Source organism: Arvicola amphibius, chromosome 11, assembly GCF_903992535.2.
Source record: "Arvicola amphibius chromosome 11, mArvAmp1.2, whole genome shotgun sequence".
NCBI lineage: Eukaryota > Metazoa > Chordata > Mammalia > Rodentia > Cricetidae > Arvicola > Arvicola amphibius.
The window spans coordinates 82,626,371-82,698,459 of record NC_052057.2 but is presented as its reverse complement, the minus strand read 5'-3'; the positions used below and the strand labels follow the sequence as shown (position 1 = coordinate 82,698,459).

Here is a 72,089-nt window from a genome sequence, read left to right as displayed (position 1 = left end):
TTTGGAGTCTGTTCTAGAACTTGCTCTGCAGAACAGGATAAACTCATACTCACAGATATCCTACTGTCTCTGCCTCCCAAGTGCTAGGATCAAAGGTGTGAGCAACCACCACCCTGCACAAACTACACTTTTATGAGATCCTTTTGCTTGTGAATCTTATATGAAAATGTTAAAATTGGGGTTTGGTAAGATGATTCAATGGTTAAAGAACTCTGGGCTCTTCCAGAGGATCCAGACTCAATTCCCAGTACCCACATGGAAACTCACAACTATCAGTAACTCTAATTAATCAAAACTGAATTACAATGATCAGTTTTGTAAGCTTAGAAAACATTGTAATAACATCTAATACAGTTAGGATATCATTGTCTTTAGCTTTGATAATTTCCCATGTGGATATAAGGAAGTTATTACAACTGGAATATGAGAATGAGATTGTTATTGTTATCTTTTTACTATTAATGTAAATAGTGTGCATTCATTCTTGTGCACATAACATCACACAAGTGGATATCAGAGGATAAGTTAAGAAAAATGGTTCCTGCCATCCACAAGATATGGGAACAAATTAAAGTCTTCAGGCTTCTCAAAAAAGACCTTTATGCTGACTCTTCTTGTTAATCCTACAATTATGCTTTATGTACATTATATTCAATCTTAAAAATTAATTTTGTATTTTGTTTCAAAGCCAGTCTAAATATTTAACTCATCTGCCAGTTTTAATGGCTATCAATATATATATTCATTTGCCTTTAATTCCTTTATTAGCAGGATTTATTAAAGTTTTTGAGTAATCTTTATGCAGTGTTCTTACCATAGTTTTAATTTCTAACTTCTATTTTATAAACATCTTTTACTTGACAATTCACTGTTTCACCTCATAATTTTATATTTTGTAATAAAGTGCTTATTTTCTTAAATTCCATTGAGATCATAAAGCAGATGTCGTGAGAGACGTGTTTTATATTTCTAATGGTAAACTTTTCCAAAAGTCTGTCCTTGTAAGTTAAATGCTGTTGCTTTTATTTAACATCTACTAATACACGCATTCATGATTTACTTAATTATCTAATGGTTGTATTTACACCCTTTGAAGGGAATGCATTAACCATCTTACTCTGTTAGGACCTTATCTCATTGTCTTTTGAACTTCAAGGATTATGATTGTGCAGTGGCTCAATAAAACTTTCTTATAAGCAGAAGGAGTTTATCATTTTATCTATCCGACCTTGTGATAAAGCTATTTATCTCGATCATTGGGAATATTCTTTGCCGTTTTTCTCATAGAACTAAGGGAAAACAAAAGCACTTTGATTGCAGAGTTCTGTAACCCTCACAACCACAGTTGTCTCTTAGTGTGGACCCCTCCCATACCTACGCAGAGCACCTAATAGTAATTTTACCACCTACGTGAGTTTTAAAGGGTATGAATGGAAGAAACTGGAGGAGGGACAGATTCTGGATGTACAAGAGAGTAGACCCCTTTTTCTAGAGAAGAGGAAGCCAAGTTTAATGTTGGGATTGGTACATGTGGCTCAGAGGAGGACTCTGGCTCTGGCAAAACACACACACACACAAATAATGACCTGCAGGTTTAATTCTTTTTTATCTTTCATGAGATAAAATGGAGTCATTATTACCCACTAATTATGGTTCCTTGTTTATTTCAAAGAAAGTTCTGCTTTGCAAATCTAACTTTGATCACCTTGATTTGGAGTTACATATATGTTACATATATTCAATTTTGAACATTAGCCTAGGTGTTGGGACTTGAGAAAGACTTGGCCAAGACATGTGTGATTGCTTTCTGCCACTGAGATATGTAGTACTTACTTATACCTTTCAAGTTTCTATATGTAAATTATTATATTATGTATTGTCTTCTTTCAGACTTTACATGCATGAATTTTTTTACCTTTTCATGTTATCCCACAGGTGATGCTTCCTATATACATCCATAAATAGGCCAACAGGTCCTAGGAAATCCTGGCTTAGTCACTTCTAGCCAGAACTCTGACACTAAACATTTTTGCCTACTGCTCTTGCTACAGCTTTGAACTAAGAAGCATCTTTTTTTTCTCCCCTCGTGAGTTCTGAGGACCAAACTACTGTTTGTCCCTCTGTGGACTGAAATCCCTCTCTTGGTTACCTGCTTAGCACCTTAGATCCTTTGTGGTTAGCCATCTCCTGTAACAAAGACCAAATCTCTATCACATCCTGAAATCAATGACTGTTTTCCTGATAAGCATCTTCAGACTCTGTTACCTATTCCCCAGTTTCCTAGCAGGATAGAAAACGTGTGACTCTAGGTAGGCAACCTATGGCCATGTTCTATTTCCTCACAGTTATTCATTTTATGTGCAAAAAGGCATATCTTCTAAATCCTGGATCAAGTTCTATTCCAACTTTATGGTTAACCCTAGCTCATGGTCAAGTTTCTTCTACTGTCAGTTAAACCCCTATTTTCCATCTCTTATCTGGTGTGGGAGGTTCTTTTGTCTATGTGTTGCTTTTGTTGGTTAAGTATAAAGAACTGGCTTGGCCTATAGAATGGGAGGAGGAAGGCAAAGTTCGAGAGAAGTCATGGAGCCCCGCCAGAGACAGATATGCTGGAACTCTGCTGGTAAGCCACAACCTCATGGTGATGCACAGATTGGTGGAGATGTGTTAAATTATGATGTAGGAGTTAGCCAATAAGAAAGCAGAGCTAATGTCCAAGCAGTGATTTAAATAATATGGTTTCTGTGTGATTATTTCTCTGGGCAGCTGGGACAAACAAGTGGCCTCCTTACTACACTTATCGAGTGTGTGAAAAGGAGGAACTACTGTGTATGTGTTGTCTTAGTCAGGGGTACTATTGATGTGATGAAACACCATGACCAAAAAGCGAACTGGGGAGGAAAACATTCAGTCAGCTCACTTACACATCACAGATCATCGCTGACAGGAACTCAAGCAGAGCAGGAACCTGCAGGCTAGAACTGATGCAGAGGTCATGGAGGAGAGCTGTTGACTGTATTGTTCCTTGTGAGTCACTCAGCCTGCTTTCCTATAGAAACCAGGACCACCATCCAGGTATGGTGGCACCACACACAATGATCAGTGCCCTAACACCTCAGTCACTAATCAGCCCAGTCTTACGTAGGCATTTTTTCAGTTGAGGCACCCTCCTCTCTGATGGCTCTAGCTTGGATCAAGTTGACATAAAATTAACAAGTGTAGTTATTTTATTTATGGAATGCCCCCATGAAATTTGTGATTTCTCATTATAGTCATTTCTACAATCTGTCAATAATTGAGCTGGATTTGCATTAAAAATACAACTAAACAGTATGATGGTTGCCCCAATTTAACAACTATTTAATACCACTGAGCTTCAAAATGGTTAGGGTAGTATGTTTTATACTATGTATATTTTGTCACAATTAAAAATTGTAAAAAAGAACCAATGAGTTGGTAAATGGGTAAAGGCATTTGCTGCCAAGATTGGCAACATAGCATCCATCTCTGAGAACCACATAGCTGTCGTATACTAGTAAAATTATGCCCACTAAACACCAGACTCCCTCTCCCCTGGTTCCACCATTCTATCTGCCTTTATGAGTCTTGCTGTTTTATTTCAAATAAGTGCAAGCATGTAGTATTTCTTTTTTCACTTAACACAATGTTATCAAGGTTTTGTAAATATTCCAAAATTTCCTACTTTTGTTCAGATTAATATCTTGCTATATATGAATTCCATATTTGTTTTTTAAATTTACTTGTGGATGAACGTTTGGGTTGTTTCCATGTGGACAATGATGCTATGAGCATAGAAGAATATGATAGTTCATGTTGTTGCCTTTTTTAGAATCTAGAATCACTTGGGAGACAAGCCATTAGGAAGATGTGTGGGGGACATTTGACCTCTGACGCTGATCAAGCCTGTGAGGCTTGTAACATTTGTGTTAACTTGGAGAAGTCTATCCATTTGTAATCTTGTGTTTATGTTGTTGAGTTTCAGGATTTAATATACTAACAGTAAATTATGTATTGTACATTATTAAATACATGGTTTACAAATTAAAAAAATATAATTTAAAGTTGTTTTTCTTCTGGTAAATTTCACTAGAAAATTCCAAAGCAAGTCATTATTTTTATCTCAAATAAAATAATGCCCATTTGTCCCCCATGTTGACTCTGGCTTTTCCATAAGACAGCCAAAATGCCTTTGTCACTCTTTTATGTGTCTTCCTCTTCCCCTCCACTCCCCTCCCCTCCTCTCCACTCCACTCCTCTGCTCTTCTTCCTCCTTTTCTATTTTTCAATGCTGGGAATGTAATTCAGAGCCTTGGACATGCTAAGTACATTTTTTATCAATGTACGTCTCTATCCTGGCCTCTTATTTAACCTTATTCTCAGACTCAGTCTTCCAACTTTAGCTTCATTCCCAGCTACTGACCTCTCATTGATATGCTGCATTCTGACTGACATGCTTTCAGGATTCTGAAGGTATTATGTACTTAATCGTTTCATCTGGGACCCTTTCAACTTCACTCTGAAGACACATGCAAAAACGTAGATAAATGCAGTCTTATGTGTTCTGTGAATATAAGAGAGCTTGCTAATTTTTTTTTTTTAGGTAGACAAGTGGCTAAGGTGGATTGCAATTCAGTGAATGAAAAAGAGTTCTTGTTCAGCAGGAGACTCATTTAGCAATGTCCAAGTTGTAAAGATAAACCAAAGCTATTGAAGACATTTCTCTTTTAGTAAAATTTGAAGGGACTGGAGATATGAATCCTGGGTTAAGTGTGCTTTCTGCTCTTGTAGAAAACCTGGGTTCAGTTCTGAGCACCCACAAGGGGTCTCCCAACTATCTGTAACTTCAGATCCAGAGAAGCAGTGTCCTCTTCTGGACTCCTTAGAGACCATGCATGCACATGATACACATACATACATGGTAGTAAAGGATTCATGTATGTAAAATAAAAGTAAATATTCAAAGAAAAAATTATAACTTATAGTAGGATTAAATTATGGTATATTAAAGGATATTATGGGATATAATGGATGACAGAAAATTTAATCAAACTGGTTACCACTTCTTTAATGTTTTTATTTTTTAGCTTTAGTTTTTCAAGGCAGGGATTCTCTGTGTAGTGTAACAATCCTAGCTGTTCTGGAACTAGCTCTTGTAGATCAGGGTGACCTCGAACTCACAGAGATCCGCCTGCCTCTGCCTCTGCCTCTGCCTCTGCCTCACACGTGCTAGGATAAAAGGTGTTCACAGCCACCATCTGGCCTAAATGTTTTTATTTATTCTTTAAGAACATTATACAGTATATTTTGATCATATTTTCCCCTCCCCCAACTCCACCCAAATCATCTCCGACCTCAACTTCAAGTTTTATTTCTTTTAAGATCTCTCCCTCCCCTTTCTCTTTCATTCACACTATGGACTCTGACTTGTGTTGATCAACTATGAGCCCTGACCTGAATTTGGTTGAAATAAGTGGTTTCACTTCACTGGAGAAATCCAAATTTTTCTCTCCCGGCAAATATTAATTGTAAATGAACTTCTATGAATTCATATGTGTGTATTTGTGTCCTGAAAGAGTTCTCTGGAAGTTATCCATCATCACTGGATATTAAAATCTTTCCACCTCTTCCTCAGCTTATATTGCTGAGCCTTGGGGGAAAGGATGTTATAAAGAATCCCATTTAGGAATAAGCACTCCGAAGTTTCTCTCCTTCTTTCCTCTGACTATCTGTAGTTCTCTGTTTTAACTAGCATCTACTACAAGAAGAAGCTTCTCTAACGAGTTTTGAGGTATGCACTAGTCTAAAAATACAGCAATATGTCAGTAGCAGTCATGGGTTATTATATTGATTTAGTACAAAAATAGTAGATCAAGCATGCAGATAAAGTATTCATTGTGGCACCTTTCCATGTGAGTGTCATATCTTCCTAGATTACCTTGAAGAACCCCTTTCTAATCATGGACGATGACAGAAACATGATGCTGTACATCAGACACTTGACTCAAGAGTCTCTAATCATCTACTTCAGCAAACCGAGCTGCAGGTGGCCCTGCACCTACTTTAAATGGCTCTTATTTTTCTCCATTTAGAATTTCTTTCAAGTAAAACAGCTTAAAGGGATACCAGGAAGCAATTTATTGGAGATTATGTATTTATTTTAATCAATGTAGAGAACTGACTCAATAATTGTAATCCATCATTTGGATTCAGCTATATTTTGTGTGTTCTTTTTTTAGATGAAAGACTAAGATTTTTTGCAGCTCATTAACTGTGGTACAATTTCCTCTCTTTTTAATTAAGTTTGAAATCAGATAAGTTATCTTCCACAGTTAGTGTTATTCTTCACTCTGACTCCAGACATGGTACCTAATATTTCTATCCTATGGTCACATGCAAGCTGACATAATTGTTTATATTTCTCAAGATCTTTATATATTTTGCTGCCTTTATGATTCTGGAAAACACATTTTTATTTTTGAAAAAAGAAAACTGTATTTTCTCATTTTACATACCAATCCCTTCTCCCACTCCCTCCTCTCCTCCTGTCCCCTCCACCTTCCCCCACCTCCCCCATTCCAACATAGGACCAATCTAAATGTGGGTGGCAGTTGTACAACTGGGGCAGACTATGTGGCCACTGGCAATGAGACCAGGATTTACCCCTACTGCCAGTACTGGCTTTTTGGAGCCCATTCTCTTTGGAGGGATACCTTGTTCGCTGAGATTTAGTGGGGAGGGACTTGGTCCTGCCTCAAAGCAATGTGATAGACTTTGTTGACTCCCATTGAAAACAAATTCTAACTTATTTTTCGAATCTATACTAGAATAGATTTGTGCTAAGGATTGAACCCATTGCTGTGTGAATTCTAGACTAGTATTCTACCACCAAGCTACACTGTTCATTGTTTAAATTTTTAACTGTTTTTCTTTAGAGATATATTTTCTGGTTTTTCCTTAACATTATGTGTTTTGGTGTTTGCCTGCATGGATGCTTTTACCCTATGTGCATGAGTTTTTGGGAAATCAAAAGAGGGCATCAGATTTCTTTTTTTATTTCTTTTCTTTTTTTTTTTTTTTTTGAGACTGTAGTTACAGTTGAATATAAGCTACCGTATGGGTTCTGGAAGCCAAACATAGGTTCTTTGGATGAGAAACAAGTACTCTTAGCAGCTGAGTCATCTTGAGAGCTCTTCTTCTTTATATTTCTTGGGGCAAAACTATGGATAAGCTGTTAAGAGCACTTGCTTCTTTTCTGTAGGACCTGTTTGGTTCCTATCACCTATATCAGGAAGTTCATAACCACATTTTTGAACATGCACATGTTGCATTGTCTTACACAGAACACATGTATACATACACTTAAATAAAATCAATAAATTTAAAACAGTGTCTTGGTAAGTTATGCAGGCTGGCCTTGAACTTGTGATCTCTCCTCCCTACCTTCCTATGTAGCTAGAATTGCCACTATTCTCAGTTTTTTGTTGTATCAGTATGCCTTTTCTTCCCAATTTTTTTTATTTTGGTTTATAGAGCTTGTACAAGTGTAATAGTATGACATTTTAGTACTTTTCATATTTGTAAAACTTTTAGAGCAAATTAAATTTATTTTGTGTAATTATATCTCACAATAATTTATTAGATATCTATGATTGCAATATGAGTAAAAGTTCATTGTTAACAACTATGAGAGAATATAAAAAAATTAAAACTTTCTTTAATCTCAAAGAAAAGTATGTCTGTGTTTTCCTTGGCAGTAAATTTTATACATATGTGAACAAAGTTTCCTGCAAGCACCTAAAATATTTCATCTACTTGCTGTTAGACTGCTATTAACTTAAATATCAATTGTAGATGTCTTCTCATATTACTATATATCTTTACATTTTATGTGACTGTGTTTACAGGCAGAAATAATGCAGTAATTCATGTTTAAGGTTAACATACAGCTTCTCAAAGCTTTATAAATTTACTCCTTCAATTCATAATCATTTTGTGAGTCATAATTGTACTTTTGCAACCAAGAACAATACTATCAATAATATCTTTAAGTTTACAAATGGGTTCAATAAATACCTATAAATCTATTCTTTAAAAGTTCTAAGTGAAAGGTATTGGTTTAAAATTTTGATGAATAATGCCAAAGTATATAAAACTAGTTGACCAAAGGTCATGATTTACTTTATCTACACTCTTTGTTCTATAACATCAACATTTTGGGTTTTTCAAGTAAGGTTTTAATTGTATTTCACAGACCATATCAAAGACTGGCAATGGTTACATCATTTGCAGGTTTGAGTGCAAGACAAAAATGACAGCACACGTGGTTCAGAAATCATTCTGATTTTGAACCTGTGACATCTGAACAACATTCCAACATGGGACCTTCACAGTTCAGAATCCTGAGTGATTCCATTAGATAATACTCATGAAGTCGATTACAAATTTACCATTTTAAATGCATGTGAGCCATTTGAGCTTAATTTAATATCTTTAAGGATTTTGACACATTTAAAAATTCAAATACATTGTTTATTGATTTGGTAAAAGTTTAAAAACAATTTAATTATTTGTCTATTGCACAGAGGGTCCAAGCAGGGCCTTGTGAGTGCTGAAGAAGTGCTCTGTCCCTGAGCAACACCCCACACTGAGAATAGTTTCGTCCAGCCTCACACTGATTACAGAGACACTTGCTGCATTTTAATTCTATATTTATGAGCAGTTTTCTCTTTATCTTTTGGTTTGCACTGAGAGTATATAATTTAATCATCTTCTTAAAGTATGTTTTAAACTTAAATTAGATGTTAACTACAACTTCTTTTCCCAAACTCAGTATGCAATTGCACTACTATGGTTTAGCTTGTAATCTATATTTTCTCCAGGGAACTGAAATGCCGCATTATTCACATGGCCATGGGAGCTTGGAAATCAATTTCTGTGTTCCCTATTCTGTGACATTAATCTACCTGACTGCTCAGCCCTCCAACACCAAACACTTAATTAATTAAATGATTTATTTATTTGAGACATAGTATCTCTAAGTTACTCCGGATGGTCCTAGAATTCACTATGTATACCAGCCTGACCTGGAAATTGCAGAGCATGCGTCACCATACCCACCCTCAAAACAAACTATTTTGATGTTGGTAACTCCATGAAAACATGCTTCTTTAAAAATTACCATCATTTTCTTTTTTATGACATTATGATTTGCTGTATGTTGTGTGTGTGTGTGTGTGTGTGTGTGTGTGTGTGCATCATAGTGAACATGTGAAGATCAGAGGATAGCACTGGAAGTTAGTTCTTTCCTTCTATTATATTGTTTCTTTTTTAAATTTTATAGTTGATTTTATTGAACTATACATTTTTCTCTTCTCCTCTCCCTTCTTCTTCCCTCCCCTTTTACCCTCTCCTGTGGTCCCCATACTCCCAGTTTACTCAGGAGATGTTGTCTTTTTCTATATGGCTCAGGTTGTCAGGCTTGATGACAAGCCGCTTTACTGTGTGAAGTAGTCATATCCACCCTCTTATTATTCTCTTACAAATTAATGTTATGTATTATTTCTAATTGTTTTGCCAGGATATAAAACAGAATCATAGAGATTTCAACTATAAACATAACATGTATGTTAGTCAAACAGAAGGAATTGGTATCTATAAACAATGTACTTTTTCAAGATTAATCTTGAATGATGCTAAGTCACATAGTATTATCTTCTAGCAGTTTTCATAAATGATGGCAATGCTTTCTCTTTGTATACTAAGATAATTAATTGAATATAAGAAGTAAAATTGAAGCAAAGCTGGTCCTGGGGAAAAAACAAAAAGGTCTAAGCTGCCATTTAAGCAAGTCAAAGAATATGCCTTTCCACATAAATCTTGCACATTGCTTATTCTTCTCAAACGTTTGATATTTTCAAAGAAGAAATAGTTAATTTTACATCTTTACTTTGTTATTAGTCATTGTAGTTATTATTAACTGAGAACTGATTTTTCATTCCTTCACAACCCTCTTCTGTGCTATAGAACAGTTCTCTACACTATGTATCAGCCAGGTCTGTTCCTGATTGAGTTCAAGATAAGATGAACACAAGAGTGGTAGGCAGAAAAGTGAGGTCCTAATGTTCAGGTTGTGTGATGAAGATATATATCTTTGGTGTTCTGTCAGCTCAAAAAGGGCATTACCAGCAATCTGTAGAGAAATGAGGACAATAACAGAGCACAAAATACAGAGCAGGTTAGAGGCAGGGGTGGAAAGGGGAGGCTAGATCTGAAGATGTGGTTAGCTTCCTAAGATGTGAGGAAAAACTGGCTTCAACATCTGTTTTCCTTTGGTTGCTAGGTTGATTCTGATGGCCTGGCTGGTTAGGTGGTACCCTGCCCCATCATTCCCCATGAGTTTCTGTTGATAATGCCCTCTCTGATGAAGAGCACAAGGTCCCTCAACAGAGGACTTGGCTTTTGCCAGGGGATATCCAAGCAGCTGTATTGTCCCCAACCATATGCAAAAAGAAAAGAAAAAAAAGAAAAGAAAAGCTCTCAGTTCGCTTGTCCATCAGAATATAAAGATCTGGAAAGAGTCATTTTTGTTACCTGTTGAATTGGTGGGGTCTGAAGAGAGGAAAGTGAAACCTATTATCTCATATCATGAAAGCACAGGCATTTTATTACAAAAATAAGATAAAACGCTGACCGGGGATGGGCAAAGCCAATCATTTTTCCATTTTCATTCCATATTGATCTTATATACCACTATTATTCTTGTTTAGGGAAAATCATACCATAATTATAACCCAAGATAATTCCAAACATTGCATATTTGAGTAAATTTACCTCATTTTTTCATACTTAAGCAAACAGTTTTTCTTAGACCTTGTAACACTGCATAACAAAAAGCATATTAAAAATTTTCCATTGTGGCTGACTCCATGGATTCCTGGCATCTCTTTCTAAACTCTTCATACTTGCAGAAATATTACGCATTTTTGTGTCATCCAAAATGTCTAAGTACATGTTTAGTTTGTGCATAACATTAAGCTATTGTACCCAAGATTTCCTCAATCTTCTGGATGTTTCTCTTTCTAAAGCTATGAAAATATTGGTTTTTTCTGCATATTTAGTATTTAAGACGTTTGGGAGGATTTAAAAAGGTTTTAAAAATTCTTTGATAAATCACCCAAATATAAAATAACTTATTGCTTATATTCTTATTATATTTTTAAAGTTCCTTTATTAGTGAATACATTTTCAATAATCTTTAAGTTAGCATGCAGAGAGTCTGAGAAAGGAGTTTAGTTGGTTAAGGTGCTTCCTGTGAAAGTGTGAGCAGTAGAGTTCGAGGTTGAGAGCATAAAAAAGACCCGATGGGATGATGAGCATTTGCAATGCTACTACCATGAAGAAAGAGACACGAGTCTCCCTTAGGCTAATGGGTCAGGCAGCCTAACCTACTCATACAGTTCAAAGCCAGTGGGAGACTCTGCTTCAATAACAAAGGTAGACAGCACTTGAGAAATGACCTCCAAAGTTGACCTCTGGCTCCTGCACACAAGTAATACATAGTACATGTACCTAAACCCCCAACCCACACAACACATACAAATACACACACAAATGTAAGCATACAGCACAATGAACTTCATTGTTGTGTTTTTTTTACATAGATATTATATTTTGTTCCATTTGTTGTCTTCACCAGGAGCCCTTTCTTGGTCTAGCATACATAATTTTAAAACTAGGTTCACCACGTGAGGTAATAAGGTTGTACTACTACATATCTGCTGCTGTTCAGTCGCTACATTTCCAATATCCTGGGGTCTCCATTGAATCAAAGGCTCCGTCTTTACCATTGTCCTTTTCTAACCTATTCACAAAGACTCAGATCTTGCTATAGGCCACTAAGCTTCAGCTACCATCTATGATCCCTTCATGTCATCAAAACCAATACCTCCTGACAGCTCATATGTACTGTTTGCCAAATTTGGCTAAGATTTTAATACAACCTGCCCTCTCTCTCTATTATTAACTCTATTCAGTGATTTTGAGAAAATATTTACTACTGTCCCAGTGAAGCATAGATTTCATTCAATGATGTTTTCATGAGAGAAGTTCAAGGAAGCTATTAAATCCTTTTTTGGTCCAATCACCATAATGTTGTCAATATAGTGGACATTATAATACCTTGTGGGAAAAAACAAGCAAGTTCAATCCCTTTATATATGACATAGTGGTTTCGGTTCTCTATTCTCCGTGGCAAAGACAACTCAAATGACTTCCATTTGTCTGTTTTAGAAATAATAGCCCTTGCAGGACTGGTTACAGAACCCATATGGGAACTTGTCAACTTTTAAGCATATCTATTCCAATTATATGCTCTAGGACTGGAGAAAAGACCATACGATGAGTTCGGGGATCCAATGGCCTCATTGTAAGTGAGACATTACCCAAAACATTATCAATCAGCTGAAATCCATAATCTTCTACTTCAGTTGGAGTACCATATATTTTGTGGTCCCTCAGAATTAGTGGCAGTTTAGAATCACTGTCCAGTATTCTTTTTAATCACAATCTTAGCCTCAGCTGATAAGCACAGATTATTAACCTTAAATAACACAATATGGCCACTATCCCAAATATCCAAAGTGTCTTCGCTTTCCTTCTAAAACACCACAGTTCAAGGTTTTATTGAATCTACTTACCTCAGAATTCTTATCATCTAAGTTCCTACAGAATGACCATTTAGCTCTGAGTAATAATGGATTTCCCAGCTCAAAGTTCTCAAACATTCCACAATCATCCAACAAAAGTATAAAGGTGAGAAAAAACACCTAGTCAGGTAATCATAATACCCTACTTCTGGAACCAGTTTCTGTTTAAGCTTCATCTTTATTGCTATGATAACAGACTCTGGCCTGGTAAATAATTTAGCGCAGGAAAGGATTTATTTGGTTGACATTTCTAGGGTCCAGGTCATCATGGAAGGTTGAGGCAGGAACTCATGACTTAAAGCAGGAAACAAGAGCACTGATGGCTGATCCCTCTACATATCCATGTTTCATTAGCTGTCTTATACACTCCAGGACCAACTGCCCAGGGAATTGTGTAACCCCTGGTGATCTAGGCCCTTCTTACAATTAACAGTCAAGACAAATATCCACATGTACTCCTACAGATAATTTTGAACTGGGGAATATCTCAGTTGAGTCCCTTCTCTGGTGACGCTAGGCTCTGCCAGCCTGACAGTTAAAACTAATTAGGGGAAAAACCACACATTCATACTTTGTAATTTGGTCCTTACTTAGAGAATAAGGAACAAATTTCTGACTACTAAAAGTGTTCGATTAAACAAAAATTTCTAAAGACTTACTATGTGCAAAAAATTATTCTACATGCCATAAAATATACATATAAAAGAAAAAATCTTTCTTCCAGTATAATAAGCTTTTTATGTATACATATGCAAATATAATTAAATGACCAAAACATTGTCATGCGGATAATCAATAGTAACACAGTTAATATGTATAATTTTGGGAGAATGACAAGCTCCTAGGATACATAAATTTATTCTAATCTAATAAATTTCAGTAGTAGGTGCCTCCAACTTAAAAAAAACATGCATAATTAAAAGAAACCAATTATCATGAAGTTTTCCACCTTCTGGTAGCATAGAAAGATAGAGAATTTTGGTGGTATGGACTGAAAAGCATGCTGAGAGGAAAATGACTCTTCTCTCAACATATATCCTGCTTTTTCTCCTGAGAAAGGCAAAAGCTTTAATAGCACTAATAAATCCCAAAGTGCCCATGAAGACAATATATGTTTTTCCGAAAGAAATCTTTGCTTACTCAGGGACAAAATGATGTATATACTTGAATTTCTAGCACTTTTTTTCTTACTCCCAAATATAAACAATACCTTCCATAAATCCACCATACAACCTCATGTATAGAAGGGCGTTCTTCCATATGACCTGGTCGCAACTGCCATTCTTTGTGCCATGTTAAATAGGAGAGGGGCTCTTTACATCCATTGGAGATATAACTTGAAAGCCACAAAACTCTTTGTATACTATTTGTAAAGACACTTACTTGAGTATCCATATTCTCGGGTGGGTATGTATTATTCTTTCCTTGGGCTGTACTCTCTCTATTAGACTCTTTGACTAAAGTTCCTATTAAAAATGTCTTTACAATTGCAACTTTTCCTCATACTGGTTCTTCCTGAAATTATTTTCAGTGGGGAAGCTTTGAATCTTAGTTTTGCTTGAATGGAGATCCTAAGAGAAAAGAGAACTCTCCAGACTCCTTTAGGGGATGGAATTGAGCTGTGCCTCTGTTGCTGTGGGTAACAGTATCCACAAACGAAAAACAAATGAAACAGCCAGAATAAATATCAATGAAATCCCAAGTTAAATAAATGTACTCACTATTGACACATTGAGATATATTTTTCTCAGCCAAAGCAGTTTTAAAGGATCTTGGAAATTTTCTTTTTTTTTATTGCCAACACTTGCAGCTCTTACAGAAGACCCAGGTTCAGTTCCCAGCACCCACATAGTTGCTAGTCCATAATTCCAATTTCAGGGGAATCTGATGTTCTCCTCTGACCTCTGAGGACATGTGGTGTACATACTTACATGCAGGCAAAACACTCATGCACATAAAATAAAATGAATGAATAAATTCTTAAAGCACCTTTTAAATTTTTTAATAGAAAGAACATACAGTATAATGATAGTCCTTCTTCTCGCATATGTTTAGGTGAGCATCAGCATCTTACAGTGAATAGAATATTTAGTGAGTCATTACTGCCTGTTTTTCGAGTAATTCAAGATATATTTAATTAAACTGTCTGTTCTCTTGTATTTGATACAGCAGATTAATAAGAATTCAATATCATTAATTTTGCTTATTCTCTTGCAGTCCTGGAAGTCAGAAACCTGGTCTGTTTTACTGGGATAAGCTGGAGTTATTCTAGTATCACTCTGTTCAAAAGCTGAGGTCCTACTCAATTCCCTCTTCTCTAGCTTCTAGAATTCAGAATTCATATTTTAAAAGAGTAAAAGATTGACTCATAAAATTCCTAAATTCCTTGGCAGTCTCATACTTTACATTTTCATGGTGCTCTTCAGCCCTGTAGTCAACGCATACTTTCTCCTCATTCCACTGCTACTTTTGTGTCCCCAGTTAAAATACGTTAATATTTATCTGAGATGTTCATACATATTTGATCATATCACTTCCCTTTCATGACTCTTCTCAGGTTCATCCCTGGTCCCTACTCACTCTGCTTTAAGCTTATTTGAAAACCAATGCTGTCAAATGTGTGCTGACAAAGTACTTTTATTTATTTATTTTTCTTTTTGGATTTTCGAGACAGGGTTTTTCTTAGTCTTGTAGCCAGGCTGGCCTCGAACTCACAAAGATCTGCCTGCCTCTGCCTCTCTAGTGCTGAGATGAAAGGCGTGCGCCACCACTGCCAGGCTGACAAAGTCCTTTTACGTGTACCCATTTACTAGAGTTCATCCCACTTCTGCTTATCAGGAGGACGTGTTCTTAATGAAAGTTCCCTCTCCCTATCCTGGCAACTATTAATTACTAATAGCTCCTCAGCTAAGGGTGATGCTTCATGACTACTTCCTTCTTCTATGCTGCAATATCTTCTGGTTTGAGCTTGCATGGGTCTTGTGCATGCTGTTACAAACACTGTGTTCCTTTGTGCAACTTCCCCTCTTGTGTCTGGAAAATGCTACTCCCTTGTAAACTGCCCATGCTGGCTCTTAAAATCTATTTGTTCTTTAGCCATGATCCTTCAAGTCTTTCTGTGGGGAGGTGTATTACAGATTTTCCATTTAGTGGTGAGCACTCTGCATTCACTATTCTCTTGAGCAGTTGTGGGGCTCTGTGTTTGCTACATGTCGTTTATTCAGAAAAGAAGCTTCTCTTAAGAGGTTTGAAAGATGCACTGATCTCTGGTATCATAATAAATCACCAGGAATAAGAGTTGGTTTACTACTAAGTCTCCTTAACACAGTAGAAGGTTATCTCCTAGGGTATATGACCTATCTAGCCACAAGTTCCTGGTCTGTCCATGGGGCTAGGTATAGGCTCTGTTTTGTGGAGCAGAACTGAGATTTTACCAGGTAGTGTTTGGCTACTTTCACAAATTTGTGCCACAACTGTACCAGTGTACTTGTAGTCATTATTGTAGTTCATAGAGTTCAGGAGGAAAACTCAGGCAAGGTAAATGTGATGGGTAGCTTTATCCTCCATGGTGTGGATAGTTCTATCACTATGAAAGCCAGTAGAGATAAAGCTTCCGGGTTAGGACTAGCTTGGTCCCCCTCAGCCCTACAGAGTGGCTTATCACTGAAGTGTGTGGTATCTCCAGAAATAGGATCTTACTTGTCAAGTTCCGAGGAGTAACCAAAAGCAAAGGCTTTAAAAAGCTTATAATGCTTGTGACTCTGTGGAACCTCACTGGTCAAAAGTTGAACAAGAGGCAACCACGCTATAGCTTTATTTTTTACGTAGTAGCGCCATTACTGCTTCATTATATGGCAACTCCACTAAAATGATTTTGCATGTTTGTATGTATATATATATTTAGAAGTCTCTTCAGTAGTAGTTTTTCAGATGACATTTTGCAAAAGTCTTTAGTAATCTTTCCAAACCCCCATTCCATTGAAGCCTCCTGTTCCAACATTTTATTCCCTTTTTATATGACGGTGTTCTTCCTTCCTTCTTTGTAAACTCTCAATTGCTTCACTGGCCCATTGTAAATTTCCTGACCTATATTGTTATTTTAAAGGAACACACACAGAGACACACAACATACACACACACACACAATTACATTCACACATATAGTCAAAGTTAACATCCACAAATGATAGAAAACATGAATTTTTCTTTGTAGGTCTGAGTTTCCTCACTCAGGATGATTGTTTTTAGTTTTTTCCATTTACCTGAAACTTTGCAATTCATTTTTTTCTGCAGAGCTGAAAAATTACATTATGTAAACATACCACATTTCTATTATTCATTTATCAGCTTATGGACTTTGAGATTGTTTCAGTCTTCCAGATCTTGTGAAATAAGCCACAATGAACATGAATGAGGAAGTTTTTTTGCTGAGTTCTGAAGAATTATAGCTGGATCCTATGGTAGATCTATTTCTAGCTTTTTAAGGAACTGCCACACTGATTTCCATAGTGGCTGTACTCATTTCACTTCTACCAACTGTGAAGAAATGTTCCACTTTCCCCCCAGCCACATCAGCATTTGCTATGCCTTGCATGACTTCAGGAACAGACCTTATCAGGGCAGAAAGGCAATGTAGTAGACAGACAAATGGGCCTGCACAGACAGAAAAGCTGGGATTGAGTGAACTGGGCTTTCAGATGGAGAAATAGTGGCACCTCTGTCCATTAGAAGGCAGTCACTTCTGCATTGCAATCACCGTGTTACGGAACAGCACAGGCACCAGAATGGGCCACATATCTGCCTGATATCACCACCTCCATGTTCTCAGGCCTGGACTCTGGAGGTTCCACATACAATCTTCTGAAGAGGGACAGCTTGAGGACCTGGCCTGGAGCCCACAGAGCCACCCAAACCATAGCTCCACCATCAGGCATCTGCCATCCGTTTACTGCTTGTTTGTTGCCAAAGTGAACATGAAAGTAGTTAAACTGAAAGCAATCGAGGCATTTCTAAATTGTTCTCTTATTACTTATTTGGTTTTCAAGTAGCCAAATTCATACCATCTTCTCTGAAAATCTAGAGCATGCCACCTGAACAGAGCCCAGAACTCTATAAAGCTGCAGTGCCTCCAGTCTTCTGAGGTCTCCCCAAATTTCCCCCAAAGCACCGACACATATCTCTAGATTCTACTTGTACCACATTTTACACCTAGTGCTTCAAACTGTGCTCCCTCTATCCTTTTATTTGTTCCCTTTTCCTTCTTACTTTTCTGCCTTTCTTTATTTCTTTTCCTATATTTCTCCCTTTATCTGTATTCCTTCCTTTGCCTAAATAAGCATGCTTCTCCCAAGAGCATTCCCTCATCCGACCAACAAGAGTTCCAAATAGCTATTGTCCACAATCTTTCTCCTTCCTTGGGCACCATTTAACAACTATTTACATAATTCCCAGGAACTTATCCTGACTAGGAATGTGAGGAAATGAATAAAAGACAAACAGATGGACACATGGGCAGAAAGTTGGGGTTGAGCGGAGTGGGCTCTCTAATGGAGAAGCCTCAGCATCCAGGGAAGCTTGCTGTATAGCCTCTGCTGCTTAATGTCCCTCTTACAGCAGATAGAGGAAGATTTTCACATTCCTTGTCCTGTTCCCAGTCCAGAAAGCAAGGGTCATGATGTTTTACTATGGCAATGACCTTGTTTACTCTTTAAATTTTCTTTCTTGTTGTAACCAGAGAGGCCTGACTCTGTGATTGCTCCAGGACACACATGACTGCTAACAACCATCTGTAATTCCAGTTCTAATGCTTTCTCTGGCATGTATGGCTGTCACTAGGCATGACAGTCATACATGTAGGCAAAATCCTGATTCGCATCAAAATGTCCCTCTATTATGACCTCCTGACAGAGAATCTAAAGGTTAACAATCATGTGAAAAATGTCTCCTTGGAAAAACAAACATTTATAGATGCAAGAGATTATGAACTGGTTATATTTTGGAGTCACTGATCACCTTACAATAAGGACTTGCTATGACATGGTTGTTGGAGTATGTTTCTATACACGGACTTATGGAACTTGACATTATAGATTTTTAAAGGTATACAGTGCATGTGTATTTGGACAACATTCTTAAAGAAATATCAGCAAATAAATCTATATTTGTCTTTTTCTATTTTAATATAAGAAATTATAAACTAGCTCTTAGAATCAGCAGACCAGAAAAATTATGTTGAAGCATCTTTGTGTTGAGATGAACTGCCTATGGTCTTTTCTATAGAAACAGAGCACAAGGGAATTCATCTATTTTGAGACATGATCAGGCTTGTTTTGATTTTTCTAACTTTATATATGCATTTTATTTCATAATAGAAGACAGGGTAAGGCCATTGACTCCATAATCCGTGATCTTTTGGGGAGGAAGAAGCACCAATCATATGGCCATAAGCAGGCAAAAATTTACATTTTAAATGGCAATATCTACAACTTGGTTGAATGTGTCAGGGCACTGATGCAGGAAAATGGTACATGAAATTTCATTCCTTCAAATGCTGAGAGGTTCTGTGTCCATGTTTGCAGTAACTTACCCTCTCAGGGCATGTTGAATCTCCCTGCTGGGTCAGCTTCCTTCTGTAGCTATGCACCTGTCCAGTAGTCACCATCCCTGAGTGGAACATCCTCCCTCGGAAGAAATCGCCTAGCCATTAGCACAGTCACATCTATCAGCACCTGTTTTCCAGGCATTCATCAATGTGGAAAAAAATGGCACTGGAACCTGCATTCCTTGGAAATACCCATGCCTAGAAATATGCAATTATTTAATATTTACTAGAGAGGCTTGGCCTTTATAGTTCTGAGTTACCTATAATAAATTTAATAATCAGGTTTGCGTCTATTCTTAGAAAAGCCCAATTATTTTATAGTGCCTAATTGTGGGCACTATAAAATCTGTAAATAATACCTCACTTACAGCTTTTAGTCACGACTTTCAAAGGTCAGCATCTTCTCTGATCCCTTCAGCATTGGTGAGTAAATATTCCTGGAGTTAAATTGAATTCCTTGTGGCCAGAAAGTTGGTCATCCTCCAGATTGCCTTTTACAGACAACAAAGGATTAAAATAGCAGAAAGAGTCCCACTGCCATCCAGTAGAAAGTGTGGAACTTTACTCAGGGACTTCTTAGAGAAATATAAGCTAAATTCTATCATAGGCCTCTATAATCAAACATTTATGAAGTAAAATATGACACAAAGAACATGGTAAATAGAAAATGATTGTCCTCTTGTGGCAATAATGCTAATAATCTGCTGGAATTTTATTTTGCAGTGCTTGAAATTTATCTCGGGGTCTCATGCATTTTACCATTACCACAGCATCAAACACAATAGGTAATGTAAAGAAAATTATGCCCAATTTTGCAATAATTATAAGAAATCTTTGTAATAAAAACCTGCAAAAACGTTAATAGCATGAATTAAAAAGCATTACAGAACATAATAGACCCATACGTAAATCTCTAAACCATAAAAAAATCTATAAATTCAATTCTCAAATTTCATTAAAGGACAATAAATATCCAAACAGAATTTTTAAAATGGATCTTGGCTGGTTTATTCCAATACTTATAAAAATGAATAAAGACCCAGTCTTAGCTAACATAATTCAAATAACATCAATAAGGAAAATGAGGTTGCAAAAATTTATAGGTACATAAAGCTTAGTGTTGATTAGGTATTGTCTATATTCTTCATGTTCAGTTATTTGTGTCTAATATATCTCATAACTAAACTTAAACATAACTAAAGTTCTAGAAGCAAAAGAAAATAATTCATGATCATTTTGAAAATGATACACTAAGATGGCCTTCAGTAGCCTGTTGACCGGACTTACTAACAACACTTTTATCTTGACTTAACATTAATACACCACTATTAAAGTTTGGCCATAAATTTTTGTGTCTGATGTAAATGAAAGATTAAGAGATTACAATATTCTTATATGCAACAAGCAGTATACTAAGCTTTATGGATTTTGATTATCAAGATATCACAAAAGTGCATACAGTGAAGTGAAGGTATTTGTAACTCATAAAGTAAATTTAGTTATTCACATATAAATTAATTTTTAAAGCCAACAATCACAAATAAAATGAATCTAAGCTGAAAACAGTCATCTTTCCAGAAGGTCTAATTGCCATAGGGATCTAAACACATACATTTCCTTGATGGAGGGAAAAATACACAAATTAAAGGAACTTTAGTTAGCTATTTCGGGCAAAAATTAACTTTTTAAATTATTGATTTACTTTTATTCTGTGTACATTGGTGTTTTGCCTGGATGTGTGTTTGTGCGAGGGTGTCAGATCCTCTGGAACTGGAGGTACAGACAGTCATGAGCGCTGGAAATTGGACCTGGGTCTTCTGGAAGAGTAGTCAGTGCTCTTAACTGCTGAACCATCTCGTCAGCCCCTAAAAGAGAGTTTATTCAAGGAAGATGTAAACTAGTTGATCCAATATGATTTGTATATGTAGCAATTTCAAGACATAAACACGTAGCAAAACATGTTAGCATAAGAACTCAGAGTAATTTCTTTTACATAACATGCAAAACAAGGGAGACAGGATTTTTAGAAAACCTATTTTCAGAAGAACAAGAAAATGAAAAGCAAAATACTGCCTAATGGAGATAGGAAAACAAGAATTTTGGGTTTTAAGCTTTTGGAGTAAGCACTAAGGCATATTATTAATTATTATTCTTTAAATTATTTCATATATCTTTTAAAAGGAGACTTAATACTGTTAACATACTCACACCTGCAAGTTTCAGTCTTTGAGTCAAGGTTTCCTGGTTACCATGATGTAACCAAAACAAAACACAGAATCCTCTTGGTGTCTGAGGCTGATGTAAGATTCAAATCCCAACTGTAGCCTCTGCTACAAAAGTTCTTTTCTTTTCTTGCACCTGACTTATTCTCTATTTCTATTGTCATTGTACACATATGATTCCCAGTAGACCTGTAATTTCCACCTGTCTTTGTCCACTTCGGGCTTGCAAATAAAGACCCTTTTATAAACTAAAAGACATTTTTAGCTTTCAAATCTTGGAAACATCTATTGACATATAAATACAAGCAACATGACGACTTGACCAGTGTCACTGCTTAGTCTTAAAGGCTAAAGTGTGAGAGATCTTGATGGGAACCTAGCCTTACATAGCTCCTCCTGCTGCTTCTGCCCTGACCCCTGCTTGACTCCAGGATAGGCTTGGAGGCTCGAAGCCCCGCCCCGCAGAGCCCCGCCTCGCAGAGCCCCGCCCCGCAGAGCCCCGCCCCGCAGAGCCCCGCCCCGCAGAGCCCCGCCCCGCAGAGCCCCGCCCCGCAGAGCCCCGCCCCCGATCCGCGCCCCGCTCGTCCTCTGGGAGGCGGGACAAGGCAGAGGCGGAGGCGGTGGCCGTGGCTGCTGCTGTCTTCCCTGGCTGAACTCAGGACTCTGTCCCTCGGTCGGTGAGTCCCCGCTGGTGGCAGGCCCCAGCCCCAGGTGAGTAGCTGCGGGACACCTAAACCTTGGCCCACGCGGACTCCACAGCTGGCGTGTGCGCGTTTGCCCGCCAGCCAATCGCAGGCCTCCTTCCCGCTGCGCCCTTTGACCCTGCGTCCTGGGCGCCGCGGAATCTACTCCCGCTCGGCCCAGACGCCGGCTTCCCGCTAGGCTAATGTCTGCAAGGCGTGCGAGCCCGGCCTGGGCCTGCTGCCCGGCGCCCCTCAAGCTGTAAGTTTGCCCTGCGGCGGTTCCCCACCGCTCCGCCTAGAGCCCCGAACTTCGGAGTGCGTCTGGAGGGCTCGGGCGGCCGCGGCGCCGGTCTCCCAGCCTAGCTGGAGCCCCGAAGGCGGCGGCCTGGACAAGTCCGCCCTCCGAGGTCTTTGTTCCCCTTTAACACGCTTGGTTCGGTACTGTAGACTTCCCCTCGCTGGACCACGGTGCCCGGTTTCTTTTCCGTTTGCGGAGGAACAAGTTGAGGGTACATGCGGCTAAAACTTTCGTTTTCTTGTGTCAAGGACTTATGGATAATAAAGGGGAAGATGGAGAAGTCCTAAAAACTAACATGAGCACTTGTGTGGATCTGTTTGTGTGAGTTTAGAAAGACAAATAAGAAATAACGGTACTCTGTAGGCGGCACTTTGAAAGAAAAATGCAAATTTAATGTAAGTTTTGGTAAAACTAATTCAGATTTCTAAATCGCTTTTATGCAGTACTTTCTTGCACTCTAAGAGCGGTTTGTAAGCCACGAAAACCTCAATTTTATGGCTTCTAGTCTGTAATACTGAAAGCTGAGACTCTTACACCTTAGTAAGTAACTAGTATGTGATCATGAGCTGCCTTCTCATTAAGTGTGGACCGCAGTTCAGGAAGGAAACCGTTGATTATTTCGTCTGTGCCAGCTTCCAAGGCACAAAAATCATTGTAGTAAAGTCTTCTATACTTGAGGCCACATAGGCCGGAGGCAGGAGCCCACGTTCCAGCCCTATATTTTGCCCTTGCTAGGTGCTTAGTCGCAGGTTACTTGGCTGTTTGCCAGTTGGCTCAAAAGCTTGGAAAACCTCATTTGCTTAGTTCCAGCGCCGGTAACATGAAGTTCTGCTTCATAGATGGTTGTGAGGATCAAAAGGGTAGCCTGACTGGACTTCTGAATGAAGTTTGCAGTAAATCTGACCGGGGAAAGACTCCAAAAGTTTCAGATGCGTTGTGTGTTCTGAGCAATAGTTTGGTCTGTCTCTAGGTACTTCTAGCATAAAATTAGAAGAACGTAGTCAGAACACAGAAGAATAAGCAGGAGGAATCTTTATAATTTGATTATTTTAAAGGGGAAACTGGTGTTTTTGAGTTACTAATATGAACAGATACTTTAAAAATAATCGTTTAGATCTCTTAGCTGTTTAAATATATAATACTTTCTATTAGAAATCACTACACTTCCACATTAAGTATAATTTAAAAAGATTAAAAGCACCAAACATAAAAATAACATGGTTTCAGGAGAGCCAGTTGTGGAACTCTGGGACATGCAAACTTCCCTTTGATGAGGACACTTTTCAGTGGCCAGGACCCTGAGCTTCCTGCTTTTGAGAACCTCTACACCTGCAATTGACTTGTAGAGGCTTTTTTTGTTTTTCTCTCAAGGAACTTCTGAAACCTTTCTTTAGTTAAAACCAGGTGAGTAGTTCCTTTGCCTGTCTCCTGCGAGAGCAGTGTTTGGGAGTGTTAAAGCATGGTTAGTGTTTTAGTGTTTGTTTTAGAATCCAGAGGCATTTTGTTGGCACAGATATTAAGACAGTAATTTGTTTAGATGGACTTTTAAAACTATTGAATTTTCATGAATTTTCTTTTATAGTATTGATTATTACAGACTACTGTACATATGCAGATCTGGTCTGCATATGTACAATAGATTATATTATAGACATACTGCCCAAACACAGGACAGTATCAGAAACAGAGGGGCCAAAAAAGTAAGCTTACTAGTGATCAGTGATCATTAATATTTGTTGGGATCTACTAGAGTACAAATAACCTCCATTTCTATGTAATAGAACACTTGTACACATATAGTTTACTACAGTGTAGAGTGTTAGAAATGCTAGCATTGAAGGAAAACGCTGCTGCCTCAGTAGAGCTTTCTACTCAGGAGTCGTTAGGAGAATCAGGAAGAGGAGGCAGATTTCTGCTTTGTCTTGCACCTTGAATATAATTTTAGAGATAATAAAGAATATGTTTTATTTTTTGTATTCTGCAGGGTTAAGGGTCAAACCTAGAACCCAAGGAATTGTTCATCCTAGGCATATGTTCTAACGCCTGAATGACATGCTCAGTTCCATATGCTGGGTTTTTTCTATTATTATTATTATTATTATTATTATTATTATTATCATTTATGTTGAAACAGAGCCTATTTATTTATTTTGAGACAGAGCCTCACTAGGTAGCTCTGGCTGGCATGGAAGTTCCAGGTGGCCTGGAAACCCATAGAGTTCTGCCAGCCTCTGTGTCACAGGTTCTGGGATTAAAGGTGTGTGTCACCACATCCAGCTACCACGTGCTATTTCTGGGGTGTTGTCATGCCACCCATCTTTTCATCCTTATCATCATAAGGAAATTGCTCATGGTTCATAATTGCTTACCGATACATTATCAGATGGGAAATAAGTCTTCACGCTGACAAAAATCCTGTGACTGAGAGAACTGCAGTGGATAAAAGTATAGAAACATCGGGCTAGGGAAGCAAAGATAGGAATTTACACTTATTGTTACTACAGAGCTAAAATTTTTTAAATAATTTTTACCTATGTTTTGAAAATTTTATGTGTGTTTACAATATCTTAACCTTACCTAACTCTACTGCACATACCAAATTTCCAGAATGCCAGAGTCCCATCTCCCAACTTTATGACCTCATAACTAATTAATTATTTTACTTAGTGATGCACAAGAGCACATGTGTGTGGGGTCATCCCCTGCGGTATGAGCAATGTGGAGGTGGCCACACCCCAAAGAAAATGTGACTATCTTCCTCCAAGCATCGTCAACTCCCAGTAGTCCTCAGCTAGATGGGGCCTCGGGTGAACTGCTCCATGCTGGAATTTGTAATTCTCTAGTTCTTATGCTGTTAAACACGGCTGCTATTGAATTCTTAGCTGTAGCATCCAGGCCATGTCCAGAGGACAGCGCTGAATGGGAGGAGCGCAGGAGAGCGACATTAATTTATTCCTGATGTGATGTATATGTACAGCTGAATTTTGTTAAATCTTTTAGAAAAATTAAATAAGGAAATTTGCAGGAAAATTGAGGTATCTAGAAATGATATCAAATGATATAACTCAAGTGAAAATTCACATGTTCTCTGTCCTATGCAGCTCTATAGGGTATATTTGCATGTGTGTGTATAAAGAGGTACGAAAGCGTGGTATATGTTATGGAACTTCAAAGGAAAGTTCAAGGGCGGAAAAGGTGTTGAAGAAGGAGACGAGGGTAGTAGCACACAGGTAGCATGGCATGAAGAGGAAGCTAGCTACACACGGCAAAGATGCAAGGAGTTTGAACAGGGGCTGGGAGACAGAAAAGGGGATGGCCATTAAAAACACATCTGCTTGTAAGTGCCATCAGGAAACCTAACACAGTAATCTAAAATTTAATAGTTTTAATGAAAGTTGGAAAATAACATTATTCATGATCTATGAAGCTATCAGTTGTCACTGAGTCTGCCTCTCAGCAGCGTTGTATTAGGAGCTAAGTTTCTGACTCGTGAGTTTGGGGTGGGGCACGTCATTCAGTGAATGGTTGTTGCGAGAGTAACTTTTATTTTTTTATACTGTCATTAGAAAGTTTTATTTGTTTCTATTCCATTCCCAAATAAAACTTAAAATGTGTAATTATTCCCTACTTGTAATATTTTATTATTTTTTCAGGGTCAGGACCCTTTTTAAAACTTTATCACTGTTTTTATGTTTTTATTGAAAAGACTCATAAATATGGATAATTATTTCCTCTCATTAACTACCATTTAAAAATTTAGTCCTTATATATGAAGTATTGACTTTGTATATTGTGTATACACAAAATTTATTCAAATGATAAAAATATATTTTATTTTATTAAACAAATTCCTGAGTTTCACCTGACTAAATGTTACTGGCATGTATATAGGGCTATTTTCAAATCAGTATCTCTTGTGTATGTGTGAGCGTTTGTGGGCATGCGTGTGTGCATGCATGTTTTTTTAATAGTATTTGGTGGTATATTTTATGTTTTAATGTAGTCAATGGATTTTAGTTTTCATTTTAAATACTATAGAAAACATTAATATTATTTACTAATCATCTTTTTAAAAATGAATTGCAGCAAACCATTCACAATTTTGGAATTTAAAGAATGTCATCATGGCAAAGTTTCGAAGAAAGACTTGCATCATTTTGTCACTTTTTATTCTATTTATTTTCTCTCTGATGATGGGCTTAAAGATGCTGAGGCCAAATACAGCATCCTTTGGAACTCCATTTGGGCTTGACCTTCTTCCAGAACTTCATCTACCAAACGCCCCCTTGGGAAACAAAGCTGACTTCCAAAAGAGTGATAGAATCAACATGGAAAGAATTACGAAGAATTCAAAAGCTACTGACATGCCAGTGAGGCCACCCAAAGCCACTGAGGTGACCCAGGAAGAACTGCCTCCTCTGAATTATTTTTTACACGTATTTTATTACAGTTGGTATGGAAATCCACAATTTGATGGCAAATACATACACTGGAATCATCCTGTCTTGGAGCACTGGGACCCTAGAATAGCCAAGAACTATCCACAAGGGAGACATACTCCACCAGATGACATTGGCTCCAACTTTTATCCTGAGTTAGGAAGTTACAGCTCTCGGGACCCTTCTGTCATAGAAACACACATGAGACAAATGAGCTCAGCCTCGATTGGTTGGTAATTAGTTTATTTTATTTACACATATAAATAATGTGGGTGGGCAATTAAATTACTTATCAGTTTTTATACTTTTATTAATTACAGTCTTAATTCATATCCCTGAATTAAGCTGTACTTTGTTTTTTTTGGTTTTTTTTTTGTTTTGTTTTTTGTTTTTTCAGTACTGATAATTTTGACTTGTGCTAGGCAGCTCCACTCCACTCAAGCAATGCACGGTGGGGCATGGCCGCACTTGTAGCACTGGCAAAGCTGAAGGAAAAGGGTCATGAGTTGAGTGCAGTGGGACCTTTCTCCGTGCCTAGCTAAAACTGGGATCACTGTTGCCCTCTTTACTGCTGATCCTGACCGCACTCCAGCAACTGTATCTGTCACTGTGAAGTTGTGATTGTTTCCTTCCTAATGAAAGCAAAATGTATTTAGCTACCCTGTTTGCTTGTTATGATTTGCATTGCACAGTATTTTGTGATTGACCTGTTGTTAAAAATATTAGTTTAGTCATTGTTACTAATGATTATATCTCATTATATGATCGAGGGTGTTTGCTTCTGTGGTTATGTGTTGGGCATTTCAACTGTTCTTCCTTTCTGTAGCATACAACTTGGCTTTATTTCTTTAACTACTCCTTTTCAATTTCTGTGTCAGTTTCATTTTTATTTAATGTAATGAGGTTTTAAATGTTCCATTTTGCATTTCCACTTGTCCTGTTAATGGTCCTTTCTTCATCTTTTATATGCCTTATCTGACACTAATGTGAGATTTTCAATCTTGCAGTCTCTTTGGCCTAGTATCTGTCATTCTTACTTATTTTCAATTTCGCTATAGCACTGCAGTGTAAACATTTAACTGGTGGAAAGTGATCAGTTATTCTTATGTCACTCGTACCCCTCACCCATACCACTCACCCATACCTCTCTCTTCTTTGTATGATTTCAGAGTACATATCTTTAGTCATAAACTCTTACCAAAGACAGTATATTATCTGGTGTTTGAGAAATGTAGAGTCTCTAGAGCCAGCATCTGATGGTTCTACATAGCCAGCTCTGTTGTCTTTGAGTTCCATTAGTAAAGCCTGATGCATTATTTCCTTAGATTTCTTTATTGTGTTTGCTTGTATTTTATTCATTATTCTCTGACACATGCTTTTGAGCTCAAGAAGAAGATAGGCTCCTGAGTGACTTTGATTTGTCTTTGCTCTTGAGAACGCTGATGCTGACTCACCTAAGTATCTGCAGAAAGTGCAACAGAGACACATGAGCACTGAAAGGCAGGCTGCAGGCTGCTGCTTCCTAGAGCTGCTTCGCTCCTAGCACACTGGAGGAGACTGACTTCCGGGATCACTGTCATTACTAGCTTAGTCACTCAGCTACTACCTTCTTATTATTGAGTAGGTCTTTGTTGTCATGGCGTTTCTTCTCGCCCATGCGTGATGGTTCTCTGTTATTAGATCAATAGCTGTTAGAAATCATTAGAAATAGAGTCATGGCTTGCATATGGAAGACTTCATTTTTTGTAATTTTTGTGTGCGTTGTGGCTTTTTGATATGAGTTGCTTCCCTTATGTGTGTTTATTTTCATTGCTTTTTCTGAGAAGGAAATTTGTTTCCTGGGCTGTATGTTGATCAGTTTTCTTCCAACTTTTGTTCTCACCAACATCATTATCTAGGTACAACTCCCTTATTCAATAGCCATAACATCCCTGGATCCCTATCCACTATTAGTTCTTTGTTCTGTTCTATGTTTTGCTTTTTTGCTATCCATGGATAGCAGACAAAGATAGCCTTTTCCCCCATTAGCTTTAATGAAGGGGTCACTTTGTTCCTCCAGCTAGAATTCTTCTCTAACGTATTAGATCTATGAGAAAATTAAGTGTTAAAATCTAGGTCTCCTGAAGCTTCTTATTCTTTACTGTTTAAGAATTTCATCCATGAATTTAATATGTATTAATCAAATCTAGTCCCCATTCTCTCCCCTCCAGTTCTTCTCTAGCCCCCAGCCACCATCACTTTTTATTTTCAAACTTATGTGCTCTTTTTATAAACCTACTGAGTCCAATTAGCGCAGCTTATATGTGCATGATAAGGCCATCATCTGAAACATGGGTCACCTCTTAGAGACCATATCCCTGTAGAAAACTGATTTTTGCTCCACTAACAACCTTCAGATTGTCAATAGTTCCTCAGCTAATGGTGACGCTGGATTAGCCCTGCCCCTCTCCATGGTAGAATTTTGGCTGCTTTGATTTCTTAATTCTACAAGCTTTCCTTTATATAAGATTATTTCTTTTCTTTTGTAATATTATATATGTTGAATAGTTGAGATACCCATGCTGTCTATCTCTACTGCCCTGCATTTCTCTATTTATATTTGGAGGTTTGAAGTGTTTGTCTTAAATATGTTCACTGTAGTTAATGATTTCTCTGTTGTCTGGTGTTTCTAATACCTAAAGTATAATTTCTTAGTACAGAAATAAGTGAGTACTATGGGAAACAACTCCAATCAGTTTGCTTGTATTAAATCTTCAGTTAAATTATATTTATGTATTTAAAAATAAAACCCTAGCATATGGATGCTTATTGAAGTTTTATTCATAGTTGCCAAAATTTAAAAACAACTAGCATGTCCGTTAATAGGAACATGAATAAACATCCCCACAATGGATATGCAGCAGTAGAAAACTATGACTGAGTCACAAAACATCATGAAAGACCTATAATATAAGTCGTCAAGCAAATGGGTCCAGTTGTAGAGCGCTACATACTTTATGATTTCAGCTCTATGACATTCTGGCAAAGGCAGAATTATAGAGGGTGAAAAATCAGTTACTGCTGGGTATATACAGGGAGGAGGGCTCCATAGGTGGGGACCTAATGTTTATAGTAATTCAGTCTGTCTGGTACCATAATGGTTAGCTTATGAACTTACGGTTTTGTTAGAATCCACAGGACTGCTTGACATTAGTAAAAACTGTGGTCGTTAGTTAATAATATGATGGTACTGTCCATCAAACATAGTAAATACTGCAAATAATATGTGAATGTGAATAACTGGAGGAGAGGGTTGTGTCTGTAGGAGACAGTTTAGAAGGACTACGTGCTTTCTTGCTGAGAGACTTAATTATTCTAAAATGCGTAGTATGTTAATTTGAAAAGATACCGGTTGCTTAAAATAGTTCATAAATATTGGATAAAGTAACCAAATTGCTGTAATACCCTTTGAATGTACTTGGAACTCATATGGCGATCACTCTTCATTGCTTTTCATTCTGCATTATGTTTTACTATTAGGAGTACTGGCCCTTTCTTGGTACCCACCTGATTCAAGTGATGAGAATGGAGAAGCTACTGATCACTTGGTACCAACGATTATGGATAAAGCTCATAAATATAATCTGAAGGTATTTAATTTGTTTTCAAACTATTTTTATCATTGTTAATCCTTACCTCTCGATAGTAATACTGTGTTAATTATTCATTTTAATTAAAATTTTATACATGTGGAAATGTTTTAAAATATTACTTTATAGAAGTTTGTTTTATGCAACAGAGGTATTCTAAAAAGCTTGTTTTCATAATTGAAATTCTAATGCTTATCCAATTATAAGATACTCCTTGCTGTTTTTTTTCTATCCATGTGTTATATTCATCCATTACATTTTGTATCTTCTTTTAAACAGGGACTCAATATGTAGCTCTGAGTGGCTTGGAGTTTGTTATATAGACCAGATTGATGTTGAACTCACAGTAATTCTTTTGTCTCTGCCTCTCAGGTGCTATGATTAAAAACATGGACCCATTTATTCTGTGTTTATTAGGAAGAGAAAGGTTTTATAGATTCCTTTGTAAACAGACTATTAGAAATTAGTGAAGTTTATGTCTGAATATGTTCTAAATGTCAAAAGTGACTATGTTTAACTATATAACTTTACATCTTTAAAAAGTGGTTCGAAAATAAATTCCTTTCCAAATATTTTTTTATTTTTGAAATTTTAAATTAAGTCTTTGAGAAATTTGTACAGGTGCTTTTGCTTCATAGTCACAATATCTCCTGTCAGATCCACCCTCTCTTACCTGCCCTCCCTCCCTCTCTCTCTCTCTCCCCACTCTCTCCCCCTCTGTGTGTGTGTGTGTGTGTGTGTGTGTTTCTGTGTCTCTCTCTCACTCTCCCATCAAGCCCAGTTTGTGCTGTCCATATATTCTTGGATGTTTAGCCTTCCACTGGAGTTTGGTTCACTATGTACTACAGAAACAAATATCTCTGTGGGCTGAGCGATGAACTAATCTATGGGCATAACAATCACTAGGAGTTTAGCTCAATACTATGTCCATTTAGCAGAATAATAGTAGTAAGTTCTCCTCTAGGACCTATAACCTAGTTAGCCATAGGTTCTTGGCTACATAAATGTTCTAGATATAGGGTTAATCTTAAATTAAATGTGGGCCTTAAATCAAAAGGTAGTTGTTTCTCTCATGACACTTATGCTACTGTTTCACCAGTGGCTATGTGTTTTCAGGCTGGTTATTATAACTCACAGGGTTTATAGCGGGGTGAATTTCTTGTGTCAACCAGTAGTGTGCATATCAACTCTCACCACTATTAAAGCTCTCTCGTATGGACAAAGATTCCAGATTAGTACCAACTTGATTTCTCTATATTCTACAACTGAGGTTTGTGGTGTCTTCATCAGTAAAATAGTATAGTCAAGTTTTGCGGTGGAGAATAGGAAGAGTGGAAGAATAGTGTCAATAGTTCAACATTTTTAAAAATTAATTCTCATTTGTTTATGTCTCTCTGTCTTGCTTTGTTTTGTTTGTCAATATAGACTTTCTTTGTGTAACCTTGGCTGTCCTAAACCTTACTCACTCCATAGACAGGACTGGCCTTGAACTCAAAAAGATCTCCCTGCCTCTGCCTCCTGAGTGCTGGGATTAAAGGCTTGTTACTCCACTGCCCAGCTCTAGTTTCTCTTCAAATAGTATAAGTCTTTTGTATCTCTTATATCTGTCTTTCATCTTATTTCTATAACTAAGAGTTAAAGTTCTCTATTGACTTCAGCATGGAAGAAAAGGGTTGACACCCTTTTATGGTGATGCTTTGAATCTTTTCCATTTAATGTGTTGTTGAGTATAAATATTCCATATTATATCGAAATAGGTACCTTTTCCTAGGGTTTGAGGGATTCTTTTTCTTATTTGCTTGTGTCATGAAAAAATATTGGGCTTTTTTTATATCTATTTATTTCTATCCTTGAACCTATTTATGTAATTTCTTACCTTTGTTGATTTGCATGATTTGAACCATACTTGCCTTCTTGGAATGAAGTCAACTTCATCATGAGAGTGATCTTTTGAGTATGTTGTAGAATTTGGTTTGTTCATATTTTATTGAGAATATTTGCATTCATATTCAACAGAAAATTGACTTTTATATTTTTTCTCTTGTGTCTTTATTTGGCTTGAATATTCATGTAATACTGGATTCATAAAATGGGCTTTGTAGCATTTTTTCCCTTTCTATCTTATAAAATAATTTGAGAAAGATTAGGGCTAGATCTGTAAAGTCTGATAGCTTTCAGCCATGAATACGTCTGGGGTTGGGCTTTTCAAGAAAGATTAATTGGAAGATTTTTGGGTATCTTATTGTGTGTGTAGATCTGTTAATGATGTTCTTGTTTTAATTTTAGGAGGACATATGTTCCTAGAAATATATCCATTACTTCAAAATTACACAAAGTATTGGAACATATGTTTGGAAGTATGCCCTAAAGTCTTGTGTATGTCATTTCCATACTCCTTCTTTGATCTATATATATTGGTTAATATTAAGTGACATATTTTTTCCTATTCTTATCTGTTTGAATTGTGAAATGTCTGCAACTCTTCCTATATTTAGGAAATTTGACATTTTTGTTTTATTGAGCATAACTTTTAGTATTTTTCACTTTTGTCTATGTCCTTGATTTGTAAATTGATCTTTTAATTATATCCTATGTATCTCAATTATATCCTATGTGTCTCACTTAATTATATCCTATGTATCTGAATTATATCCTATGTATCTCAATTATATCTTATGTATCTCACTTGCTTTACTTATACTTTCTTCTTGTTTTATCTTTATTGATGCCCACATAAAACAGTGTGAGATGAAGAGTCTATAAAAGCTTTGAGTTTGTTTTGTATTAGCCATCTACTGCAGGGCATGAGGACAACCTGAAGCATGGTCAGTATACCCAGTGAGATATACGTTTTCCCTTCACAAGTGGCTGTCAGTGCAGATAACTTCTTGGATAGGTGTAGGAACTCACATAATTCACATCCACTTACACCACTCAGCACTGGGACCCAGTCTACTTAAACCTGTACAGGGACAGTGAGTGGTTTCCCTATTTTCTGTGAATTCATATGTACACCCTATTATGTCTAGAAATGTTTCCTTGGAGTCATTCATCCGTTCTAGTTCTTACAGTCTTTCATCTCCTTTATGAGCTCTGAGAGGAGGTGTTTGATAAATATCCCATTTAGTACTGAGTGTTCTAAAATATTTTATCCTTTGTACATTATCAAGTTATGGGTTTCTGTATATTTCCATATACTACCAAAGGAAACTTCTTTGATGATGATTGAGACACTGATCTGTGGATGTGGCAAAATCTTGTTAGAAATCATTTTGTTTCTGTGCTCCACATAGCATAGCAGTAGTCCGTGGTTTTTCTCTAGACCTATGGCCTATCCAGTCTCAGGCTCTGGGCTACCCAGCAGTGCCAGGCATGGCTACCAACTCTTGGAGTGGACCCCAAATGAGAGTAGTTGGTTACTCCTACAATGCTTCTGTCACTATTACATTAGTGTATCTTGTAGGTAGTCACAATTGTAGATTACAGGTTTGTATCTGGGTTGGTTTTTAGCTTTCTTCTCTGGTAGTGTGTAGAGTACCTTCTAGTCCCATGACCACTCAGTGTGAAGGAGCCACAAGGTCAACGTTTCCAGGTTCAGTGAATTATTCAAGTGTTATCTTCAACAACAGATTAACACTGAATTTTTCAGTTAGCTTTTCCAAGATTTTCATTTGATTTTTTAAAGTATTTATTTATCCGTATTAAATTTGTTTCATATCATGCATTGATTGCCTTTTTTATCTAGGTGCTAATTCATATTCTTTTTTATTTATTTATTTTTGATTTTACATACTAGCCTCAGTTCCCCCTCTCCCTTTTCCTCCCACCCCCCTGCTTTTCTCCATCTATCGCCATCCACAACTTAGAGGAGGTAAAGCCTTCCTTAAGGTGTCAACAAATTCCTGTATATCAAGTTGAGTCAGGACCAAGCCCCTGCCACCTTGTATTAAAGCTGAGCAAGGTATTCTCCCATAGGGAGTTCATGTCCTTTTAGAATTTGCTCAGTCTTCTTTTGTATCATCCTCTTGAATTCTTTGTCTGGTATTTCATTCTGGATACCTTTTTTGGAAAACTTATTATTGTTGAATTGGTAATTTCGGGAGGAGTCCTGTTTCCTTTACTTTCGTGATCATTATTTCTTTGTTAATATTTGCATATCTAAGATTAGGTCATTGTGGGTTTTTATTATATGTCCTTTATTTGTTGTGTTGAAATTAGAAATTCTTTTGGCAGTTTTCTCTTGGGACTAGTTTGTGTAGCACGAATAATATAAACCCAGAGACAGATATTGGGGTTCAACCTAAAGATCAGAAAACCAAAGCAGCCAGCCACTGGCTCTTACATCTACCTCAGACCAAAAATGAGTGATCCTGCATCCATGAATCCTCAGATTGAGACTGAGACTGAAACCTGTCTCCTCCTGTCTTATATCCCTCTCTAGGGCTGGAATTAAAAGTGTGCACCACCACCACCCTGCCTCAATGACTGACTAACTAGTATGGGATTAAAGGTGTGTGCAATCACTGCCTGGCCTTGTATGGCTGAGTAGTGTAGCTGCTTTGCACTGATCTTCAGACAAGCTTTGTTTATTAAAGCACAAATAATATACCACTATTCACTTGTAGCAGGGTTAATATGTCTTCGCCTTCTATCTCATGTATTAGACTTATAGCTCACTTCCTCAGGGGGGCATCAAGTATAATATCCAACTCAGCTCCAGTAGAGTATTTGTGGAGAACGCCACTGATGGGAAGACCTACTAAGGAAACTCAGTAATAGTTAAAAACAGCTATCTCCTCTAAGTCTAATGATCACTAAGAAATAAAGGAAAAAGATATTATTTGCTGGTATATCACCTACTAACTGTAGGTATGGAAAGACAGTAAATTGAGTGTCACCAGGAACTCATATAAAATAATAAATAGAAGAAAAGAATTGGGAAAATATTAGGGAAATCAGACCCTAAAGATTGTTGACATTAGAAAATTGCATTTATGAGTCTGTAGAGGAGGGGCTGGAAGAGAGAACAAGATGACATGAAGTAGAAATGAGAAAGAAAGTATATGGGCTGAAAATTAGAGAAATACTTGAGAGGACACAATGGAAATAGTGTTAAATGTAATAGCACAATATAAGAAATAAAAACAAATACTTATGCGAGAATGAAGATTTAAAAATAATTAAAATTAAATAAAAACACCAGTTTAAATTTCTTCCATGATTAGAACATCAGGAAAAGCTCCCTTCTGACTGAGAAGTCTTATTAAATTAATGTTGCTGCTGAGAGAGGTGTTTACCTTTCTGTGCAGTTCAGATCTGACTATGCAGAGTCTCATTAGCGACCTATAAGTTAGTTTGCCTGTGGGGTTGAATTTCTGCCTTGTTTCAGAAGCAAAGTTCACCCATCCTTAGATGATTTCTGACCTTTGACATGGGTGGGGTGTTGTTGCCTAGGTCAGTTCCGTTTTTCCAAGTGTAATTGGTGATCTCACTAACCTTGCCTAGATTTCAGTGTTGCCTATAACACCCTATTCCTGTGTCACTTTGCAGCTAACAATTTTCATCCTGCTGAGGCTCAGCCTGCCTGTGCCAGTGGTCTTAATATGACTTTGTTTATTCCACAGAGTTTTAGATCAGATGAACTCCCATGAGGGGTTCTGAGGTTCTCTGGGTCTCCTCTCTTGGGGTTGGAGTTTGGAGACATGGGTATGTACTGTTTTCTATGCTTCCTAGCAATATATTTAATTGCTTGTACTTTCTCCCTCTTGCTCCAACATACTATGTGACATCTTAGGGTAGAGGCAGAGATTTCCCACCGCCTGTTTTATGCAGTCTGTTAGTCTGACCTTTAAAAGAAATTTTTTTCTGTCTTTGCTTCTAGAAATTTATCTTTTCTCTTTTCTTTTATGGATCTAAATTAGGGGGAGGAAGGATTATCTTTTGTAGTTTGTATTACAGTCTGGCTTTTTAAAAAAATATATAAAGCTAACTTAAATATTTCCATAGCCCTAAAGAAAGTCTTGATAGTATCTCTCAAACGAATTGACAGGAGCTACCGCATGACATGCGCCACAGCGCCATCCAGTGAATTCTCTTTGGCATTTGCAATCTGCAGTAGTCACATCTTCAGGTCTGGAACTGCAACTGAAGTTGATTAAGTCATTGGTTTATTTTTTCTCAAAAGAAATCCAAGGCCTCTGATCTGTCCAGTCTGTGCCCCAGTTTTGTTGTGGATGGTAATGAAACTGGACATTTCTGTTTACTGAGGTTTTTAAAGATAAAGTAGTTAAAATATCATTGTACATGAAAATAGACCGCTTTTAATTCTATTGAAAGCTCTTATATGGAAGAGGAAATTAATGAAGACCTTGGCCGATCATTGTCTATCTAAACATGAGCAACATACTTGTTCTCTCCATTCTTTAGATTTAATATTTAATGACCAGAAGATATAAAATTTGATACTGTTCTCCATTTTTTCTTGCAAATATTCATGTTTCCCCAAAGCTGAATACAGATTGTTTACCCTCAGTAGCTCTTCAAATTACCAGATTTATTTTGAAAATTGTTTAATAATTATACTACATTAATGTGACATTAACTTCTACAAATACATTTCTGTTTATTTATTTTTGGTTGGGTTGATTTTACAGTTCTCTCTTTGGAATTTAAAAAGTGTTTAGTTTCACTTTTGTTATTACTTGTTTAGAAATAGAGATTCTAGGTAATGGCTTTGCCTTACAGTTAAGCTTTTGTTAATAGTCTATTAGTTTACATAATAGCTTTGGTCACTAAATACTTTGTTATCTGCAGTTTTGATTATTTTAAACTAAAAGTCATGTTTTTGATTATAATTGAAGAAATACAGTTAATGAAACATGTTTGAGGAATTAGTTACTTCTTTTGTATAAGTTTGCATATGTTGACAGTTTTCCCAAATATAAATCAGTAAAATCTAAATGGTGACTAGTTTTTTCAAAGGTAATTTTTTTTGTGTATGCTTGTATTATTTTTTGGAGCAGACCCTTGAAGCCTTGTAACTGTAATTCCAGAGGGCACTGAAGCCAAAGTTATAAGGATCACAACTGGATGCTTTCAGCTTACTATGTCTTGTCTATGTAACATCCTGAGAAAACAGCCATTGAAACAGCCTTTATAGATGTGGAGGAGCTGATTGGTAGACACTGCCACTGTTGAGCACAAGCCCGTTCCCTTGTCCTTCGTAGAAAGTGGGAATATTTCCTGTCCAGTAGATGATAGGTTTTCTGCCTGGCCTGCTTGGGCTAATGAATTGTCAGAAAATTTGATGTATGCCACATACTTCATGGTTGTACTTCTGTTCGTTTGTTTTAGTATAAGAAGAAACTCCATCTTCCCTAGAATCCAAATGACTAAAACTGTGGAACTGATTTAAACTTGATCTACATCCTAGAACAAATCCATCACAGTAATAGAGTTTATGTGCACCAAAGAAAATTGAAAGTTAAAAATTGTGTTTGTTATACAACATCATCGCATCAGATCCCAAGGAAATCAAAGACTGAACAACATAAAATCAATTGGGGTTATCAGTTCTTTTCCTGAGGAGTTTAAGGAAAAAAAAAATACCCCAGTTGTTGAATACTTTGTATTTCAATAAATTAAACATTTTATTTTAAAGTAACAAGTTCTTTAACCTTTGCATAAATAACATTTGTCTAATAATAATGGCTTTTAATCAGTTGTTTCTTAGATGAGGAGTATACATTCACAGTGAGAACTTGGCAAATCTTACCTAAATGGTGTGTAAGTAGACCACCTAGAGTTTGATTGTTTAGTATACATTGAAATCATTAATTTATGCTTGCAGATACTCATGCAGTGTCTACCCTGCAGCAGATTCTGTTCTACGGATGAGCAGTATTAAGAAAGAGAGCTGGATATGTTTGTACACACCTGTAACGTTAGGTGGAAGGTAGAGGCAAGAGGATGGGGGCTAAAAAGCCAACCATATCAAAACTGAAAAGAAAGAAACAGATTTTGTCTCCTATAGAGCAAATTTGCAGTCTACTAAAGGACAAAACCAAATACAAGTTAAATTATGGAAAGAAAAAATTACTACATATTTGACATTACCAGCTCTATAGCAGGAATGCCTCACTGGTGTATGACATAAAGGGTGGTACCCAGTGAAGTCAAGGGATGGGGGAATTAAGGAAGAAGTGATTTGGCTACGGGGTTCAGAGAGTTTTGGTAAAGACAATATTAGAAGTGTGAAATGGAATTCTTACATGATTCACATTCTCTAAAAGTCATGCACACAAATTTAATTTTATGTATCTAATTCTGTTATTTAAAATTTATTTTACTGTAAGTGTAATATTTGTCTAAAAAGAAGAGAAATAGTGAAACATTCTGTTATTAATTTAAAAAGTATAAAATTAATTAGTTGAGATTTCTAAATATATAACTTTGAATTTGCAATATGTAGATCTACAGTAGAAGGAGCTGATAATTTATGGCTTGCATCTTTCAAAGCAGATTCTAAGGATGTCTTGACCTGAGTTTGTTATTGCCAAAACATTACATCATTGTGCTCTTATAAGTAGAGAATGATTGATTTGCTAAATAATGTGACTTTAAAAATAATTCTATGAAAATTAACTAATGAAAATACATTATGCTTTAATTGGGTAATTAACAAAAGAATTAAGCTTGCAGTACTATAAAAATCTTGTCAAATAGGCAGTCCTACTTAAGATTCAAACAATAATTTTATTAGATTACCAATAAAATAGACTTGATATGGATAACTCAGTGAATTTAAGAATCCTTTTTATGATTATCTTTTTAAAGTTACATTATTCCTTATGCTGTTTATCTTACTAGTTAGAGACAGTGTACAAAAAACCTGTTTATTAGGCATAATTTGTTCAACTTGATTATGTACAATGATATGTGTAGGTAGCTACCACACATTGTATCCAACAAACTGGGGCCTATTGGCAACTTACTAGACCCATGCCAACTTCTTTATTTCAAAACTCGAGTCAGCAGTCACCTTATACAGTAACAGAGGCTGGCATATGAGATGCTTCACTTAGGTTAGTCGTGAAAACTCTCAGTCAGTATTATCTACCAAGATTTATTTAATAACCACTGAACTCACTAAATATTCACTTTAATGTTGTTGAATTGGCAGCTTATTAACAATGCAAAATATACTTTCATAGATAATGCTTTCTTTAATTGATTTTTTCCTTGTTTTTTAGGTCACCTTTCATATAGAGCCATATAGCAATCGAGATGATCAAAACATGCATAAAAATGTCAAGTATATTATAGACAAGTGAGTTTCTTCAATGTTCATAGTTACGCTCTATGATCTGTAGTCTGTAATGGGAGTTGGCTTATGATCTGTCATTTCTGGTAATTTTACCACAAGTAAACTGAAGAACATCCTCAGGTTCTTACAGTTCACTTTTTGCATGAATAAAAGTTGCTACTTTCGCTATTTTTATATACCTCAAAAGCTATGTATGATTTCCTTTTGTGCTCATTTTACATTTCTGTTTTTAAAATCTTATGAATATACATTTTGTCTTTTAAAGGAAGGTTCAGATGAAATGTGAACTAATTTCATAGCAGTGTTTGCATATCTGTCTTCATTTGTATCTAGAATAACTAAAAAAGAATTTTATGATTATTTTCACTCTTATAAAGTATTTTACTGTTAAGATTCTCTGAGGTATTTCATTTTACAAAGAATACTCTCAGCAACAAATGGACATCTCTCATTGATAAGATAAATAGGTTTTTCCATTTGTGTAGTTCATAATAGACTTTTATAGCTTTAATCACCATTTGTTAACTTTGGCATGAGATAATTAACCTGCTGTTTGAAGTATACCAGTGTCCCATAATGTATGAAATTAAAAGTATGATTGCATTAGCATTATTACGCTTCCATAACTGACTCACTGAAGATTGGGAACAATGTGCTCAAGCTTCTCAAATCATTGTCAGTTCGGTGCATAATTTTATTGTGACATATTCTCACTTTGTAATGTTTCTTTTGTAGATACGGAAACCATCCAGCCTTTTACAGGTACAAGACAAGTACGGGGCAATCTCTGCCTATGTTTTATGTCTATGATTCCTATATAACAAAACCTAAAATGTGGGCCAATCTGTTAACACCTTCAGGATCTCAGAGTGTCCGCAGTACTCCTTATGATGGATTGTTTATTGCACTTCTCGTAGAAGAAAAGCATAAATATGATATTCTTCAAAGTGGTTTTGATGGAATTTACACATATTTTGCCACCAATGGCTTCACGTATGGCTCATCACATCAAAACTGGGCTAACCTGAAGTCATTTTGCGATGAGAACAACTTGATGTTTATCCCAAGTGTAGGCCCAGGATACATCGATACAAACATCCGTCCGTGGAACTCTCAGAACACTAGGAACCGCATCAATGGGAAGTATTATGAAGTCGGTCTAAGCACTGCACTCCAGACCCACCCCAGTTTAATCTCCATCACCTCTTTCAATGAGTGGCATGAAGGAACTCAGATTGAAAATGCTGTCCCCAAGAGAACCACTAACACAGTATACCTGGATTACAGACCTCATAAACCAAGTTATTATCTAGAACTAACCCGAAAATGGTCAGAAAAATACAGTAAGGAAAGAATGACATACGCATTAGATCAACAGCTGCCTGCTTCGTAATGTATATTATTATTTATCAAATTGCCTAACTTCAGTAAACATCCTATGTTTTGATTATGAAAACTGTCAAACTCAATGTGCATTTGGCTACTGTTCCCTTTACCAGTTACTTCATTTTTATTTTTAAAAGAAGATATTACTTGTTCTACAATGGACAGTACCATACAAAGAAAACATCTCATGACAGATGTCATGCGGTAGCATTCTTTATTGCATATTTTTCTGAAGTTTGAATGGGATGTCCCTTTAGGTTTCTGTTTCACAGTAGAGAAAATGCTTGCATTTATAAACTAGCTAACATGCAGGTAAGCTGTACTTGTATTCTGAGTCCAAAGACAGGTGCATGTATGTGTTAGGTACATCTAACCACAGGAATACCGAACAAAAGGACAGTAGATGGATATGCATCATTTCTGAACTCTTTGCTGGCGCTCAGTTTTGTTCATATTCAATTTCTGACTGGCTTCCCTAGTGATCAAATGTACTTGTCAAGTTTCTTGTGAGCAAAAACTTGTTTAAATTACAGGCTATTTTATTTTATTATATTTTCTATTCTGACTTCTAGCCATGTTCTTTTTTAAATTGTTTTTATTGAGCTATATATTTTTCCACTTTCTTCCTCCCCTCTCCTACTCTCTCTCATGATCCCAATTTACTCAGGAGATCTTTTCTTTTTCTACTTCCCTTGTAGATTAGATCCATGTATGTCTCTCTTAGGGTCCTTTGTTTAGGTTCTCTGGAGCTGTGAATTGTAGGCTGATTTTTCTTTGCTTTATGTCTAAAGCCACTTATGAGTGAATACCTGTTATATTTGTATTTCTGGGTCTGGGTTACCTCACTCAATGTTATGATTTCTAGATCCACCCATTTGCCTGCAAATTTCAAGATGTCCTTATTACTTTTCTGCTGTGTAGTACTCCAGTGTGTAAATGCAGACATTTTCTTATCCATTCTTCAGTCGCGGGGCAAGATGGGCTTTGTGCAGAGCATTCATGGTGTCATCACTTGAAGACTCAGGGGCCTGCAGTGCAGAGTGCTTTCGCATGTTTAATGCCCCTGTTTGCTCTGCTGAGCAAAAGACTAGAAACGTTAGGATGTAGCTTAATAAATGTTAGCAACTACTTCTATGTTATAAAAAAACAAAATTGTTTCTCAGTCATCATAAGGTTTCTGGAATTCAGAAACTCTAGTTTTTGACTACTCCTAATTAAATACATAATTGCATTATATTTGTACTTTAGAAATATTAAATTATATCCTATCTTATCATGAGCATTGAAATTCAAATTCACATTTTATCTTTAAACATATACCACTTGAAAATACACAAAATGCTAATGGGTTACAGAGTTTTGTCATGCCTTGAGGACAATTGAAAAGTAGGATTGTCCCAGCTCAATGTATAGTAAAATTCATGCTGACTGTGTTGGTTAGTTTTTTCCATTTCATACAAATTGGTCATCTTCCAACAGTGAACATCGTCTGAGAAACTGCCTCCATCTGATTGACATTTAGAATATCTACAAGTACATTTTCTTGATTAGTGATAAATATGGGTGGTCCCAGCCCAGTGTGGTGGTACCACTCTTGAACAGGTAGTCCTGAATTGTAAGAGAAAGTAAACTGAACAAATCATAGAGAACAAACCAATAAGCAGCATTCCTCCTTGGATTAATTCTGAGTTAAGAAAAATCAGGTTTGATCAAGGGAGACCACCTGAGAAATATCCAATAGAAGCGGATGGCCCAGATGTCTGAGTTCCACATCCAGAACAGATTCAGGACTGTTGCATGAGATGATCAAGCCTCACAGGCTACTCCAGTAATGACTTGATGAAAATTTTAAATTTTCTTTAGGTCCCAATAAGATTGTCAGCACCCCCAACCAGCAGGAAGTAGCCTGGAAAACTACACTGACATTCCCCAAAAATGGACTATGGATATTTTCCTTTGTTTATAATGTTGATTACAAGTTGTTATGGATAATGGTGAGGAGAAAAACTAAGCAAAAGATATAAGATTCAGAGTTCTTGTTCCTTAAAAAAAGGGGGGGTGCTGTGGGACAATGGTTTGTACCCTGTCAACTATATTTTAATAAAACGCTGATTGGCCAGTAGCCAGAAAGGTAGTATAGGCAGGACAACCATGTAGGAAGTAGAGGCCGGGCTATGAGAACAGGAGAATTTGGGGAAGAGGAATGCTAGGTCTGCAGTTGTGAGCCAGCCACAGAAGAAGCAAGATGTGACTGCCTCACCGAATAAGGTACCAGGCCACGTGATTAACATAAACAAGAATAATGGGCTAATGTAAGTTATAAGAATTAGTAAATAAGAAGTCTGAGCTAATGGGAAAAGCAGTTTATGACTAATGCAGACCTCTGTGTGATTCCTTTGGGACTTAACGGCTGCAGGACCAGGCAGGATAGAAAAACTCGGTGAATATGTCAAGAGCAGCTGAGGCTTGGTAGGGTTGTAGTACATGTAGGGTTGGAGGTTGGAGTACACACAGAGAACCAGGAGCCATTTGGTGAAGATGTAGTTTCAGGTGTGTGTGCTAAAGGGAGATGTGGCTGAACATGCAGAGAGAAAGGGATCTTAGTAGTCAGTCTCAGGAGGAAGAAGTGGCAAAATAAGGGAGCACACCTTAGTGGCCAGCTTTAGGAACGTAATCTATCAGCTTTCAGCAAGGCAGAGGGGACATGGGAAAAGTAAGTAAGGCTTGTCAGATCCATGTTTGCTATGCTTAGGTTACCTGGCTAGAGCCCCTTTAGGGATGAGCTCATAGATGAAAACAGAAAAGACACAAACAAATGAACAAAACCCCAAAAACAAAACCCCCAAAGATTAGTCAGAACCAAGGCAATAACAATTTTCTAAATTTACACATACCAACAAGGAAGATAAAGTAGAACACATTAGTCATATACAAATGAAGATTGATGTTATGTGACTTTTTGGGGGGAGGCATGAACAAATAACTATTTACCTCAGATAGGTAACCATTGACAGATTAAAGTAGCAGTTGTACCAAAGTCCAATCTGAAGAAACAATGAGCTTAGGGTGAGTTACAGGTTCATGAACAAGGGCTTGTTAAACACAGATAGCTCACAGGCTTCACTAAAATGTTCACCTTAGCATGGGTGATGATGATTCGGAGACGCTGCAAGCCCAGAGCTCTCCATATCCGATGCACTCATCTCTACAGTCAGAGGGTATTCTCCAGGAAGCTGGGCTGTTTGGCTAGGAATCTGGTAATTTCCTTTAAATGACTGTGAGCTGTTTATTTCCTGAGAGTAAATGAGCCAGGCCACCCTCGCAGATGCTAATATTTCACCTTGAAGGTCATTGCTTCACAGCAACTAGAAACCTTCAATATGCTTGTCTTGGGAATTTTCTTTGTTTCTCATAATCTTAACACCTTTTTACTTGTGGGATGGAAATAATAACGTGATTTAATTTTTTTCCCTCTAACCATACACAATTTTGAATCAGGACCAAAGCCTCACTACATTGTTTACTACTCAGTTCTGAGTGAAAGTATCTCACAAAACAAAAGTAGCAGATTGCTTATGTCAGACGCTTGTTGAACATCCATCATGAATTATACAGAGTCCTAGTTGTGTGTGTCAGACCACTGGTTGAGCATCCACTGTTAATTATGCAAAGTATTAGTCACATCTACTATGACCCATTCTTATGCTCTTGCTTGATAATAGCTGCTTATACAAAATGTAAATAACTTGGATAAATTTGAAGAATAATGACTAATTTTCAGGTGATGTTTAGGATCCATGTGCAAATTCCATTTTGGAGATCTTTCCTGATCCCTGCCGTTGTCATCTTTTTGCAGCCTAAGGCTGTAGGTGGAAGTATTTCAAACCTTTAGCATACATCCTTTAGAAAACATACAATGATATGTTTCTGAATTGGGTTATAATTTAGGGGAAGGTTGGCAAGAAGAGCTAATTTGCTGAGAAAAATCAGGATCTTGTTGAATTTTCAAGACCCATTTGGCATCAATAGAAAGCAAATTGGCAGGAAAATATCTATCTGTCCATGAAATAAAATGGTTATGTTTGTGTCTGCAGCAGGCCATTCCAAGGACCAGAGGTGCTATTTTCTGTACAGCACAGTCTGAGCTCTGATGGAAAGAAAGCTCTCTCCAGCCATTCTCTCCTATTGCAAGAGTGCAGGCCAGTGAGGTGATCAGGCCCTGGGCTGCAAGCCCAGCACCTTGCCAGACGGTTTGTCATTCTCTACAACAGACTCTAGTCAATGGCTTTGTATATGCTGGTGTCTGCATGTTTACTTCATTTAAGTTCATGAGCTTATCCCTGACAATAATCCTTCCCTGAAGGCATCATTAGTCTCTGTTTTGCTGATAAAATCCTGAACTCTGCCTAAGGTATTACTAGGAAGTGGCAAATCTGGGATTTGAACTCAGCGGGTCTTGCTATGGGGATTTTGCTCTTGTGCTCCATTCTGTTCTACATAAGTTCTAGCCAGGGAAAATACCTGCTGGAGAAAAACAAAGTAGCAGCCATAGTGGGTCTTGGAGGAGAAACAGTTTTAATTAAGTATCAGGCTCTGCACAATAGTTTTCAGAAGGTTTTTGTCTGCTTTCTGACCTGATGCTTAAATTCAGTCCAACACACATTAATCAAGTGTCTCTTGTGGTCTGGGATTGAAGAGAGCTCCAGGGACAGGAATGACAGGTAAGATAAAGATAATAGTTTGCACTAAATGTTAGAGATTCTCTCTATTTTATAAATGCCTTTGGATGACAATTCTTTCCTGATGTCCTTGAAGTAGCAGTGAAAATGCAAAGTTCTGAATGCATGCATGTTCTCACCTGAGGCCAGCATCTTTTTCTATTCAGCTCACGAGTCCTTCAGGAAGTACAAGAGAAGATGACACTATCAGATGAATCTGATTCATAGTGTCTGTTGAGCAGCAGTAGAGCATCGTTGTACGAAGCTGCTTATTATCTTCCTGCCTCACTCATTAGCATCTCAGAGCATGAGTATGCAATAATGTTAATGCAAGACCTGGAGTCTGCATTATTCTATCCCAGTAATTTGGATACTCTTTGCCTCCTGGGTTATTTTCTAAAGCAGCAAATACTATGTAGAGTAATACCTGGTAGTCATTTCAAAAGTATTATGGCAGAACTGCCTTCATAGAAATAGAGGTATAATTTAAATAATATCATGCCCATGAATCACGTACAACAGGTTCAAACTTACCAGTTCTTTAGCAACCACAACTCACAACTCTGTGATTATTTTCTACAAGTAATTTGGAACATTTAATATAGCCATGACTAAATCTGACAGAAATAATCTGAAAAAGGAAAGATTGAGAATCTCGGTTTCTGAGGTCTCAGCCCATGTTTTCTGTGCACCAGGCAAAGGGTAAAATTCCACTGGTAATGGGAGAATGTGATGGGTAATGTTTCCTTTGTGGCTGACCAGGAGTCAGAGAGAGAGATAAGAAAGGGCCAAGAATAGGATATACCTAATAGTTTGTCTCTCTCTTGATTCTCCCCCAGCTAAGTCACAACTCCTAAAGTTCCAGAGCCTCTCTAAGGAGTGCTACTTGGGTAGGGACCAAGCATTCCAAGAAAGCCAATAAGGGGCATGCGGCATGTCATACTTAAATCATAGCAGTTGGGAATCCAGAATTCAGACAATAAAAATTACAAAGGACATTGGACCTTTACTCAACGTTACTCAAAGACCTTCTCAAGGAGGACTTACAATTTAGTTATCATGTCTAAGTCCTAAATAATACACTAAGTGCCAGTGCTATTGGTCGAGATTATTTGGGACCATATTACTGGTGACCGTTCAGTCGTTTTGTTATGGTTGACCAACAATAGCTGAATCAGACTGTGTGCTTCTCCCTATTTAGTGCTCTCAAACATTTTCTTGACAGATAAGGCAAACTGAGGATATAAATGTTGGCTGTATAGTGTGACAGAGCCACTGTGACAGATTAGAGATACTAACTTGGGAGCTTTGAATAACAAATTAATCTTTCTGTATTTGTCTTCCTCGCACCCAGTCATTTTGTGTGTCCTGACTGAACATGTTTAGTGCCCAGCCATCTAGCATGTGGCATCTGTAAGTACTTCCTGATTCAAGAAATTATGTGAGTTCATTATGAGGAATGGATTCATTTACCAATTAAATTTTCTCACTACTCTAATTATTATACCTGGTCATAGTCATCACTTTGCATGCATCTCTGTCATTTCCTGTGATATTGTCTACTGGTGTTTTAAATTACTTCAAAATGTTATATTTAAGTCGACATGGTCTCAGTGGGTCAGGAATTCAAACAGGACATTGCAAGAATGTCTTGGTTTGATTCTGTGAGGCTTGAACCCTCCTTCATCTGGGCTGGAACTGTCAGGAGGCTACTTTACTCAAAGGCCTGCCAGTTGTTGCTGGTTGTCAGTTGAATATCTAACAGGGCTGTTAGTTCAAATGTCTCTTTGTAGTCTTGTCGTCACTACTGGGCCTTCTCATAATGTTAAGGCTGTTTCTAAGAAAAATATCTGAGGAGAGAAAGAAAAAAAGAGGATAGAGAAGGCGAGAAGGAAAGAAGAGGAAAAAGAAGAGGCAATGTGGAATTTGAGTCTTTTACATGGGAAGACACGAGAGGAGGTTCTATCAAGTTATAATTTATATACCACACAATTAGTTCATGGTAAATACAGCATATAGTTTGATGCTTTCAGTAACTGTAAATTTGTGCACATTTTGAACATTTGGGTTTTAAAACAATCCCATCCTTTCATAAAGGTTCTATGTTTCATTCTATAGTTCATTTTTATGGTTCATTTCTAGTTAATTTCTGTTTCTACTTCCAGCCTTCGCCACTGTTGCTTACTCTGAGATTTCATTCACAGATACGCATTGTATGTAGTCTTCTGGTTGCAGGCCCATTCACTTAGCACAATGCTTACTAGTTTATTACATTTGGTTGTGTATGCCTACCACACTTAGCTCGTCTATTTTCCAAGTTCTTGGCTATTTTACTCCAGTTTCTGGCTAGTATGAACAATGTCACCACCCCATGATCATGCATTAAACTTTGAATGGCTGTTTAGCCATTTAATTTTATTTATTGTGGATACCCAGATGGAGAATGTTAATGACATGTACCCAATATTATTTCGAAAAAAATCATTGAGTTCATTGGATGTACCGGTGTATGTATATTTGGTAGTACACTTCAATTTGTAGTATATTTTAACTTGTTGGACTGTTTCATTAATCTACACTTGAGTTTCATTGGTGTGGTACTAAACATGTATTTCTTTTGTTTGTTTTTTTGTGTGTTTGAATATATATTTGTGTTCATGTGTATGGACACAGGTACATACCATGACACATGTGGAAATCAGGACAAACATAGATGCCCATCCTCATCTTACACTTTATTTGAAACATAGCCTTTCCTATTGTTTACTACTGTATATTACAGAATATCTAGTCACAATCTAGTTATTATATTGTCTCCATCTCCCATGTCCTTGTAGGCTCTCTGGGATTACAGTCTCCAAGCAACTGAATCCAGCTTTCATATGGGTTCTGAGAATATGAGCTTGAGTTGCCAAGCTTACATAGAAAACGCCTTTGCATACTTATTCATCTTCCTAGACCCTATCCTTACAATTCTAACAATTAGTAGTCTGTGCATGTATGTCCTTTATTGTTGGTACTTGCTAATTTATCTGTAAGTTTTTTTGGCATAGATGTCACAGTATTTCATCTTTCATTGTGGAATATTGATATAACCTTAGCCTTATCTCGACATAGAGCTTCTGTACTTTATCTTAGCCTATGTTCACTGTTATTCATGGTCGTATCTTAGTCTCTGGCTTTCAAGTCCTTTCTGTTCATATACCTACTGCATAGGGCTCTGAATTGTTCTTTACATTCATTTTTGAGTTAGCATTCTTCATTCAAGTTTTGCTATTCCAAATCCTGACCTATGTTTGTTCTTCTTGCTATTGACCTTTATTATTACACCTTAAGAGCATAAATTTTGCCATTGAAGATTATAGAAAGTAGAGTATCATGTATAATTAAAAGCTTGAATGTTGTTCAAAGAGTTTATACCATTGGCATTTATATGAATAGATACATAGTAAAATAATATGTGTACTCATGTTTGGACTATGATAAAGTGAACAAAATTAGGTGTTCTGAAATATTTCATTAGTCATTCTGATATCTCTGTCTATGGTGCCTTGTCTAAAGACTGGATTCTTCCTTGGAGGAAAAAATTGTTATGTTCCTAGGCACCACTCCTACATGCATACACCCTGTCCATCTAACAGCGATTGTCCTTACAAATGTACCTAAACCAAAAGCAGGCAAAGTAACAGCACAAGCAAAGAGTTTCAACTATCAGTGCTGTGGACTGGCTGCTGTAAATTCATTCTTTCCAAGCAAAACTGACTTTATTCAGATTTGTACTGTATAGGAAAGGAAGATGGAGTTGCACACCTGACTCTTAACTCCAGGAAGTTAAGGGTTTGTAACAAAGTAAAAGTCTGAAACCCTTCCTTCATCCATTGAAGGCAAGAAGCTGTAGGTACTTGGGCCCTTCTGTGGCGAGAGATAGCAATCTGAGCAACAGGGAAGGCATCATAGAGCCCTGGCATTTTTTTTTTTTTGGTTTTTCGAGACAGAGTTTCTCTGTGGCTTTGGAGCCTGTCCTGGAGCTAGCTCTTGTAGACCAGGCTGATTAAGAAGCTAAATTAATGGATTTTCAAACTTGTGCTTCAAGGAGTCTTGATATGCAACACACTAAGTTGCTCTTCCTGTTCATGCCACTTGAATCCACATTCTCTTGTTACCTGAAGCACAAGTCCTCATAAACGTCAAAGTTCTAAGGAGAACAAATTCTGTTCATCTCTGTTGACAACCAAATGGAAGGATACAAGCCCTTGCTCTCTTTTTCAGTCTCACTGTAAAGTGAGCAGTTCCTAAGATCATTATCATTTTCCTTTCTGGAAGCCAGTGCTAGTGACAGTGTTTGGACCCTGCAGCCAATGTAGACCACAGTGGCTGCCTGTTAAGGAAATAATTTAAGATTATATCTAAGAATGGATTACCTAGACTTTGAAATTTATGCTTTCAAATGTCAGAGGCTATAGGAAGAGACTTACTGTGACTATCTGAGTGGATGATATAGGAAAGAGGGAGTTGGAGATTGGAAACTATAAAACATGTTACTGGCAGGACACAGTCCGGCAGACTGGGGACCCTGTGAGTCAAACTCCCACAGGATTGCACGGAAATCAGTCAGAGACATGTATGAAAATTTATAGCAAGAATTGTTTCAAAACTGTAACCCACGGAAGCTCAAAAATTCAAACTCTTTCCTGGCAAACGTATATGAGGGTAGCAGGCTTTGGGGAGGTCAGGAGCTCCATAGAGGAGTGTTCTGGGTCTATAGTGTTTCTGGATAAATGAATAGGATTGGCAGTATCTATTCATGGTCATTTTTAAAACTTAGAATCATTTGCAGTTTTTTTAAAAAGCCACTCAACACTTCTCCAACTACTATATTTCCAGATGGTTGAAAATTTTAATAATTTAAGTATAAAATATTGAATACTAAAGCTCAGTCTTTGAATTGTATAAGTTAATACTTTTTGTTCTTTCTTAAAGTCTTAGAAAAATCTTTTTTTTAAGTCTAAACTAAAGCTATGCATCAGAGGCAGAGATGTTCCCATCTTTCTGAAGAAGGAGGCAGTGTGGAACAGGAACTGTTAGTTTAATCTAAAAGGGATGAAGAAGGGAGGGTGGGATACCCTCAGCTCTTTCAAACCGTTTTCCAAAGTATCTCATCAATAGGTTTCAGGCAATAATTAAAAACCTTCCTCTGTGGCCTGATAAGATTCTGTAATCGGAGCAAAAGTTGTGATTCATTATAAAAATGCTTTAATCAGTCAAATGAAGAGCCACTAAACAGAATCTTGCTTTGCTGAACGTGTTGATAAGAATCAGCTCCTTTCCACTGTTAATTGTAGACGGAATTCTTAAAACCTTCATTCTTCATCTTTAGTTACAAAATTGTTCATAAGCTTTTCTGAAGTAGCTCTCTAATGTACACGTTTATCATTCATGGGGTAAGCAGTGACTGTAGGTTTGTTATCTGATTCTTCTGAAATACTTTTCATCATTTTTGTTAGAATTTTATCACTAAACAGAGCTTCCCATTGTGCATCATTTTCATGTCTGTCATGTGGGACCTAGGGCAATCTTGTTAGGGAGTAGTAGCCATGAAAAGGATCAGAGGAACTTTTGTTAGCATTTGATTCATAAGAAGTGCTGGACAGGACTGAACAACTACTGGAAATCCTCTGATACTGATAATTGGGCCTTCAGGAGATTTCCACCAAGTGATATCCAGAGGATTGCATGGAAGTTTTGGTATTGGGGATTACATTTTCCCCTATGGGTCTTATACCACATCGTCTATTGAATCTGAGAAGAGAACCGTTATCTTGTCTAGCACCATTATGTAGGGCTAGTGGGAAAGAGAGTACACATCTTCTGAGACCAGTTCTAAAGTCTGTTGACTGCCACATTATCAATCCTCCAAATTCTCTACTTCATTAATAATCCACTGAGTATAGCTGTCAAACATTTATTTTTCTAAGATGTTTACAAGGTTGTGAGTTCAATTAAACTAATGTATCCATGCACAAAATCACCAGTCATTATCTTTGTTCCCGAAATTTTCTTTAAAATTCTACCTTACTTCCGGCTTTGTGTTTTGGGATTTAAGAAATTATTATACTCTCCATAGTACATCTTTTCTGGATTTCAATGATCTATTCAGAAAGTGAAGGTCTTACTATAATTGATCTCTAAGGTCCAGCCCCAGAATTCTATTAATCTGTATGCAATTTTCATTTGTTCTTTGAATAAATGAATTCCCTCTGGCATTAGTATTTTATTGTGTTTTTTTTCTTGGAAATCAAAGCTTTCTTTGTGCACGCTCAAATAATTTTAGGCATGAATGGTTCGACATATTTTTGGTCAGTATCCACTTCATTCCTAAATTAAATTGGTCTTAAGACTGACCCTGAGAATAAAGTAGCTGTAGACTTTTAGAATGCTAAAGAACCTGAATTAGAAGTTGGGTCTCTGGGTTCACCTCTGTCTCTTATGTTTGTTAAAGCTCATCTATATTTTCTGATATTTCAGTTCCTAGATTCTTGAGTGTCAGGATTTCAGAGCCTTCCCTTGTTCTACCTCTGTCCATCCACCCCTTGTCTGCATGTGCTGAACTTACACCTGAACTAGCTAACTGATTTTGTTCAAAGTTCTAGGGCTGGGAAATCTGTTGTGTCCATAGAGGATCAGGCATTGTTCAGAGACCAGCCAACTGCCAAGATACTTCCAGTTGTGATCAGCTTGCACCAGTGAGATACGAATATAAACGAAGAAGTACTTCTAGGAACAGGGCAGTAGCAGGTGGAGCAAGGACCTGTCAGACCTGACTTTTCTAATGTTACAATCATTGAAAGTTAAAGCTGATTCATTAGAGAAAAGAACTAAAAAGTAAAATCTGTGGGTCATTTTGAGATCTTATTAATATTAGGTACAGCATAAAATGCAAATGTTCATAGTTTAGTTTGCTTCTAAAAAGTCACTTTTGGTACTTGTGTGGCCCAGTTCTAACTGCAATTTATTTATTAAGCAGTAAAATAACAATTATGTATAGTTAAAGTTGTCACATAAATTTATTCTAAGTTTATTGATTTAATATTGTTTTGTTTTTCTACTAGTCTTTATATAATCCAGTCCTATACTTATGCAATGGGGATGTTATGACAGGTGTTAATGCTGAGATTAAATAGAGGATTTGGATGATTGATAGCAAATGTCTAACTGGGAGCTGCTCGATATGAACAACAAGATCCTGGGAAGTATTATGGAGCACCAGAAATTGTTTTTTTTCAAATAGCATTTTTATTGTTTCTACATGTGCATCACAAAGTAAAGGAAATGTGAAGGAAGTTACTACAAATACACATGTGTGTGTGATGCCTTTGTGTGGTTTTCCCAGACAACTGCAGTAAAGTAGTTATTACAACAGTGTATTACAAAAGGTTTTAGTTTCCCCGTGCATATAAAAGTTATGTTTCTGTTAAAGGGATATATTGGTGACATTTTTTTTTTTTTGCTGCAACCAATCATCATGAGCAGGAATTTTAGAGAGTAAGGTCTTATTTTGATTCACAGTGTCAGGACTTAGCACATCCTAACACTGAAGGTGTAGGGGCAGGAGCGGGAAGAGACTGGCCACATTGCATCAACACTCAGGACATCAATAACAGACAGAAAGCAAGGCCAAGCTATAAAACCTGAAGCCTGATGCCAGCAACTTATTTTCTCCAACCACATCTCTACCGACTAAGAGTTCTTGAACTTTGCAAACAGTGCCATCAGCTGCAGAACAAGTTCTAACCACATGAGCCTATGCGGGGTGGGGGAGGGCGTTCACACTCAAACTCTGACAGCAGTAGTCAAAAAAGTGTGCAGTGCCATTATGTTTATGAAAAATGTGCATATTTTAACTTAAAACATTTTTTTAATGTTTTTTTTATTTTATTTTATTGCCGCAAATAGAATACAATAATCTGAGTCTTCAGTGAGTCATAATCACTTTGGGTGGAGGAGCCTGCTTTGATGTGGGTAATTGTTGACTGAATGGGGTGGAAGCTGCTGCAGTTTGGGGCCACTATTGCATTTATTTAAAATAACGTAGCAAGGAAGGTTGCTGTATCGATTTACTCTCTTAAGTGACACATTCCCTTGCAGTTCTTTGATAGCGTTTTGCCCACTGTGGAACTATTGAAATTACAGTCAGCATTTTTAACTCCTGCTTCTGCTGTATCAACTAAGTCAATGAAATGCTCTAAATACTTCTAACCTTCCAGAGGTGCTCAAAGCATTTCCTCGACCTCATCCCACCTCAGAAAATAAGTTTTTTTGTTCATCTTTAAAAGCAATACCTTATCAGTTACAATTTATCTATAGTCTAATGATTCAGCCAGCATCTTCACACTTTCCATTTCCAGTTCCTGTTTCGGTTTGTGTTTCTACTTCATCAATAATTATTTCTTCCACTGAAATCTTGACGTGCTCAAAGTCATCCCACAGTAGTTGAAATTAATTTCTGTTGAACTAACTACTGTTAATGCTGATATTTTGAACTTTTCCAGCAAACCACGAATATTCAGTTACATGAAGGATGGTGAATCATTTTCAGAAAGTTATCAGTTCTTTGCCCTGATTCCTCATCAGAAGTTTCATGTATGGAGGTTATAGCTTTATAAATTTGTATTTCTTTTTTATTAAGATAAAATTTTTGCTTGACAACTCACGTTCACAGAATTTTAATCATGTGTTAGTAGAAGTAAAGTTAACAGCCCACCTACTCTATAGGTTGAGTTAACGTTCATTTCAATCAGATAGTTTGAGAAAAATCCTTCTTTCTTTTTCCTGAGTAGCAGTCCCAAGAGTGAGAATCAAAATTCATAAGTCATGTAGTAAAAAAAATAGTATCTTCTAGGCTTCTTATATCCCAATTTGCAGATAATGGGCAGAATAAAGTTAGTATAACTGTTAAAGTTTCAGAGTGGGACTTAAGCATTGATGTCAAATTAAGATTCTAACTACCTTGACTTTTATGAACCTCAAAATGACCTTTGGATCTCTGGAAACCTTAATTTCTCTAGCTATGAAACTCTCAATTTTAAGTACACTAGAAATCTCCTGTTTAACATAGTCCATTGTTAGTTGTCTTAGCTAGATTTGGATTGCTTGCTTCAGCTTCTATTTCAGTACTATTTTTTCACCTTGACTTTCTGTTATATACATGGCCTTTTTCTAGAATTGCACCAACCAATCTCTGCTAGCTTTCTATGTTTCTCACAGTGACTACTTCCTCATCTCTTAGGCTTTACAGAATAGAAGAGAGTCAGGGCCCTCTACTGGGTAGTCTTCGCTGAAGAGAACACTGCTGCTGGTTGATCTTCTGTCTAGGAGACTCTAAAACTTTCTTACCAGTAACAAGCCTGCTCTGTCTTTGGGCTCTGTGTGTGAAATTACTGGAGTAGAAATTTCAGTTTCTTTTCAAACTCTTCTCATTCAGAAGGTCACTGTTTCAATAGATGAAGCCATCTGCCTCCCTCTGTTTTGTACACACTTCTCAACCTGAGACTGGTTGTTTCTCTAGTTTTTAATCTAGAGGAAGAGCTGAATGTGTCTCATCACTTGAATACTTGGAGATAATTTTAGGGTTTTTGATATGCCCAACTTCAGTAGTATTGTATCTTTGGAAATAGGAGAGGGAGATGGGTACTCCCAGTCAGTGGGGCAGGCAGAGTACACACCACCATTCACTGGTTGAGTTAACCATCTTTATATAGGCATGGCTTTTAGTACCTCAAGATAATATCAGTAATAACACCAAAGAAGCAATAATTTAAAATAATAAAAAGCTTTCAAAATAAAAAAGCTTATGAAATTTCCATAATGTGAGACAGATACAAAGTGAATACATGCTTGGGAGAAACTGACAGCGATTAGACTTGTATGGGGAGGAGTTGATTTGATCTTCAATTTGCAAAAAAGACACAAACCTACAAAATTCTGTAAGGTTGGTGGCTCACACCTGTAATCCTAAGATTTGGGAGGGCAGGACTAGTGGATTGCTGCTATGTGTTTGAAGCCATGCTGTACTCCATGATGAATTCCAGACCAAATTCTACTATACAGTATATCGTATGACAGCTTGGCTGCAGGGTGAGAGTATGTCTCAAAATAATAAAAAAGAAAAAAAATGAATGAATATTGTTTTTTTTCATGAGTTGTGAGTGTTATGTTTTGTGGTATTGTTATCCTTATACAAAACTACTATGTGTATGTCTGATTGGTTTTAGATAATAAGAAACAAGTATCAGTAGGCTTGGCCCACTGTTTGTAATCATTGGTTAGAGCAGCCTGGGAAGGATGAGGAGGTGCAACCTGAAGAGCTACAGTTTGAGCCACAAACCATTTATTTTTCCCACAGGATATGGTATAGTTTCATAGCAAACCACATGGACCCATGAAACTTCTCTTTAAAATCTTATTGCTATCAATCTTTATATTCTGAATGGTCCACAACCCACTAGTCATCCTTATCCACTAATCTGTAATTAATTAATACTGGTGTATTTATAGGAAAGTAAACCATAAGTATTGCATGGTGTTCTTCACTGGGAAGATTGCCATTATGGTTTGCTTACTTTTATGCCTGTGAACCATTATATTTTTAAATGATGTTATATTTAAAAGTATTGTGGATTTAGGATGCTGAAACAATGTCTTATGTACTTATCTCAAAACAAGTCTTGTGCTTTCCCTTGTCTATCAACTTCTTACAGAAACTGTTTGTAAGTTCACAGATGAGGGTGAGGTGTCCCCAGTAGATAGACTCCATAGTCTCCAGTGATTTATTCATAAAATATTCTAGACTATCATAAACCTGTTCCGTGTTTTATTATTTCAACTTACTTATGCAATACTTGCTCACATTCCAATGGACCAGGACTCAGAGACTGGCCAGGAAGTGTACTGGGTTATAAATATCAAAGCCCATTCACACTGATCCACTTGGTTCAGCTGCGTACACAGCTTTTGCCAAACTGCATTACAGTGTAGGGACCAAGTCTTCAGACACATCAGCCTGTGAATGAACATTTTATACACAAATAATAAGAGAAGAGTTTCTTAATGACTTAGGGAGAGAGAGTAAAATTATTTTCTGGGACAGTGAATCATGAAAATTCATAGGGTATGTAATGATTTTACTTTGTTGATAACCACATTTAGTGTGACAGCAGACATAAGTATCAAAGCCTCGTTAGGGTTTCTGACCATATAGAATCTGTAAAAAACACATCTTTCTTTTACAGCAGCTAGAGAGTAGAGTAAAACAGGTTTGTGCTAGACACCATTACCTCTGCAACACCTAGAGATGTGGTATTAAGAGATGCAGGTGGATATTATTTCTTATCATAAGAGCCTTGTACGTTCTGAACAGCATCACACTTAAGGAAACATTTCTGTTGGTGGCTTTGACACTGTGAGGTGCATTGAATGAAAGATAGCAGCATTGGGTCATTGATGAAATGCTCAGCTGTGTCTTATGATGACTGAGAATTTGTCACTAACACAGAAATCAAGATAGGTCATTGTGACCAGCACTGAAAGTTTCAGACAGCAGAGTATCCAACAACCCACAGAGCTGTCCTCTCTAAACTCGTTTTCTTTTGTTACTAGAAGCACATACTCTGTAGAGTTGGACATTTGAATAAGTGGCTAAAGAGCATATTATCTTCCTAGGGGACGGATAGTCACTAAGGAACAAATTCCTGTTACAGGCCAATAGATAAATCACGGAAGATACTCTTTACAGAGATGTTGCCTGAATTCTTAGATATTATGTTGTGCACACTGCAAACTTTTTGTGTCCTCAGTCGACAGGAGGGACAGGACTTTTTAACACTTGACAAATAAATACAAGCTTAGAAATAATCTGAAAAAGTAGTTCTTGTATCTTGACCATAATCCTCAGCCCGGGAGTTCGTGTTTGGGATTTCGAAGTTATTTCTATGCCCTCTTCATCCCTGACTCAGCTGGGCAGATTCCACTTCCATGCTGCCTGCCACAGATTCCCAGTTATTGTATAGGAAATTCAATTATACTTTCAACCTTATCTTGTGCCCTTCCATCCTGCTGCTGGCTGCAGGTTTTCTCCTCAGCAACAAGGGAATTATCACTTGCTCGACCTCCTTTTTTTAAAAAATTATAATTTATAATAAATTTATTATAATTTACAACAAAGGGAGAGTTGCACTGAGATCCTGTGGAAGGAAGTGCTGCAAGCACTCAGATATGTTACATACACATACTGCTTCCAGTGCACGGTGAGGACACCTTTGTTCCTTTCTCTCATGTAACTGAATTTCAAGCCTCTACTTCCTTATCCCCCTTTTTGTATGTAACAGGAAACAGAAGAGCTTTGGCAGCTGGGAGTCAAGACTGTAAGACAGAGGTGGAGACAGATTGCGCTCTCTGCTTTCTGTTTTTCACAGTTGTAACTTTCTCCTCTTTTTATTTCCCGTTTTGCTATTTTGACTCTATGTTTTTGGCTTATCTTCTTGGTGAATTTAGAAATCTGCATTCAATTTTTATTGCGTGGATGATTTTTCTTCTTCTTCTTCTTCTTCTTCTTCTTCTTCTTCTTCTTTTTTTTTTTTTTTTTTTTTTTGGTTTTTCGAGACAGGGTTTCTCTGTGGCTTTGGAGCCTGTCCTGGAGCTAGCTCTTGTAGACCAGGCTGGTCTCGAACTCACAAAGATCCGCCTGCTTCTGCCTCCCAAGTGCTGGGATTAAAGGTGTGTGCCACCACCGCCCGGCTATTGCATGGATGACTATTTTTGACTTTTATGTTACATTCAAAGTTCTTTATATCTTCATTGATAAATGCTAACTAGGAGAAAACATTCACTGCACAGCTGAAATTCAGACATACGCACTTTAACTCTAATGAAGTTGATCTCAATTTATCAATCTCTTAAATGTATACAATGTTATTTCAACCATGTTTTCATCTTACCTTTACTTAGACCTTTAACAAAGATAAGAATGTAAAATAAATTTAATTAAAAATCTAAAGAATAGTGTTTTGAACACGGCTTGTGTGCTATTGGGTCTGGCTTGTTTAAGTAACCTTTTTTAGAGTAAAGGCAATCTGTTTTACTAGTTTACTTGGAGACTTAGGGAAATATTAAGGAGTGTGCGTGTGCATGTGCCTGTGCGTGTGCGTGTGCGTGTGTGTGTGTGTGTGTGTGTGTGTGTGTGTGTGAATGACTAAAAGGAAAAAGTGCTGTATTTTGTAGAAACAGTATTTTTTTCCTACCAGGCAATGTCTGGCGTTAGAGTAGGACAAGGAAAAATACAGTGTGATGTTAACATACATGTTCATGTTATCTAAGTTCATGTTTCTTTTAAGGCTATCAAAGAAACGTGACTGTGTAACAGTTTGCTACATTTGTTGGTCCATATGGCTCTTTTTGTGAAAATAAAATGTATCACTTTATGTTTTCTTCTCAATATAATAACAGAAATTCAGTTGAATTAATTCAAATTTACACTGAAGTTTTGCTTCATTAAATGTTTATTTATAAAAGTATAATGTAGTTTCCTCTAATTTTCAATCACATTGAGTATTGGGCCAGACAGATGGACACCAGAATTCTCCTTATACCGTGGGAATTATTGCTTCCTTACAGATGCTAAGCCAGACTGGAGAAGGCTCTTGAAGGAAATTCTACAGTTATCAGCAAGGGTAGCTAACAGTTAAAAAACACATCTGTTAGGCAGATTAAAAAAAAACAGTTTATTAATGATGATTTAAGGAATGGAAAGTGTACAGTGTTTGCCTTGATTCTATGTTGGCTATGAGCAAGAGTAGAATAATGCAAGCGGGTAGGCAGGAGGCAGGAGGACAGTCTATAGGATGAGAATGTGTTGCTCCTGGATTGGCTATTGGTTAGTTTAGAAAGCCCATTTGTAGGCAGGATATGATAGCATCTGTTTTCCTGTAACTATCAGACGGTAAACATATCTTCAGTCAGATGAAACCATTGTATACTTGTTTCATCACACTAGCTTTAACTAATTTCCTTCATTTTTCTCTACTTCATCTCTGTTGTTTTGTGCTCTTGTGCATACACCCAAATGATGCTCCATCGTACCACATGGACACATGCATAATTTTGTTCATAGCAGCTTTATTCATAATAGCCAGAATCTGGAAACAACCTAAATGCCCCTCAACTGAAGAATGGATAAAAAAAATGTGGTGCATGTACACAATTTAGTATTGCTTTGCTGTTAGAAGCCATGACATTAGGAAATTTGCTGGCAAATGGATGGAACTAGAAAAGAGCATCCTGAGTGAGACAACCAAGACCCAGAAAGACATACATGGTGTGTATTTTACTCATAAGTGAATCTTAGCTGTAAAGCAAAGGAGAAAAAATGCTACAACCCACAGACATAGAGAAGTAGTAACAAAGAGGGCTCAGTGGGGGTAGGAGATGGATAAATCTCACTTTGAAGGGGAAATAGGACGGCATGCTGGTGGTTGGAGAGCCACCTGGAGTATGGATGGGAAGAGGAAGGATCAGGTTGGAGTAGGGTGGAGGGAAATGGTACTGGGAGAGACAACGGCAATCTGATTGTTAAATTAAGGGTGTGTGAGATATTTCTTCTAGCGATGATATTTCAGAAACATATTTTGAATGGGCTCCTCTTTATTGTTTCATGTGTCTTCTATTATTTCAATATCCCACTTGCCTTTTAAAATAAAAATCTGAAACTCTGTTTCTGCTGGAACTCTGGGTCTGTGAATTGCAATCATGAAAAGAGTGAATTGCAAAGCATGATAAGGAAATGGAAAACAAATTGCAATCATCAAAGGACTGTGTTAGATGAGGCATTTGTCTCTGAGATTCCCACAATGAACCAATAACAAAGATAACAAGCGCTTGCAACCCTACTCATGAAACTGATGCCAGCCAAAACTTGTCAATCAAAAGAGACTCTGGGTATCTTAGATTTCTATAGGAGTTTATTGTTAAAGAAATGAAAATGAACTGAAATTTTGATGTCTTTTATGTAAAGATACAATAGATACAGTTTCATGAGATAGTTGTCCTTTCCATAGTACTGTAAATAGACCATAGTCACTTTCTTTAACATATAACAATATCTGTTTTCTTCTTTTATCAGAGCACATCACATACATTTCCTTACTTACTCCTGGAACTCTAAACTTTTTAATATTTTGATAAAATCTCTTTGTCTTTGTTTATCTCTAGTGGAGAGGACTTGTGTTTTGGCCCTGTTTTCTACTGTTCATTTTTCTCAACATTTCTTATATAGGCTGAGTGTTATCTTATTTGTGTTTATACATAAAGTGTACCTATACTTACTTTTCTTTGTGATGCAACTTTTCTGACTTATATTTATAAAAGTTGCTTAACTCCTTATATCTTCCTTGTAAACTTACTACTAGTCTTGAAGTTACCACATCATGCTTTTTCTAATAATGTTAATAAATGCCAATTGGAATGGTTTTCTTTCCATAATTATGAAGTGTCTTATTTGGACAACTGTCAAACAAGAGGGAGGTAACACAGCTAAAAGAGTCCTAAATATATGAGCAAACACATCAGGTTGAAGACACAGAAGTCCTGTCTTTTTAGTGAGGGTCCTGGTACGATGTAAAAACAATGAAGACCAAGATGATGTGAGGTTACATTTGCTTTCAGTTTATCTTAGTACACTTGTCCATTTGAAGCAATGGCCGAGAGGTTGATAAGTTCTGCAGAACTGTTAACATCTCAAGGAAACCACAGGACATTATTGGAGCTAGTGAAAGAGGGATGCCACTTAGTGAGCCCATTAGCCCTTTGCAAAGGACCCTCATGGGTCATTTTAGGATCAGGGTGTGAAAATAACAGAGCGAATCATAGGGCCTGACCTCAGCCAAACATGATGTATATGACAAAGAATGATGAGTTCCTTTTAGTTAAAAGAAAAGTTACTATGTGTCTTCAAAGAACTTTAGAAAGTTTGAGATACAATGCTGGCTACAGTTTAAAAAAAAAAGAAAGAAACTAATTAAAATCAATGAAGATAATGGACTGGGCTGTAGCTCAGTGGTGGAATATTCACCCAGAATACACACGATCCTGATTAATTTCTTAGCAACATGCACACACACACACCACACAACACACACACACACACACATCAAAAAGAAAATAAATCATTAAATGTTATGTAGTGATGAGATGAGCAGGCGCCTGCTTTTTTGTCCCACCCCATGTCCCCGCATGGCTAGCTTTACACTCAAAATAACAACACACAAATTGTATTTCATTTAAACACTGCTTGGCCCATTAGCTCTAGCCTCTTAATGGCTAACTCTCACATCTTGATTAACCCATTTCTATTAATGTGTGAAGCACCACGAGGTGATAGCTTACCAGGAAGATTCAGCATGTCTGACCTGGCAGCTGGCTCCATGGCATCTGTCTCACTGCCTTCTTCCTCCCAGAATTCTGTTCTGTCTTCCCCACCTACCTATATTCTGACCTATCAGGCCAAGAAGTTTTCTTTATTAATTAACCAATGAAAGCATCAGATAGATAGATTAAAAAACCCTCCCACATCAATGTTAATGCTAGGAAATGAAGATATTAATGATATCAGGAACAAGTTTAAAATTACTGTATATTTAATACACTAATTTACAAGCTGACATATATAAACAGAAGAGATTAAAATTAAAGGAAGCATTAAATAAAAATTTAAAACTGAATATTAACAAAAATATAATTAAGCATTTTGTGTATGAATTTTATAGGAGATGATTAGATTCAAGTATAACGAAAATTAATGAGCTGGAAGGTAAGTCAGAGGAAATATTCAGACTGAAGGAAAGGAAGAACAAGCATGGAAATGCATGCTGTCTAATTTAGGGCTGCTTTTGCTGTGAAGAGTCACCATCACCATGGTAACTCTTATAAAGTAAAACATTTAATTGTGGTGGCTGGCTTACAGTTCAGTGGCTTAATCCACTATTGCTATGGAAGGAAGCAAAACCCCATGCAGGCAGACATGGTGCTGGAGGAGACAAGAATTCTTACATCTTAACTCACAAGCAATAGAAAGTGGTCTGTCTCACTGGATGTGACTTGAGTATATATGTGACATCAAAGCTCACCTCCACCGTGACCCACTTCCTCCAATAAGTCCACACCTCCTAATAGTGCCAATACATTTGGGGAACATGTTATTTCAAACCACCACACATGCAGAATGCCTGTGACATTCAGTTATAATATCTGTGATTCGAGTGTTTGGTGGAGAGGTGGAGATTATGGGTATAGTGATAAGGCGAGCAGGCCGGCTTTTCATCCTGCCTGGCTCCCACATGGCTAGTTTATCCCCAGAAATAATAACATGGAAACTGTATTCATTTAAACACTGCCTGGCCCACTAGTTCTAGCCTCTTATTGGCTAACTCTCACATCTTGCTTTAACTCATATCTAATAATCTGTGTAGAACCATGGGGTTGTGGTTTACTGGGAAGATTCTAACCTACATCCATCTCTGGCCAGAGCTTCATGGCATCTGCCTGATTCTGCTTTCTTTCTCCCAAAATTCTGTTCAGTCTACTCTGCCTATCTAAGTTGCTGTCCTATCAAAAGGCCAAGGCAGTTTCTTTATTTGACCAATGAAAGTAACACAGAAGGCCCTCCTACTCCATATGGGGCAACAATCTTGAAAAAGATAATGAGGAAACTTTTTTTTTTTTTTTTTTTTTTTTTTTTTTTTTTTTCCTGGGCTTTTATTAATTGTATGCATGTGCTTTTAATCAGTCCTATAAGGAAAGATTAAATAATCTATTTACTTCTCTAAAATCTTTACTAACATAGATGTTCTAAAGGGGCAGAAACCGCAGGCATTTGCCACTAACAACAGGGAAGCATTCTGAGAAACGTAGTTTTAAGGTGATCCTGTCACTGTGAAAGCATCATTGCGTGCACTCACACAGATGCAGGTGGGTTGAAGTCATCACTGGGCGTGGCATCTTTATCTATTTTTTTTTTTGCACATAAAATAAATAAATCATTTTTTTTTCTCATGGTTTATTTTTTTTTATATTTAAAAATTTCCATCTCCTTCCCTCCTCCTCCCCCCTCCCTCCCCTCCTCCTCCCCTTCCCTCCCCTCCTTCTCCCCCTTCCCTCCCCTCCCCTCCACCCATACCTCCCCTCCCTCCCTCTCAAGGCCAAGCCATCAGGGTTCCCCACTCTATGCTAAGACCAAGGTCCTCCCAACTCCCCCCAGGTCCAGGAAGGTGATCGACCAAGCTGAGAAGGCTCCCACAGAGCCCGTCCATGAAGAACAATCAGAGCCCAGAGCCATTGTCCTTTGCTTCTCAGTCAGCCCCCGCTGTTGGCCACACTCAGAGAGACGGGTTTGGTCGCATGATCCATCAGTCCCATTCCAACTGGAGTTGGTGATCTCCCATTAGTTCTGTCCCACCGTCTCCATGAGTGAACGCACCCCTCTCGTTCCTGACTTTCTCCCTCATGTTCTCGCTCCTTCTGCTCCTCATCGGGACCTTGGGAGCTCAGTCCAGTGCTCCAATGTGGGGCTCAGTCACCTTCCCCATCTGTCGCCAGCTGGAGGTTCCCTCACGGTCCTGACTTTCTTTCATGTTCTCTCTCCTTCTGCTCCTCATCAGGACCTTGGGAGCTCAGTCCGGTGCTCCAAGGTGGGGCTCTGTCATTTTCTTCATCTATCGTCAGGTGGAGGTTCTATGGTGATATGCAAGAAATTCATCAGTATGGCTATAGGAACTGGCCTTTTCAGGCTCCCTCTCCTCAGCTGCCCAAGGAACTAACTGGGGGCGTCTCCCTGGAAACCTGGGAACCCCTCTAGGGTCAAGTCTCTTGACAACCCTCAGGTAGCTCCTTAAATTCAGATATATGCTTCCCTGCTCTCATATCCACCCTTCCTATATCCCAAGCACCCCATTCCTCCGAGCTCCCCCCTGTCCTCCCCTTCACACTTTTCTCTCCCCATCTTCCCTTGGCCCAGTCTTGCCCAACCCTCAAGTTCCCAATTTTGCCTGGCGATCGTGTCTACTTCCAATATCCAGGAGGATTACTATATCTTTTTTGGGAGTTCACCTTCTTATTATCTTCTCAAGGATCCCAAACTTATAGGCTCGATGTCCTTTTTTTTTTTTTTTTTTTTTTGTTTTTTTAGACAGGGTTTCTCTTTGGCTTTGGAGCCTGTCCTGGAACTAGCTCTTGTAGACCAGGCTGGTCTCGAACTCACAGAGATCCGCCTGCCTCTGCCTCCCGAGTGCTGGGATTAAAGGCGTGCGCCACCACCGCCCGGCTAGGCTCGATGTCCTTTAATCATGGCTAGAAACCGAATATGAGTGAGTACATCCCATGTTCATCTTTATGGGTCTGGGTTACCTCACTCAGAATAGTGTTTTCTATTTCCATCCATTTGCCTGCAAAATTCAAGATGTCATTGTTTTTTACCGCTGAGTAGTATTCTAGCATGTATATATTCCACAGTTTCTTCATCCATTCTTCCACTGAAGGGCATCTAGGCTGTCTCCAGGATCTGGCTATTACAAATAATGCTGCTATGAACATAGATGAGCATATGCTTTTGTTGTATGATTGGGCATCTCTTGGGTAGATTCCCAATAGTGGAATTGCTGGGTCCTGGGGTAGGTTGATCCCGAATTTCCTGAGAAACCGCCACACTGCTTTCCAAAGTGGTTGCACAAGTTTGCATTCCCACCAGCAATGGATGAGTGTGCCCCTTACCCCACAACCTCTCCAGCAAAGGTTATTATTGGTGTTTTGGATTTTAGCCAATCTGACAGGTGTAAGATGATATCTCAAAGTTGTTTTGATTTGCATTTCCCTGATAGCTAGGGAGGTTGAGCATGACCTTAAGTGTCTTTTGGCCATTCGAACTTCTTCTGTTGAGAATTCTCTGTTCAGTCAGCGCCCCATTTTTTAATTGGGTTAATTGGCATTTTACCGTCTAGTCTCTTGAGTTCCTTATATATTTTAGAGATCAGACCTTTGTCAGTTGCAGGGTTGGTGAAGATCTTTTCCCAGTCAGTAGGCTGCCTTTGTGTCTTAGTGACAATGTCCTTTGCTTTACAGAAGCTGCTCAACTTCAGGAGGTCCCATTTATTCAATGTTGCCCTTAAAGTCTGTGCAGCTGGGGTTATGCATAGGAAACGGTTCCCTGTGCCCATTTGTTGTAGAGTACTTCCCACTTTCTCCTCTATCAATCTCAATGTGTTCAAATTAATATTGAGGTCTTTAATCCATTTGGACTTGAGTTTTGTGCATGGTGATAGATATGGATCTACTTTCATTCTTCTACAGGTTGACATCCAGTTATGCCAGCACCATTTGTTGAGATGCCCTCTTTTTTCCATTGTGTACTTTGGCTCCTTTATCAAAAATCAGGTGTTCAATAGGTTTGTGGTTTAAGATCCGGGTCTTCTATACGATTCCATTGGTCAAGCTTCTCTGTTCTTATGCCAATCCAGCCCGTTTTCAATACTGTAGCTCTGTAATAGAGTTTTGAAGTCAGGGATGGTAATGCCCTCCAGAAGTACCTTTGATTGTATAAGATTTTTTTGGCTATCCTGGGTTTCTTGTTTTTCCATATAAAGTTGATTATTGTCCTTCTCAATCTCTGTGAAGAATTTTAATGGGACCTTGATTGGGAGTGCATTGAATCTATAGATTGCTTTGGTAGGAATTGCCATTTTTACTATGTTGATCCTCCCAATCCACGAGCAGGGGAGATCCTTCCATTTTCTGGTATCCTCTTCAATTTCTTTCTTCAAAGACTTAAAGTTCTTGTCAAATAAATCCTTCACTTCCTTGGTTAGCGATACTCACAGATATCTTATGCTATTTGTGGCTATTGTGAAAGGTGATACTTCTCTGATTTCCCTCTCTGCTTCCTTATCCTTTGTGTATAGGAGGGCGACTGATTTTTTGGAGTTGATCTTGTATCCTGCCACGTTACTGAAGGCGTTTATCAGACTGTAGGAGTTCTTGGTGGAGTTTTTGGGGTCGCTTATGTATACTATCATATCATCTGCAAATAATGAAAGTTTAACTTCTTCCTTTCCAAATTGAATCCCCTTGATTCCCTTATGTTGTCTTAATTGCTATTGCTAGAACTTCAAGCACTATATTGAAGAGATAAGAGAGAGTGGACAGCCTTGTCGTGTTCCTGAATTAGTGGGATAGCCTTGAGTTTCTCTCCGTTTAATTTGATGTTAGCTGTCGGCTTTGCTGTAAATAGCTTTTATTATATTTAGGAATGACCCTTGTATCCCTAATCTCTCCAAGACCTTTATCATAAAAGGGTGCTGAATTTTGTCAAATGCTTTTTCAGCATCTAATGAGATGACCATATGGTTTTTTTCCTTCAGTTTGTTTATATGATGGATTACATTAATAGATTTTCGTATGTTGAACCAGCCCTGCATCTCTGGGATGAAGCCTACTTGATCGTAATGGATAATTTTCTAATGTGTTCTTGGATTCGGTTTGCCAGTATTTTATTGAGAATTTTTGCGTCCATGTTCATGAGTGAGATTGGCCTGTAATTCTCTTTCTTGGTTGAGTCTTTGTGTGGTTTAGGTATCAGGGTAACTGTAGCTTCATAGAAGGAATTTGGCAGTGACTCTTGTGTTTCTATATTATGAAATACCTTAAGGAGTATAGGTATTAGGTCTTCTTGGAAGTTCTGGTAGAATTCCGCATTGAAAACCATCTGGTCCTGGGCTCTTTTTGGTTAGGGAGGTTTCTGATAACAGTTTCTAATTCTTCGCGACTAACAGGACGATTTTAGAGCATTTACCTGGTCCTGGTTTAACTTTGGTATATGGTATTTATCTAAAAAACTGTCCATTTCTTTTACATTTTCCAATTTTGTGGCATACAGGCTTTTGTAGTAAGATCTAATGATTTTCTGAATTTCCTCTGTGTCTGTGGTTATGTCCCCCTTTTCATTTCTGATCTTGTTAATTTGCGTGTTCTCCCTCTGCCGTTTGATTAGATTGGCTAAGGGTTTGTCAATCTTGTTGATTTTCTCCAAGAACCAGCTTCTTGTTTCATTGATTCTTTGGATTGTTTTCTGTGTTTCTATTTTGTTGATTTCTGCCCTCAGTTTGATTATTTCCAGTCTTCTACTTCTCCTAGGTGAGTCTGCTTCTTTTTTTTCCAGAGCTTTCAGGTGTGCTGTTAAGTCACCAATGAGTGCTTTCTCCGTTTTCTTTAAGTGGGCACTTAGTGCTATGAACTTCCTCTTAGCACTGCTTTCATTGTGTCCCATAGGTTTGAGTATGTTGTGTCTTTGTTTTCATTAAATTCAAGAAAGACTTTAATTTCTTTCTTTATTTCTTCCTTGACCCAGGTGTGGGTCAGTAGTTTACTGTTCAGTTTCCATGAGTTTGTGGGCCTTCTGGGGGTAGCATTGTTGTTGAATTCTAATTTTAATCCATGGTGATCCGATAAGACACAGGTGGTTACTAATATTTTTTTGTAACTGTGGAAGTTTGCTTTGTTACCAAGTATATGGTCAATTTTCGAAAAGGTTCCATGAGCCGCAGAGAAGAAGGTATATTCTTTCCTATTTGGGTGGAATGTTCTATAGATGTCTGTTAAGTCCATTTGGTTCATTACCTCCATTAAGTCTTTCAATTCTCTGTTAGGTTTCTGTCTGATTGACCTGTCCATTGGTGAGAGAGGAGTGTTGAAGTCTCCAACTATTAGTGTGTGTGGTTTGATGGCTGCCTTGAGTTCTAGAAGTGTTTCTTTTACATAAGTGGGAGCTTTTATATTAGGGGCATAGATATTCAGGATTGAGACTTCATTCTGAAGGATTTTTCCTGTTATGAGTATAAAGTGTCCCTTTCCATCTCTTCTGATTGATTTTAGTTTGAAGTCAACTTTGTTGGAAATTAGTATGGCCACACCCGCTTGTTTCTTAGGGCCATTTGCTTGATAACCTTTTCCCAACCCTTTACTCTGAGTAGGTGCCTGTCTTTGTGGTTGAGGTGTGTTTCTTGTAAACAGCAAAATGTTGGATTCTGTTTTCGTATCCAGTCTCTTAGCCTGTGCCTTTTTATAGGTGAATTGAGTCCATTGATATTAAGTGATATTAATGACCAGTGGTTGTTAACTTCAGTCATTTTTAGTAGTAGAGTTTGTGTGTTTCCCTTCTTCTAGTTGTGCTGGTGAAGGGTCGCTAGATGCCTGAGTTATTGTCGGCGTTGTTGGACTCCTTGGTTTGTGATTTTCCTTCTATTACTTTCTGCAAGGCTGGATTTGTGCTGCGTATTGTTTAAATCTGTTTTTGTCCTGGAATATCTTGTTTTCTCCATCAATGGTGAATGCAAGCTTTGCTGGGTATAATAGTCTAGGCTTGCATCCATGTTCCCTAAGTGTCTGTAGCACATCTATCCAAGCTCTTCTGGCTTTCATGGTTTCCATTGAGAAATCAGGTGTAATTCTGATAGGTTTCCCTTTATATGTTACTTGACCTTTTCCTTTGCAGCTCTTAATATCTGTTCTTTATTCTGTATGTTTTGTGTTTTGATTATTATATGGCGTGGGGATGCTTTCTTTTGATCCAGTCTATTTGGTGTTCTGTAGGCTTCTTGTACCTTCATAGGAACATCCTTCTTTAGGTTGGGGAAGTTTTCTTCTATAATTTTGTTGAATATGTTTTCTGGGCCTTTGAGTTGTAATTCTTCTCCTTCTTCTACCCCAATTATTCTTAGGTTTGGTCTTTTCATGGTGTCCCAGATTTCCTGAATGTTTTGTGTTAAGAATTTGTTAGATTTGTTTAGTTCTTTAATCTGTGAGTTTATTTCTCTATAGTATCTTCAGAGTCCGAGATTCTTTCTTCCATCTCTTGTATTCGGTTGGAATACTTGTCTCTGAAGTTTCTGTTCGTTTACTCAGAGTTTCCATTTCCAGTCGTCCCTCAGATTGTGTTTTCTTCAATACCTCCATTTCATTTATCAGGTCTTGTACTGTTTCCCTTACCTGTTTGATTGCTTTTTCTTGTTTTTCTTGTTTTTCTTGGGTATCTTTGAGAGATTTATTTATTTCGTCTACCTTTTTGTTTGTCATCTCCATTTCTTTATGGCAGTTTTTTACCTCCTGTTTAAGGTCCTCTATTATTTTTATAAAGTACTGTTTAATGTCGGTTTCTTCTATATCTTCTGGGGTAGGGTGTTCAATTCTTGTTGTTTCGGGATGTCTGGCTTGTGGTGATGTCATGTTGCCTTTCATGTTGTTGGAGGAGCTCCTGCATTGGCGCCTGCCCATCTCTTCCCCAAAGAATGATGGATCCTCCTGCAGACTGTCAGGTCCCCTTGCAGGCCAAGCAGCTCTCAGACAAAGGCCTACCTTGCTCCGGGCAGTCAAATGAAGGAGGGGACCTCCCACCGGCCTGGGTGCACTCAATTCCAGGTCCCCAGAGCCCAAACAGGCTGAGCTGTGGGATTTTGTGGCCCCAAAGACGGGAGGATGAGGCAGGGGGAGGGGGGGAGGATTCTGGGTGCAAGCTGGGAAGGGACAGGGAGAGAGAGGCAGTATCCGGGGAGAATAACCCCTGCAGGAAGAGCAGGAAGTGTGCTGGTGGCAGGGGGAGTTGTGGAGAGTCGGTGGTCCCTCTCCGGGCAGCTGCCGCGGTTCGGGCACTCACTCCTCACTCACCCCAAAGAACGATGGATCCTCCTGCAGACTGTCAGGTCCCCTTGCAGGCCAAGCAGCTCTCAGACAAAGGCCTACCTTGCTCCGGGCAGTCAATGAAGGAGGGGACCTCCCACCGGCCTGGGTGCACTCAATTCCAGGTCCCCAGAGCCCAAACAGGCTGAGCTGTGGGATTTTGTGGCCCCAAAGACGGGAGGATGAGGCAAGGGGGAGGGGGGGAGGATTCTGGGTGCAAGCTGGGAAGGGACAGGGAGAGAGAGGCAGGTATCCGGGGAGAATAACCCCTGCAGGAAGAGCAGGAAGTGTGCTGGTGGCAGGGGGAGTTGTGGAGAGTCGGTGGTCCCTCTCCGGGCAGCTGCCGCGGTTCGGGCACTCACTCCTCACTCACCCCAAAGAACGATGGATCCTCCTGCAGACTTTCAGGTCCCCTTGCAGGCCAAGCAGCTCTCAGACAAAGGCCTACCTTGCTCCGGGCAGTCAAATGAAGGAGGGGACCTCCCACCGGCCTGGGTGCACTCAATTCCAGGTCCCCAGAGCCCAAACAGGCTGAGCTGTGGGATTTTGTGGCCCCAAAGACGGGGAGGATGAGGCAGGGGGAGGGGGGGAGGATTCTGGGTGCAAGCTGGGAAGGGACAGGGAGAGAGAGGCAGTATCCGGGGAGAATAACCCCTGCAGGAAGAGCAGGAAGTGTGCTGGTGGCAGGGGGAGTTGTGGAGAGTCGGTGGTCCCTCTCCGGGCAGCTGCCGCGGTTCGGGCACTCACTCCTCACTCACCCCAAAGAACGATGGATCCTTCCTGCAGACTGTGCAGGTCCCCTTGCAGGCCAAGCAGCTCTCAGACAAAGGCCTACCTTGCTCCGGGCAGTCAAATGAAGGAGGGGACCTCCCACCGGCCTGGGTGCACTCAATTCCAGGTCCCCAGAGCCCAAACAGGCTGAGCTGTGGGATTTTGTGGCCCCAAAGACGGGAGGATGAGGCAGGGGGAGGGGGGGGAGGATGCTGGGTGCAAGCTGGGAAGGGACAGGAGAGAGAGGCGTATCCGGGGGAGAATATCCCCCTGCAGGAAGAGCAGGAAGTGTGCTGGTGGCAGGGGGAGTTGTGGAGAGTCGGTGGTCCCTCTCCGGGCAGCTGCCGCGGTTCGGGCACTCACTCCTCACTCACCCCAAAGAACGATGGATCCTCCTGCAGACTTTCAGGTCCCCTTGCAGGCCAAGCAGCTCTCAGACAAAGGCCTACCTTGCTCCGGGCAGTCAAATGAAGGCTGAGGAAACTTTTATATTCATTTGTGCTCCTATTCAGTTTACTTTGTTATCT

At 38.0% G+C, this 72,089-nt stretch overlaps 1 protein-coding gene across 3 annotated transcripts; it reads left to right on the top strand.

Annotated features, from left to right (window-relative positions):
- The first annotated feature begins 22,128 nt into the window (after positions 1-22,128).
- Manea (mannosidase endo-alpha) lies at positions 22,129-41,958 on the top strand. Of its 3 annotated transcripts, none has more exons than XM_038347986.1 (5): positions 22,129-22,259; positions 26,616-27,197; positions 30,488-30,597; positions 39,849-39,925; positions 40,658-41,958. In XM_038347986.1, exons 2-5 carry the CDS (start codon positions 26,654-26,656, stop codon positions 41,313-41,315), a joined length of 1,389 nt encoding a protein of 462 aa, XP_038203914.1. In that variant the 5' UTR covers positions 22,129-22,259; positions 26,616-26,653; the 3' UTR covers positions 41,316-41,958. The 3 variants fall into 3 exon arrangements, with proteins under 3 accessions (XP_038203914.1, XP_038203915.1, XP_038203917.1); XM_038347987.1 differs by lacking the exon at positions 22,129-22,259 and adding an exon at positions 22,373-22,490; XM_038347989.1 differs by lacking the exon at positions 22,129-22,259 and adding an exon at positions 23,757-23,933.
- Positions 41,959-72,089: the final 30,131 nt, after the last annotated feature.

Coding starts and splice junctions, on each gene's coding strand:
- Manea (XM_038347986.1), top strand. CDS start 26,654: ATGGCAAAGTTTCGAAGAAAGACTTGCATCATTTTGTCACTTTTTATT. Junction 30,598..39,848: donor CTCATAAATATAATCTGAAG/GTATTTAATTTG, acceptor CTTGTTTTTTAG/GTCACCTTTCATATAGAGCC. Junction 39,926..40,657: donor GTCAAGTATATTATAGACAA/GTGAGTTTCTTC, acceptor TTTCTTTTGTAG/ATACGGAAACCATCCAGCCT.